The sequence below is a fragment of the Oncorhynchus gorbuscha genome, linkage group LG02, assembly GCF_021184085.1.
Source record: "Oncorhynchus gorbuscha isolate QuinsamMale2020 ecotype Even-year linkage group LG02, OgorEven_v1.0, whole genome shotgun sequence".
Lineage (NCBI taxonomy): Eukaryota > Metazoa > Chordata > Actinopteri > Salmoniformes > Salmonidae > Oncorhynchus > Oncorhynchus gorbuscha.
Window position 1 is genome coordinate 37,681,654 of NC_060174.1, and position 60,948 is coordinate 37,742,601.

Genomic DNA, 60,948 nt, shown 5'->3' on the forward strand with positions numbered 1-60,948 from the left:
CTGTCCCCACTCTCTCTTTCCCCACTCTCTCTTTCCCCACTCTCTCTTTCCCCACTCTCTCTGTCCCCACTCTCTCTGTCCCCACTCTCTCTTTCCCCACTCTCTCTGTCCCCACTCTCTCTGTCCCCACTCTCTCTGTCCCCACTCTCTCTTTCCCCACTCTCTCTGTCCCCACTCTCTCTGTCCCCACTCTCTCTGTCCCCACTCTCTCTTTCCCCACTCTCTCTTTCTCCACTCTCTCTTTCCCCACTCTCTCTGTCCCCACTCTCTCTTTCCCCACTCTCTGTTTCCCCACTCTCTCTGTCCCCACTCTCTCTTTCCCCACTCTCTCTTTCCCCAGTCTCTCTTTCCCCACTCTCTCTGTCCCCACTCTCTCTTTCCCCACTCTCTCTTTCCCCACTCTCTCTGTCCCCACTCTCTTTCCCCACTCTCTCTTTCCCCACTCTCTCTTTCTCCACTCTCTCTTTCCCCACTCTCTCTGTCCCCACTCTCTCTTTCCCCACTCTCTGTTTCCCCACTCTCTCTGTCCCCACTCTCTCTTTCCCCACTCTCTCTGTCCCCACTCTCTCTTTCCCCACTCTCTCTGTCCCCACTGTCTCTTTCTCCACTATCTCTTTCCCCACTCTCTCTTTCCCCAGTCTCTCTTTCCCCACTCTCTCTGTCCCCACTCTCTCTTTCCCCACTCTCTGTTTCCCCACTCTCTCTGTCCCCACTCTCTTTCCCCACTCTCTCTTTCCCCACTCTCTCTTTCTCCACTCTCTCTTTCCCCACTCTCTCTGTCCCCACTCTCTCTTTCCCCACTCTCTGTTTCCCCACTCTCTCTGTCCCCACTCTCTCTTTCCCCACTCTCTCTGTCCCCACTCTCTCTTTCCCCACTCTCTCTTTCTCCACTCTCTCTTTCCCCACTCTCTCTGTCCCCACTCTCTCTTTCTTTCCCACTCTCTGTTTCCCCACTCTCTCTGTCCCCACTCTCTTTCCCCACTCTCTCTTTCCCCACTCTCTCTTTCTCCACTCTCTCTTTCCCCACTCTCTCTGTCCCCACTCTCTCTTTCCCCACTCTCTGTTTCCCCACTCTCTCTGTCCCCACTCTCTCTTTCCCCACTCTCTCTTTCTCCACTCTCTCTTTCCCCACTCTCTCTGTCCCCACTCTCTCTTTCCCCACTCTCTGTTTCCCCACTCTCTCTGTCCCCACTCTCTCTTTCCCCACTCTCTCTGTCCCCAGTCTCTCTTTCTCCACTCTCTCTTTCCCCACTCTCTCTGTCCCCACTCTCTCTTTCCCCACTCTCTGTTTCCCCACTCTCTCTGTCCCCACTCTCTCTTTCCCCACTCTCTCTGTCCCCACTCTCTCTTTCCCCACTCTCTCTGTCCCCAGTCTCTCTTTCCCCACTCTCTCTTTCCCCACTCTCTCTGTCCCCAGTCTCTCTTTCCCCACTCTCTCTGTCCCCAGTCTCTCTTTCCCCACTCTCTCTGTCCCCAGTCTCTCTTTCCCCACTCTCTCTTTCCCCCTCCCCCTCCCTCCTCCAGGTAATCAACCCAGTGCTAATGGCTTATTCTTTCTGCTCCAGCAGACACATCCCACTTGTTTATTTTCCTCCACTCGTAAATCTGGGGGTACGTCACAGGCGCTAAAATATTACCCCTATAATCTCAGGTAATTATCTCTCTCTCCATTCCATTGCAGAGTTTTCTGTAACTCCGATGTGGGATTCAAGGGTTTCCAGTTTTTGTACTGTATGTGTAGGTTAATAAAGCTCCAGCAGTGTGTATGTGTAGGTTAATAAAGCTCCATCAGTGTGTATGTGTAGGTTAATAAAGCTCCAGCAGTGTGTACTGTATGTGTAGGTAAATAAAGCTCCATCAGTGTGTACTGTATGTGTAGGTTAAAAAAGCTCCATCAGTGTGTATGTGTAGGTCAATAAAGCTCCATCAGTGTGTACTGTATGTGTAGGTTAATAAATCTCCATCAGTGTGTACTGTATGTGTAGGTTAATAAAGCTCCATCAGTGTGTACTGTATGTGTAGGTTAATAAAGCTCCATCAGTGTGTACTGTATGTGTAGGTTCATAAAGCTCCATCAGTGTGTACTGTATGTGTAGGTTAATAAAGCTCCATCAGTGTGTACTGTATGTGTAGGTTCATAAAGCTCCATCAGTGTGTACTGTATGTGTAGGTTAATAAAGCTCCATCAGTGTGTACTGTATGTGTAGGTTCATAAGGCTCCATCAGTGTGTACTGTATGTGTAGGTTAATAAAGCTCCATCAGTGTGTACTGTATGTGTAGGTTCATAAAGCTCCATCAGTGTGTACTGTATGTGTAGGTTAATAAAGCTCCATCAGTGTGTACTGTATGTGTAGGTTAATAAATCTCCATCAGTGTGTATGTGCAGGTTAATAAAGCTCCATCAGTGTGTACTGTATGTGTAGGTTCATAAATCTCCATCAGTGTGTATGTGCAGGTTAATAAAGCTCCATCAGTGTGTACTGTATGTGTAGGTTAATAAATCTCCATCAGTGTGTATGTGCAGGTTAATAAAGCTCCATCAGTGTGTATGTGCAGGTTAATAAAGCTCCATCAGTGTGTACTGTATGTGTAGGTTAATAAATCTCCATCAGTGTGTATGTGCAGGTTAATAAAGCTCCATCAGTGTGTATGTGCAGGTTAATAAAGCTCCATCAGTGTGTACTGTATGTGTAGGTTAATAAAGCTCCATCAGTGTGTATGTATAGGTTCATAAAGCTCCATCAGTGTGTACTGTATGTGTAGGTTAATAAAGCTCCATCAGTGTGTATGTGCAGGTTAATAAAGCTCCATCAGTGTGTACTGTACTAAAGCTCCATCAGTGTGTATGTGCAGGTTAATAAAGCTCCATCAGTGTGTACTGTGTGTGTAGGGTTAATAAAGCTCCATCAGTGTGTATGTATAGGTTCAGGTTAATAAAGCTCCATCAGTGTGTATGTATAATAAAGCTCCATCAGTGTAAAGCTCCATCAGTGTGTACTGTATGTGTAGGTTAATAAAGCTCCATCAGTGTGTATGTGCAGGTTAATAAAGCTCCATCAGTGTGTACTGTATGTGTAGGTTAATAAAGCTCCATCAGTGTGTATGTGCAGGTTAATAAAGCTCCATCAGTGTGTACTGTATGTGTAGGTTAATAAAGCTCCATCAGTGTGTATGTGCAGGTTAATAAAGCTCCATCAGTGTGTACTGTATGTGTAGGTTAATAAAGCTCCATCAGTGTGTATGTATAGGTTCATAAAGCTCCATCAGTGTGTATGTATAGGTTCATAAAGCTCCATCAGTGTGTATGTATAGGTTCATAAAGCTCCATCAGTGTGTATGTATAGGTTCATAAAGCTCCATCAGTGTGTATGTATAGGTTCATAAAGCTCCATCAGTGTGTATGTATAGGTTCATAAAGCTCCATCAGTGTGTATGTATAGGTTCATAAAGCTCCATCAGTGTGTATGTATAGGTTCATAAAGCTCCATCAGTGTGTATGTATAGGTTCATAAAGCTCCATCAGTGTGTATGTATAGGTTCATAAAGCTCCATCAGTGTGTATGTATAGGTTCATAAAGCTCCATCAGTGTGTATGTATAGGTTCATAAAGCTCCATCAGTGTATGTATAGGTTCATAAAGCTCCATCAGTGTGTATGTATAGGTTCATAAAGCTCCATCAGTGTGTATGTATAGGTTCATAAAGCTCCATCAGTGTGTATGTATAGGTTCATAAAGCTCCATCAGTGTGTATGTATAGGTTCATAAAGCTCCATCAGTGTGTATGTATAGGTTCATAAAGCTCCATCAGTGTGTATGTATAGGTTCATAAAGCTCCATCAGTGTGTATGTATAGGTTCATAAAGCTCCATCAGTGTGTATGTATAGGTTCATAAAGCTCCATCAGTGTGTATGTATAGGTTCATAAAGCTCCATCAGTGTGTACTGTATGTGCAGGTTCATAAAGCTCCATCAGTGTGTATGTATAGGTTCATAAAGCTCCATCAGTGTGTACTGTATGTGTAGGTTAATAAAGCTCCATCAGTGTGTACTGTATGTGTAGGTTAATAAATCTCCATCAGTGTGTATGTGCAGGTTAATAAAGCTCCATCAGTGTGTATGTGCAGGTTAATAAAGCTCCATCAGTGTGTACTGTATGTGTAGGTTAATAAAGCTCCATCAGTGTGTATGTGCAGGTTAATAAAGCTCCATCAGTGTGTACTGTATGTGTAGGTTAATAAAGCTCCATCAGTGTGTATGTGCAGGTTAATAAAGCTCCATCAGTGTGTACTGTATGTGTAGGTTAATAAAGCTCCATCAGTGTGTATGTGCAGGTTAATAAAGCTCCATCAGTGTGTACTGTATGTGTAGGTTAATAAAGCTCCATCAGTGTGTATGTGCAGGTTAATAAAGCTCCATCAGTGTGTACTGTATGTGTAGGTTAATAAAGCTCCATCAGTGTGTATGTGCAGGTTAATAAAGCTCCATCAGTGTGTACTGTATGTGTAGGTTAATAAAGCTCCATCAGTGTGTACTGTATGTGTAGGTTAATAAATCTCCATCAGTGTGTATGTGCAGGTTAATAAAGCTCCATCAGTGTGTACTGTATGTGTAGGTTAATAAAGCTCCATCAGTGTGTATGTGCAGGTTAATAAAGCTCCATCAGTGTGTACTGTATGTGTAGGTTAATAAAGCTCCATCAGTGTGTATGTATAGGTTCATAAAGCTCCATCAGTGTGTATGTATAGGTTCATAAAGCTCCATCAGTGTGTATGTGCAGGTTAATAAAGCTCCATCAGTGTGTATGTATAGGTTCATAAAGCTCCATCAGTGTGTATGTATAGGTTCATAAAGCTCCATCAGTGTGTATGTATAGGTTCATAAAGCTCCATCAGTGTGTACTGTATGTGTAGGTTAATAAAGCTCCATCAGTGTGTACTGTATGTATAGGTTCATAAAGCTCCATCAGTGTGTATGTATAGGTTCATAAAGCTCCATCAGTGTGTACTGTATGTGTAGGTTAATAAAGCTCCATCAGTGTGTACTGTATGTGTAGGTTAATAAATCTCCATCAGTGTGTATGTGCAGGTTAATAAAGCTCCATCAGTGTGTATGTGCAGGTTAATAAAGCTCCATCAGTGTGTACTGTATGTGTAGGTTAATAAAGCTCCATCAGTGTGTATGTGCAGGTTAATAAAGCTCCATCAGTGTGTACTGTATGTGTAGGTTAATAAAGCTCCATCAGTGTGTATGTGTGTTAGGTTAATAAAGCTCCATCAGTGTGTACTGTATGTGTAGGTTAATAAAGCTCCATCAGTGTGTATGTGCAGGTTAATAAAGCTCCATCAGTGTGTACTGTATGTGTAGGTTAATAAAGCTCCATCAGTGTGTATGTGCAGGTTAATAAAGCTCCATCAGTGTGTACTGTATGTGTAGGTTAATAAAGCTCCATCAGTGTGTATGTGCAGGTTAATAAAGCTCCATCAGTGTGTACTGTATGTGTAGGTTAATAAAGCTCCATCAGTGTGTATGTATAGGTTCATAAAGCTCCATCAGTGTGTACTGTATGTGTAGGTTAATAAAGCTCCATCAGTGTGTACTGTATGTGTAGGTTAATAAATCTCCATCAGTGTGTATGTGTAGGTTAATAAAGCTCCATCAGTGTGTACTGTATGTGTAGGTTAATAAATCTCCATCAGTGTGTATGTGCAGGTTAATAAAGCTCCATCAGTGTGTACTGTATGTGTAGGTTAATAAAGCTCCATCAGTGTGTATGTGCAGGTTAATAAAGCTCCATCAGTGTGTACTGTATGTGTAGGTTAATAAAGCTCCATCAGTGTGTACTGTATGTGTAGGTTAATAAATCTCCATCAGTGTGTATGTGCAGGTTAATAAAGCTCCATCAGTGTGTACTGTATGTGTAGGTTAATAAAGCTCCATCAGTGTGTATGTGCAGGTTAATAAAGCTCCATCAGTGTGTACTGTATGTGTAGGTTAATAAAGCTCCATCAGTGTGTATGTATAGGTTCATAAAGCTCCATCAGTGTGTATGTATAGGTTCATAAAGCTCCATCAGTGTGTACTGTATGTGTAGGTTAATAAAGCTCCATCAGTGTGTACTGTATGTGTAGGTTAATAAATCTCCATCAGTGTGTATGTGCAGGTTAATAAAGCTCCATCAGTGTGTATGTGCAGGTTAATAAAGCTCCATCAGTGTGTACTGTATGTGTAGGTTAATAAAGCTCCATCAGTGTGTATGTGCAGGTTAATAAAGCTCCATCAGTGTGTACTGTATGTGTAGGTTAATAAAGCTCCATCAGTGTGTATGTGCAGGTTAATAAAGCTCCATCAGTGTGTACTGTATGTGTAGGTTAATAAAGCTCCATCAGTGTGTATGTGCAGGTTAATAAAGCTCCATCAGTGTGTACTGTATGTGTAGGTTAATAAAGCTCCATCAGTGTGTATGTGCAGGTTAATAAAGCTCCATCAGTGTGTACTGTATGTGTAGGTTAATAAAGCTCCATCAGTGTGTATGTGCAGGTTAATAAAGCTCCATCAGTGTGTACTGTATGTGTAGGTTAATAAAGCTCCATCAGTGTGTATGTATAGGTTCATAAAGCTCCATCAGTGTGTACTGTATGTGTAGGTTAATAAAGCTCCATCAGTGTGTACTGTATGTGTAGGTTAATAAATCTCCATCAGTGTGTATGTGTAGGTTAATAAAGCTCCATCAGTGTGTACTGTATGTGTAGGTTAATAAATCTCCATCAGTGTGTATGTGCAGGTTAATAAAGCTCCATCAGTGTGTACTGTATGTGTAGGTTAATAAAGCTCCATCAGTGTGTATGTGCAGGTTAATAAAGCTCCATCAGTGTGTACTGTATGTGTAGGTTAATAAAGCTCCATCAGTGTGTACTGTATGTGTAGGTTAATAAAGCTCCATCAGTGTGTATGTGCAGGTTAATAAAGCTCCATCAGTGTGTACTGTATGTGTAGGTTAATAAAGCTCCATCAGTGTGTATGTGCAGGTTAATAAAGCTCCATCAGTGTGTACTGTATGTGTAGGTTAATAAAGCTCCATCAGTGTGTATGTGCAGGTTAATAAAGCTCCATCAGTGTGTACTGTATGTGTAGGTTAATAAAGCTCCATCAGTGTGTATGTGTAGGTTCATAAAGCTCCATCAGTGTGTACTGTATGTGTAGGTTAATAAAGCTCCATCAGTGTGTACTGTATGTGTAGGTTAATAAAGCTCCATCAGTGTGTACTGTATGTGTAGGTTAATAAAGCTCCATCAGTGTGTATGTGTAGGTTAATAAAGCTCCATCAGTGTGTACTGTATGTGTAGGTTAATAAAGCTCCATCAGTGTGTATGTGTAGGTTAATAAAGCTCCATCAGTGTGTATGTATGTGTAGGTTAATAAAGCTCCATCAGTGTGTACTGTATGTGTAGGTTAATAAAGCTCCATCAGTGTGTACTGTATGTGTAGGTTAATAAAGCTCCATCAGTGTAGTGTATGTGCAGGTTAATAAAGCTCCATCAGTGTGTACTGTATGTGTAGGTTAATAAAGCTCCATCAGTGTGTAATGTGTAGGTTAATAAAGCTCCATCAGTGTGTACTGTATGTGTAGGTTAATAAAGCTCCATCAGTGTGTACTGTATGTGTAGGTTAATAAAGCTCCATCAGTGTGTATGTGTAGGTTAATAAAGCTCCATCAGTGTGTACTGTATGTGTAGGTTAATAAAGCTCCATCAGTGTGTATGTGTAGGTTAATAAAGCTCCATCAGTGTGTACTGTATGTGTAGGTTAATAAAGCTCCATCAGTGTGTATGTGTAGGTTAATAAAGCTCCATCAGTGTGTACTGTATGTGTAGGTTAATAAAGCTCCATCAGTGTGTATGTGTAGGTTAATAAAGCTCCATCAGTGTGTACTGTATGTGTAGGTTAATAAAGCTCCATCAGTGTGTACTGTATGTGTAGGTTAATAAAGCTCCATCAGTGTGTATATGTAGGTTAATAAAGCTCCATCAGTGTGTATGTGTAGGTTAATAAAGCTCCATCAGTGTGTACTGTATGTGTAGGTTAATAAAGCTCCATCAGTGTGTATGTGTAGGTTAATAAAGCTCCATCAGTGTGTACTGTATGTGTAGGTTAATAAAGCTCCATCAGTGTGTATGTGTAGGTTAATAAAGCTCCATCAGTGTGTACTGTATGTGTAGGTTAATAAAGCTCCATCAGTGTGTACTGTATGTGTAGGTTAATAAAGCTCCATCAGTGTGTATGTGTAGGTTAATAAAGCTCCATCAGTGTGTATGTGTAGGTTAATAATAAAGCTCCATCAGTGTGTATGTATGTGTAGGTTAATAAAGCTCCATCAGTGTGTACTGTATGTGTAGGTTAATAAAGCTCCATCAGTGTGTATGTGTAGGTTAATAAAGCTCCATCAGTGTGTATGTGTAGGTTAATAAAGCTCCATCAGTGTGTACTGTATGTGTAGGTTAATAAAGCTCCATCAGTGTGTACTGTATGTGTAGGTTAATAAAGCTCCCATCAGTGTGTATGTGTAGGTTAATAAAGCTCCATCAGTGTGTACATTAATAAAGCTCCAGTGTGTACTGTATGTGTAGGTTAATAAAGCTCCATCAGTGTGTACTGTATGTGTAGGTTAATAAAGCTCCATCAGTGTGTATGTGTAGGTTAATAAAGCTCCATCAGTGTGTACTGTATGTGTAGGTTAATAAAGCTCCATCAGTGTGTACTGTATGTGTAGGTTAATAAAGCTCCATCAGTGTGTACTGTATGTGTAGTATGTTCATTAAAGCTCCATCAGTGTGTATGTGTAGGTTAATAAAGCTCCATCAGTGTGTACTGTATGTGTAGGTTAATAAAGCTCCATCAGTGTGTACTGTATGTGTAGGTTAATAAAGCTCCATCAGTGTGTACTGTATGTGTAGGTTCATAAAGCTCCATCAGTGTGTACTGTATGTGTAGGTTAATAAAGCTCCATCAGTGTGTATGTGTAGGTTAATAAAGCTCCATCAGTGTGTACTGTATGTGTAGGTTAATAAAGCTCCATCAGTGTGTATGTGTAGGTCAATAAAGCTCCATCAGTGTGTACTGTATGTGTAGGTTAATAAAGCTCCATCAGTGTGTACTGTATGTGTAGGTTAATAAAGCTCCATCAGTGTGTATGTGTAGGTCAATAAAGCTCCATCAGTGTGTATGTGTAGGTTAATAAAGCTCCATCAGTGTGTACTGTATGTGTAGGTTAATAAAGCTCCATCAGTGTGTATGTGTAGGTCAATAAAGCTCCATCAGTGTGTACTGTATGTGTAGGTTAATAAAGCTCCATCAGTGTGTACTGTATGTGTAGGTTAATAAAGCTCCATCAGTGTGTACTGTATGTGTAGGTTAATAAAGCTCCATCAGTGTGTATGTGTAGGTTAATAAAGCTCCATCAGTGTGTACTGTATGTGTAGGTTAATAAAGCTCCATCAGTGTGTATGTGTAGGTCAATAAAGCTCCATCAGTGTGTACTGTATGTGTAGGTTAATAAAGCTCCATCAGTGTGTACTGTATGTGTAGGTTAATAAAGCTCCAGGGAGGGAGGGAGGAGGCAGTGTAAAAGAGAAAAGAGAGAGAAAGGGAGAGGAGGGAGGGAGGGAGGGAGGGAGGGAGGGGGGGAGGGAGGGAGGGAGGGAGGGAGGGAGGGAGGGAGGGGGAGGGAGGGAGGGAGGGAGGGAGGGAGGGAGGGAGGGAGGGAGGGAGGGAGGGAGGGAAAGGGAGAGGAGGCAGGGAGGGAGACAGAGTAATGCTTTAAAGATGAGTTATTTTGGGAGATAATATGGAGATACTCAGGGCAGTTGACTGTGAAGGGGTAAAAGATGGGTTAGAATCCATATCTATGTTGCATATAATTTATATCACTGAGGAGGGAGCCAAAGGGTCTACTGGGGAAAGTTAATCATGTCTCTGTGAAGTGATGACACTGATTGAATTAATGTGGTTCAGAGCTTCACCCGCTAGTCCCCGATACAGATATAGGAAACCAACCACAAGACATCTCAGAAGGTATCACTACCCACTGACTCTACTGAGAGAAACATGGAGATTCATATTGGTTGGAGTGGTAATACAGTATCAATTATACTAGCAATAATAACAATGAAGTTGATGATATACAACTGAAGTTATAGAGAAGACAACTAGAAAATCACAACCATTCAAATGACTTGAGAAGAACTTTCATATCAAACCTTGGTATGATATTCTAGCACTTCAAAGACTGTCTGATAAGAACATTTATGACATCAAAAGTTGTTCTGATAGGAACTGGATTTATCCAACTCATGTAGTCACGATAAAACTAACAAAAAAAACAAGATAGGGACGGAAGTTAAGTTGCCAGTCTAAATGGGTCATTTCAACCCAGAGGTAGAATTAATTTACAAGATGAACTTTTCCTTAAATCATATATTTATTTCTTGTTAAGAAGTGGATATTAACAGTGTTCAGTATCCCTACTCATTTACACATCTTTAATAAACAAAAACACACACACACACACACGCCTTGTGGTGAGTGACAGACCGATAGGGCAGGTTTGTGCACACTAAGTGGTTGTGGCGGAGAGGAGCTGAGAGGAGGCACGGCAGACAGCCAGTATCACAGCCAGCGTGGATTAAAACCAACCCGTAATTAGATTAGGTCTTAATCTGATTTTCATTAAGTGGAGAACTAGGAGGCCTAATTGTGAGTGGAGTGTTAAATAGTAATATCTATTAAAACTGTAAATTGGAGTGGGATTGGAGGGGCTCTCTGACAACTGAAGCATGGAATTAAATCATATGACACCTTACTAGGAGTAAGAGAGAGAAAGCGCTGCCCGTGCTAATGGTCCCCTCACAATAATAACTACATGAAAGAAGTGGAAGAGTTGCACTCTGACGTTTGGATAAAAATAGTAGATAAACACTTTTGAAAAAGTGTTTCAACAGGCATACGTACATACCAAGTGTACTCTATCTATCCCCCCCCCCCTGCAGTTAAAATACAATGTGAGAATTATTACATAAAATGTGAACATTTCTCAAACAATATCTGATTTATGTTAAACAAATAACCGGAAAGCAACAAACCCAAGGTTGGACTTAAACTTACAAATGATAAACAGCAATCAGAACAGGAGGGCAGGCAGGCATGCTACAGCTTAAACAACGATTATTCCATCCTGCCGAAATTGAACAAGAACACTGGCAGCTGGGTAAACAAGGCCACCTCACACTCACTTGTTGTGTGTACCAAGCATGAAAGTGAAATTAATCGACACCAGTGTTTTCCATAATGGAGTACAAATTACAATTTGGCAGCAACAACAACAACATGGGCGAGGGAGCTGTGTTTTCCTCATGACAAATAACAAGCACTTGACATTAATTGTGAAATAACGAGAATGACGTTGGTTTACAGAAGCTTCCCACCCTCACGCCTGTGTTTCCCTTGGTGCCGAGATTCGTTCCTGGTCAGGTGAACAACAGGGGAGGTTATTTAGCGTGGCACCCAGACTGTAGAACATGACAGGAGGTCAGGCTGAGGTGTGTTCTACTCAGGGATAAAAAGAGGCCATGTAATACTCCTCAGCAAGCGTTTAGAGGGAAACACAAAGCACATTTTTTGGGCTGGGTACCCAGGCCCAGATGAAGCCTACTCCATGATTAAAAAGCATTCTCAATGGAGAAGTTTCCTTGAAAGTGCTCATAATCCAGACTACCAGCGAATGAGGACCAGAGATTCACAGCCTCCATCATTATATCAGTATTACTACTGTATTGTATAACCAGTGTGAAATCTCTATCAATCGGTGGGTGGATGCACTGCATGGTACATTAGGATCCTGGCCATCCTGATATCCCCAATAATGAGTGTGATTTAACGCTCTGTTTGTCCGTATTCCCTCCGTACACAGGTGTATTGGCTCAGCCTAATGAGATCATTACCAGTAAACCTGTTTATTTGGCAAGTGGAGAAACAACTCTACATCTGCGTCCAAAGGAGCATTTAAGTCAAATGAGTTGTGTTGATTTGGGCAAAGAGAGCTAAAATCAAATCAGATGTCAAAAAGATTGGCGCCTCCTCCACACCTGCTCTTAAGAGCGCTCTAATTCTCCTCCATTCCAACTGCAGCCCTTCCATTAGTTCCAGGGAGGTGGTGTCACCCCAAAAGTGGGATGTATGGTTTGTAATTACAGCCCAGGGGTGAGTTGTTCCAACTGAGAGGCCTGGAGTGCTTCTATTACCCCTGGCCTGGCCCCTCTTAACCCCCACCTTGCCCCACACACTCCCCTCATGCTCCACATTGCATGGCCTTTCACACACACCTCCATGACCCCTCCCCACTCCCCCTGTGACCACCTACAACTCCCACTGCAATCTCTCATCAAGGCCTCCCATCACACTGGTCACCTCAACCTTTACTTTACCTTTACACACACAGACAGACTTCATCATGGCCTCCAATAACACCGGTCAACCCTGTCCCTACGGTAATAGGTTACACACACACACAATCACTGTCATCAAAATCCGCCCTCCCCTTCCCGTAGCTTTCATCTCATCATCCCCACACTGTAAACCCGATGGGTCTATAAACTACTTGACTACACACAATAACCCAGTAGCCTTTCATTTGATTCCACTGAGGGGCTTTAAGCACATATATGTATTCCATCCTCTCTCTAACCATTCCAGTTAAATTATATTAGAGCTGTAATCATTATCGAACCCTCCTGGCCTCCAGCGCAATTCCCTCACATGTTACACCAGTTTGGGTCTGCATTGTGAATTTGATCCAAGGTTAATAAAGTTGAATAATTTGACTAACCAACCATAACTGGTTCTCATTATGAAGCCAATAAACATCTTCCTCAGAGTGGACATGAAATGCCTGTTGTAAAGCTCAATTTCCTCAGTTAGAATAACACCAGTTATCTCCAAGGAGGAGGACTTTACACAAGAGATTGTCCCACAGTCAAGAAGTGTACATACACGCAAGCTTGTTTGCAGACATACAGTGTATACACACACACACACACACACACACACACACACACACACACACACACACACACACACACACACACACACACACACACACACACACACACACACACACACACACACACACACACACACACACACACACACACACACACACACACACATTACAAACTTGCGCTGCATGCCCCCGTCTCCAGGAGCATCTTCTTATGCATCTACTTCCTCCTAGTCAATCCCAGTATGAATAATGAATCCCCTCCTTACCAAGCAGTTGGTTTAACGCATGGCTGGGCCACTCTTTAAGGGTTCCTTATTCACAAACAGCAGTGGTGCAATAAATACCAGGGCTTTGCTGCCAATTTAATGGCAGTTATGTTTGACAAATCTGCCTCAATCTAATGCTCCATCACAAAGCCTGGCTATGGGCTTAATCTGCACACTGAGCCTCCCTCCTCTCCGCTCCGCAACTGGCTGCATCAGTTTAGTGATATGTCCTTCTAGAGAGAGGAGAAAGCAGGCCTAGCTCATAATCCACACAACACAGGGATCAACACAAACACTGAACAATGACACTCTTTCATGAATAACAAATGACATTTAAAGACCTAAAACACTAAGGGAATGATGTTCAGAGATAGGGACTGAAAGATGTAGCATATTTCTCTAATACCTTGTTATTCACTAGTTGTCCCTCCTTCTAACTCTTCTCTGCTTCTTCCTGTGACATTGATCCACCACCAACACCTTGTGAAATTCACAGCATGAATGAGACAGGGGGCTTTCCCAGGTCTCACACACACACACACACACACACACACACACACACACACACACACACACACACACACACACACACACACACACACACACACACACACACACACACACACACACACACACACACACACACACACACACACACACACACACACACGCGCACACACACACACGACTGGGGAAAGCTATTTAGATACAATTCTCAGCTTGTTCAGAAACTTTAGACAAAGTACCACAACAGTAAACCAGCAATCTAAAATGTCCTCTATAAAAATCTTGCAATTCATGTCCAATTGAAATCAAAACACAAATCATGCACACAAAAAAAACTATGTTATCCCAGTGAAATGAAATGTTCAGCAAATGTTAGAAATTAAACGTACATCTTAATAAAAAATACATGAATCAAACTGATAAAAAATAATAAGAATTCAATAATCATTTTACAGAAGTCTTCTTTGTGGAGCCTGTCCTGATGGATATGAATGGGTTGCATGTAGTCCTGCTGTAGTGAGACAGAGAGGGTCACTAGGACCATAACTAACCATTACTAAACCACATGTCATATTATCAAGGTAATAACATGACACCCCAGAGACCTACACTCCTCCCATGAGCACACACAGGCCCTACAGAGTATCTAGCGCACACCTATAACACTGTGTAAGGATGTAGATATTCCATACAAATATATGCTTCGCCTCATTCACATGTTCTATTGTCAGTAGTGAAGATATGATAGAAAGAGAACCTGTCACATTGTTCAGTATGGATGAGAATAGCCTTAACAGATGTGAACATGCAGAGGACAAAGTGTTGACAGTTGGCAGGTTTAGTATTATGAAGAACTAAAAATAAAACTTGTAATAAAAGTTTTTTTTAAAGGTGACAACAATATGGGTAAACTGATCACCAGTTGCAGTGAAGAAAGTAACGCTCCCCATACCTTCGGTGGATTTTTCCACAAAAGATGGTTAAACTGTTAGGCAAAACAAAAGATGGTTAAACTGTTAGGCAAAACAAAGGTGGTTAAACTGTTAGGCAAAACAAAAGATGGTTAAACTGTTAGGCAAAACAAAAGATGGTTAAACTGTTAGGCAAAACAAAAGATGGTTAAACTGTTAGGCAAAACAAAAGATGGTTAAACAGTTAGGCAAAACAAAAGATGGTTAAACTGTTAGGCAAAACAAAAGATGGTTAAACTGTTAGGCAAAACAAAAGATGGTTAAACTGTTAGGCAAAACAAAAGATGGTTAAACTGTTAGGCAAAACAAAAGATGGTTAAACTGTTAGGCAAAACAAAAGATGGTTAAACTGTTAGGCAAAACAAAAGATGGTTAAACTGTTAGGCAAAACAAAAGATGGTTAAACTGTTAGGCAAAACAAAAGATGGTTAAACTGTTAGGCAAAACAAAAGATGGTTAAACAGTTAGGCAAAACAAAAGATGGTTAAACTGTTAGGCAAAACAAAAGATGGTTAAACTGTTAGGCAAAACAAAAGATGGTTAAACTGTTAGGCAAAACAAAAGGTGGTTAAAATGTGTATACTGGCGTTTACCCTCCAGTTTTCCTTTGCTGCTCCCAGTACCTGTAGCTCTTTAAAGGATAGCAAGCATGAGTTTTTACTCACCAAAGTAACAACACAGTGTGGTCAAAGACTTAGTAACTTGGTTGTAGTCACGATCTGGTTACCTTCTTGTTGCAGTTTTACATATTTATTAAATTACTTCTGGAGATCTTCTAAACTACCCGCAATGCACTATTTATCAACGTCATATGGAAAATCTACTCTGCGTTAACTAGCTCGAACTGGCTAATGTTAGCCACTAGCCATGCAGACCGAGTGTTGACAGAGGTGAGCTTCAAACCACCAATCACAAGGAGGTGTGATGTAAACAACCAATCAGATTTCCCACACATGATCCTGATCGGCTGCTCTGACTTCTCCTGCACCAGCAAGCTTGCCTTTGCCTCTAAAGGAACGTGGAAAATGTTTTCCTGCCTGCTCTACATGTTAATTAACTTGGCTGCTCTTCGTTTATTTTTCATCCTCCAATTTGTTTGCTCAACTTTTTGGCCTGTTCTCTGTGAAATAGGCAACCAGAGTTTTTCAACCTTGGCTTAGTACTAGCGTACAGTAGCTGACTAACTGTGCTGTTGTGATAATTTCCATCTGCCTGGAGCCTTCCTCCAATCTCTGTCTTTTTGTTGATGCTTCCCCTCGTTTCCTGTGCCCAATGCCGCCTCTGGATTATTGCCTCTGGAATCAATCTACTTTGGATTTACCTCACTATATTGGATTAGCTGACTCTCCCTCGGCCTGTGAAATGGCCACTCCTTCTGAAGCCCCTCTCTCCTTGGCTCTTCTTTGGTAGCTAACTCAGCCGTCAATCGGTAAGTCTCCGCTCTATATAGCTTATATCTGATGGCTTTTTTGTGTGTGTCCTGTGGGTTCCTACCTGTGCTAGACTAGGTGGTGTTGTTCTCTGGTTTACTACATACAGTTGAAGTCGGAAGTTTACATACACCTTAGCCAAATACATTTAAACTCAGTTTCACAATTTCTGACATTTAATCCTAGTAAAGAGTCCCGGTTTTAGGAGAGTTAGGATCACCACTTTATGTTAAAAATGTGAAATGTCAGAATAATAGTAGAGAGAATTATTTATTTCAGCTTTTATTTCTTTCATCACATTTCCAGTGGGTCAGAAGTTTACACACACTCAATTATTATTTGGTAGAATTGCCCTTAAATTGTATAACTTAGGTAAAACGTTTCTGGTAGCCTTCCAAAAGCTTCCCACAATAAGTTGGGTGAATTTTGGCCCATTCCTAATGATAGAGCTGGTGTAACTGAGTCAGGTTTGTAGGCCTCCTTACTCGCACATGCTTTTTCAGTTCTGCCCACAAATTTTCAATAGGATTGAGGTCAGGGCTTTGTGATGGCCACTCCAATACCTTGACGTTGTTGTCCTGAAGCCATTTTGCCACAACTTTGGAAGTATGCGTGGGGTCATTGTCCATTTGGAAGACCCATTTGCGACCAAGCTTTAACTTCCTGACTGATGTCTTGAGATGTTGCCTCAATATATCCACAATTTTCCTGTCTCATGATGCCATCTATTTTGTGAAGTGCACCAGTCCCTCCTGATGCAAAGCACCCCCACAACATGATGCTGCCACCCCTGTGCTTCATGGTTGGGATGGTGTTCTTTGACTTGCAAGGCTCCACCTTTTTCCTCCAAACATAATGATGGTCATTATGGTCAAACAGTTCTATTTTTGTTTCATCAGACCAGAGGACATTTCTCCAAAAAGTTTGATCTTTGTCCCCATGTACAGTTGCAAACAGTAGTCTGGCTTTTTTATGGAGGTTTTGGAGCAGTGGCTTCTTCCTTGCTGAGCGGCCTTTCGGGTTATGTCGATATAGGACTTGTTTTACTGTGGATATAGATACTTTTGTACCGGTTTCCTCCAGCATCTTCACAAGGTCCTTTGCTGTTGTTCTGGGATTGATTTGCACTTTTTGCACCAAAGTACGTTCATCTCTAAGAGACAGAACGCGTCTCCTTCCTGAGTGGTATGACGGCTGCGTGGTCCCATGGTGTTTATACAAGCACACTATTGTTTGTACAGATGAACGTGATACCTTCAGGCCAGACTTGTGGAGGTCTACAATTTTTTTTCCTGAGGTCTTGGCTGATTTCTTTTGATTTTCCCATGATGTCAAGCAAAGAGGCACTGAGTTTGAAGGTAGGCCTTGAAATACATCCACAAGCACACCTCCAATTGACTCAAATGATGTCAATTAGCTTATCAGAAGCTTCTAAAGCTATGACATAATTTTCTGGAATTTTCCAAGCTGTTTAAAGGCACAGTCAACTTAGTGTGTGTAAACTTCTGACCCACTGCAATTGTGATACAGTGAATTATGAGTCTGTAAACAATTGTTGGAAAAATGACTTGTGACATGCACAAAGTAGATGTCCTAACATACTTGCCAAAACTATAGTTTGTTAACAAGAAATTTGTGGAGTGGTTGAAAAACGAGTTTTAATGACTGCAACCTAAGTGCATGTAAACTTCAAACTTCAGCTGTAGCTATGTCAACCGTGGTAGTTGGCCAACTATGCTAGTTAGCTGGCTAGGCTAGCTAGCAGGCTAAAATAACTAAGTTTAGCTGGCTGGCTGGCTGGCTGGCTGGCTGGCTGGCTGGCTGGCTGGCTTTGCTAAGAAAACTGCATATACTGGTAGCATTATTTTTGTTTTAACTGGGTAGATGGTGTTATATATTTCCAAAATGTTGGTTTATGTTAATGTAGTGGTAAGCAACTGGCTGACTCATGCAGTGCGAAAGTAACGTTAGCAGGCTGTTAGGCCTAATGTTACCAGGCTAGTTGGCTAGCCACCATGCAAGCTGATTTGAAACAAGAAACTCATAAAGTGTTCGCTTGTAAATTGGCTTACAATTTCATTGAAAACAGTGAAATAAGTGCAAATAAGTGAAAAAGCATTAGTACTAAGAAGTGCAAATGATTTAGTTGAATTTGATGTTATACACTTGAAGTTATTTCTGTTGGAGTTTACATTACAGGGAATAGACTGGCTTGCCAGTTCCTCCATATTATGTCACGACCAGCAAAAACATTTTCCCGGCATGTTTACGGCATTCTTCGGGTTTTATGTAATAACTAGATAAATAGAAAAGTGAGGTGTAACTTCGCATTGGGACTTTTGATGGATATACTATGTTACATATAGTATGCAAATCAATGTTACATGTGGATATGTTTATGCTACCTACCCTTTAAAGACAAGCAGTACAGTGGAGCCTTGGCCTGTAATTACAGTAGCTGTGTAGAGTTAGTTAGTTGAATGGAGGATAATGAAGGCTAGAGCAAGGGCTATTAATGGGGATGGATGGGATGCTTGAGTCAGGGTCACAGTCACTACAGGATCAATGGTACACATACAGGTGGACCGGAGGGCTAGAGAACACTACCTTTACACACACAGGGAGAGACAGAGAGAGAGAGAGAGAGAGAGAGAGAGAGAGAGAGAGAGAGAGAGAGAGAGAGAGAGAGAGAGAGAGAGAGAGAGAGAGACAGAGAGAGAGAGAGAGAGAGAGAGAGAGAGAGAGAGAGAGAGAGAGAGAGAGAGAGAGAGAGAGAGAGAGAGGAAAGAGAGAGAGACAGAGAGAGGGAAAGAGAGGGGGGAATAGAGAAAGGGAGAGAGAGAGAGGGGAAAAGAGAGAGGGGAAAAGAGAGAGAGAGAGAGAGAGAGAGAGAGAGAGAGAGAGAGAGAGAGAGAGAGAGAGAGAGAGAGAGAGAGAGAGAGAGAGAGAGAGAGAGAGAGAGAGAGAGAGAGAGAGAGAGAGAGAGAGAGAGAGAGAGAGAGAGAGAGAGAGAGAGAGAGAGGGAAAGAGAGAGAGACAGAGAGAGGGAAAGAGAGGGGGGAATAGAGAAAGGGAGAGAGAGAGAGGGGAAAAGAGAGAGGGGAAAAGAGAGAGAGAGAGAGAGAGAGAGAGAGAGAGAGAGAGAGAGAGAGAGAGAGAGAGAGAGAGAGAGAGAGAGAGAGAGAGAGAGAGAGAGAGAGAGAGAGAGAGAGGAGAGAGAGAGAGAGAGAGAGGGGGAGAGGTGGGGAAAGAGAGAGGGAGAGAGAGGGGTGGGGAAAGAGAGAGAGACAGTGACCATTCATTTCCATTACTGCAATTAAAGACACAATAGGGGTTCTTACTAGTTTTTAAATTACAAAGGAGGTAAGGGAGAAAAGAAGACTAATGCTGTGAATACAGAACAGTGATCACATTAATGAGACGCACCACAGTCCTGTATCACCTTCCAGCAATATTACCAGCGCCTATTCAGGCCTGTTCACAAAACCATACCACATTACATTTCATGCATAAATGGCCTCATATATGTACATTCCCCATGCAGTAATAGCTAAATTAACACAGTAGAATGGAAACATGTAATTTAAATAATAGCCCACTAACGTTATAGTGAAAAATAAATGTCAACGTATTACCTGTTGAAACAATTCCCTTGACCAAATGAATGGACACTATTGACGCAATTAAAATTCCCACTGTGTCTAGTCAATTGGCATAAGCACATTTCACACATAGGCCAAGGGGATGTCAAGAGAGCTCGCTACTGGTGGCAATTACTATTGGCATACTATTCATTGTAGCAGATGAATGAATATACAGTACACTGGGAGAAAAGTGGAGGATAAAGACACATGTAAATGTGTGTTCGTTAGGCATTGACACTTCAGAAGAAACATTGAACTGTAGACAATATTAGTAATAATAATAATAATAATAATATCAATGGGTTATTTTGTTTATAATTGTGTCTGATACTTTTTGATCATTTGAACTGGAAAACTAAAACCCCCGTCACTGAGGAAAATAAACTAGAGACAGGGCGCAATGCATCACAGTTAATCAGAATCAATGGACCCACAGCGAAACCTATAGTTAAAATATCAAAGTGTGTTTTTGATAAATTACATATTCTGTTTCTTAAAGTGGCAATCTGCAGTTCGAACAATAACAGCAAGGCCACCAGCCTCTGATTTGGTAAACAGCTGAGGGATGGGGGTAGAGGAATGTAACCACTCAAATTCATAGATAGAACTATGGACACAAGGACTGACCATTCATGATATCAAAATTATAGTTTTAACCATGTTTTGAGGCTATACCGTGTTTGTTTACATTTAAATAGTTTACAAACCAAAAACAAATAAAACAGACTTATATTTTGAGTTCTGATGGGGTACAACACTTAAACTAAACTCATTAAGCATTTATAAGTTATATTCATCAAGAGGTACTGGGTATATATATATCAATAATTCATAGGTATAAAAATGGATGTACCAATCACAGATTGCCCCTTTAAGAGAAACAAAAGGACCTACCAGTGTAAAGTTCAGTGTACTATTCTGATCGCCACATTCCATCTAAAAGAGCTTCTGTGCCCTCTTGTGGAGAAAACAACCAAACACCATCTCACTGACTGGAAAGTGTCTTGGCAAAGGACTATAAACTAAATCAGCTTTATCCAGTTGAAAACAGGTATTTTGTGACAGTAGGCCTATATGTTTTTGCATTTGACTAGTCCATTCTTACGTGGTAAAAGTTGTTTCCCTCGAATGACTTTAACGTGATAGCCAGAGTTTTGTATTTTGTTCCACACTATGTTTTCCTTGTTGTTTTGCTCCTTCTTAAGAACAACGGCTACAAACTTGACAGTGGTGCAGAACCCCTGGCCCAAATTAATATATATATATATATATATATATATATATATATATATATATATATATATATATATATATATATATAAAATGTCTTTAAGGGAGGGAAGCTAAGTGCTGAGAAAGTCTGCATCCTCTCCTGTTCAGTCAGTCTGAAGTCTTGACCATTATAAATCTGAAAACACTTTTTCACAACCATCTCTAGTGATATACTCACTCCATTTGCAAAGCCAGAACTTTAGGAAGAGGAATGATTTGAATATAAAGACAATTAACTACTTTATGTTTGTTTAATTTCCCTTGCACTGTCGTTATCTCCCTGCAACTGAAACGGTGACTGTGGATGAATAGCTTCTACTTGTGCTAATTTACACAGAGATGAAGAGGAAATGCATTTGTTTCCAGGGCCATTATACAGTGAGCCATGCAATTGCTCCCCACAAATGGCCGTCATTCATTACAGTTAACAATGACATCCAATTCAGCTCAGTTAATGAACTTCAATACAATCATGTTGGGTAATCATGTCGGGAATGATTTGTTCAGTGTAAGTGTATCATTTTGGAGGTTAATGTTGATGAATGCCTGGTTTTAAAGAGATACAATTAAGCTTTGGCTTGCAGGGGGAAGACAGATGCACTGTCGGGACTGGATAAAAGAAATGTGGTGCAATACCCCCGCCTACTGGTGAAATAATGAAGGTGCACTTCCTAACTATCAAGGCATAAATACAGTAAGTTAATTACACAGAGACACATGTGCACTGCATACACACAGTGCTAAACTCACCGATGCCAGAGTTGCTCCCGGTGATGAGGACCACCCTGTCTGAGAGGTTGCAACCCTGCAGGATCTCCAGGGCTGCTGTGTTATACTGTCGTAACGCTTCGGCTTCACCGGCACATCCTCCATCGTGAATTCCTGCCGTGGGTCAAAGTAGGTATCCCTCTTGTTAATGTGACTGTTAGGGAAGGGAGAAAGGGAGAGGGGAGCATGAAGGAGAGAGAGAATGAGGGGCCGGGAGGAAGTTTCATGTTGTATGAACTTGCGATAACTATTAAGCTAAGTGGTTGTAAGCATGCTCTGAGAGGTCTCTCTCTACCGAAACAAGGCCTCACGAACAGTCTCAGGCAGGCAGTGGGGCAGAGATAGGCTGCTCGCAGCAGTTTCCTCTGCTATTTACCTGGTATTAAATAGGAAATGCACAAACAATTGCTACTTTCTGGTACATTCTTATATGAAGTGGTGCTCATTGGAATGAATCCCAAAGAAACAAACAAGTAATTAGGTTGTCACTGTGTAATTATCATGTTACCTTGTCATTTATTAGCAAATGCCTGGTAAATGTATGTACTGTCAAATAAAGTGCTCGTTTTCATTTTTTACTGCCACCCCTTATCTTGGTAGTTGTTCAGGATATCAGGGAAAGAGGATCTGCCCTTTATCGTCTGTCTCCTGCTCCCATCCACATGGTAGATCTGTGGGGAAGAAACCCCTCCTGTTAGACTCCTCAAGCCATTCAGAAGCAAGATTCATACCATTAACTCAATTTCTGTTACTGAGTGCCATCCTAACAGAAGGATAACTCTACAATCGCAGAATGATATTTATCCGTGTTTTAACCTCTCACTGTGAACATTCAAGTGCACCCAGTTCCATAAGAAAAATCTGGTGAGTTTTGGGCCCATTAGGTTGGGTCTAGGGATGCAAGTGTCAGTCAATTTTCCTGCGGATTAACTGATCCTCATTAACCGGTCAACAAACGGTTACATTTTTTCCAAACGGTAAAATAACTTGACCAACAGAAAATACTATCAGAGATCTGTATATAATGACGAGATGCTTATGTTTCCGCCCAAAGAATGTGCGTAGGCCCAAAATAAACTCATAGAAATGCATTGGACTTTTTTGGCGAGTGAAAACTCTGGCTTCGCCTCTTCCTCTCTGATACTATGCATGCATACAAGGACCGGGCATTTTTCATTAATAAGAGCTTAATGTTAGAGCCGATTTGGACATATTTGTATAAAAGACCGAACATATGGAGCTCCATGTATATTTGTGTAAATATATTAAATATTAATGTAAATGATGAAATATTAGGTACGTACGTACCTTTATGATTTATATTTACCTGATTGAGATATATTCATTTGTTGTTAGTGTAACTTAGTTTTTGGCCCCCCCTCTTGCCTATTCATTGTATTGTGGTAAGTGTGTTAGGATAAAGGCAGGAAGTTGGGCCTTCGGGAGAGAGAGTCCTTGCTAGATGCGGGAGCGGTATAGTTTTTTGACCATACAGACATACAGACATACAGATCATAATATGTATTTTCCATATCAAGTATTTTGTGCTTTAAGTTGATTGGAGACTCATTTAATAAACATTTTTGTTGCACCATATCCCTGGATGTCATGGAATGTTTGGCCGTTTGGAAACCTTGACTGTGGACTGTATGCGTACCAAACAACCCCGCTTCAGGCTTGGGCAGTGGCTATGGTAAAGATGAAAGGAAGCCACTACACTTAATGAAAACATGCAACAATAGTAAGCCTATCGTTTTACTGTCAACAGGCTATAATTGAAGATGCAACTATTGTAATGAAGCCGCTAATAAAATGTCATTTTGAAACATTTGCCCAAATGCAATCGGGGAAAACACGGTTCTAAACCGCGCACCAAATGCGAGCAGTTCCATATGTGACATATGAAGATCTCTGTTAAATTTAGAAAGGGGGGGAATCTAATAGCAACTACTGTGATCGGTTGCTAATAATCTGACATGGGTTGTGCCTTTGGCTTTTGGACAACGAAAGAAAGTTCATATGAAAACCAATAGAACAGGAGAGAAATGCTGGTTAATGGCAAGAGGAAGTCTTTATAAAACAATTGCCTCCACGTATCTATGGATGGATTTTCGCAAAGTAAGGCTTTTAGGTTTCAAAAAAAATATACTGCCTCAAACTCACATTGCAAAGTGGTGGGTGACGCGCTGATAGTCAACAGTTGGCAGGCTAAAGCATATGCATCCGAATGGAAGGCGCGCTGATAGTCAAAAGCATATGGTGGAAGGCGCGCTGGCAGGCAGGCTAAAGCATATGCATGGAAGGCGCGCTGATAGTCCGAATGGAAGGCGCGCTGATAGTCAACAGTTGGCAGGCTAAAGCATATGCATCCGAATGGAAGGCGCGCTGATAGTCGACAGTTGGCAGGCTAAAGCATATGCATCCGAATGGAAGGCGCGCTGATAGTCAACAGTTGGCAGGCTAAAGCATATGCATCCGAATGGAAGGCGCGCTGATAGTCAACAGTTGGCAGGCTAAAGCATATGCATCCGAATGGAAGGCGCACTGATAGTCAACAGTTGGCAGGCTAAAGCATATGCATCCGAATGGAAGGCGCACTGATAGTCAACAGTTGGCAGGCTAAAGCATATGCATCCGAATGGAAGGCGCATAGTCAACAGATAGTCAATGGAAGGCAGTTGTTGCAGGCTAAAGCATATGCATCCGAATGGAAGGCGCACTGATAGTCAACAGTTGGCAGGCTAAAGCATATGCATCCGAATGGAAGGCGCACTGATAGTCAACAGTTGGCAGGCTAAAGCATATGCATCCGAATGGAAGGCAACAGTTGGCAGGCTAAAGCATAGTTGGCAGGCTATCATATGCATCCGAATGGAAGGCGCGCATCCGAATGGAAGGCGCGCTGATAGTCAACAGTTGGCAGGCTAAAGCATATGCATCCGAATGGAAGGCGCACTCAACAGAGGCTAGTCATCCGACAACAGTTGTTATGCATCCGAATGGAAGGCGCACTGATAGTCAACAGTTGGCAGGCTAAAGCATATGCATCCGAATGGAAGGCGCACTGATAGTCAACAGTTGGCAGGCTAAAGCATATGCATCCGAATGGAAGGCGCACTGATAGTCAACAGTTGGCAGGCTAAAGCATATGCATCCGAATGGAAGGCGCACTGATAGTCAACAGTTGGCAGGCTAAAGCATATGCATCCGAATGGAAGGCGCGCTGATAGTCAACAGTTGGCAGGCTAAAGCATATGCATCCGAATGGAAGGCGCGCTGATAGTCAACAGTTGGCAGGCTAAAGCATATGCATCCGAATGGAAGGCGCGCTGATAGTCAACAGTTGGCAGGCTAAAGCATATGCATCCGAATGGAAGGCGCGATAGTCAACAGTTGATAAAGTCATCCGAATGGAAGGCAGTTCAACAGTTGCAGGCTAAAGCATATGCATCCGAATGGAAGGCGCACTGATAGTCAACAGTTGGCAGGCTAAAGCATATGCATCCGAATGGAAGGCGCACTGATAGTCAACAGTTGGCAGGCTAAAGCATATGCATCCGAATGGAAGGCGCACTGATAGTCAACAGTTGGCAGGCTAAAATGGAAGGCGCATATGCATCCGAATGGAAAGGCGCACTGATAGTCAACGGTTGGCAGGCTAAAGCATATGCATCCGAATGGAAGGCGCACTGATAGTCAACGGTTGGCAGGCTAAAGCATATGCATCCGAATGGAAGGCGCACTGATAGTCAACGGTTGGCAGGCTAAAGCATATGCATCCGAATGGAAGGCGCACTGATAGTCAACGGTTGGCAGGCTAAAGCATATGCATCCGAATAGGATGCCCGCTTTACGAGTTGAGAAATTTAATACATACTTTTTGAGTAGTTACTCTCACGCTGTCTGACAGGTGGTAGCAAACTATGCTCTGTATGCTGTACGGGTGATACCTGAAATGCATGACGATGAACGAAAATACCCATGAGCCATTTAATTCTACACAATTGTGGAAATTAACCTATAGACCGATAAGCATTAAGGGTCAAATTTATTTCCGGCTGCCAATAGATTAACGGCTAACCCATCCTTAGTTGGGTCCAATGTGCACAAGTAATGACAATTACACACACCCTTGCAAAAAGGCCTATTGGATGGAGGAAGGTGGGATGTACAGTAAGAGGTGGGTGGGAATATGAGAAAAGTTGGGAATGGGGTCAGACTGGACAGTTACCAAAAACCTCCAGCACAGAGCCTCTTCTCCCCTGTCTTGGGATGATCCCACAGTCTTAATTTCTCATGACTGTAGAGAGGGAAACATGTAGGGGGGGGGGGGGGGGGGGGGTCCATCGAACTAGCTAATTGTTGCTGTTAGTAACTGAGAGGGAGACATGTATAGGGGAGGGGGTCCATCGAACTAGCTAATTGTTGCTGTTAGTAACTGAGAGGGAGACATGTAGAGAGGGGGGGGTCCATCAAACTAGCTAACTGTTGCTGTTAGTAACTGAGAGGGAGACACGGAGAGGGGGGTCCATCAAACTAGCTAACTGTTGCTGTTAGTAACTGAGAGGGAGACATGTAGAGAGGGGGGGTCCATCAAACTAGCTAACTGTTGCTGTTAGTAACTGAGAGGGAGACATGTATAGGGGAAGGGGGGGTCCATCAAACTAGCTAACTGTTGCTGTTAGTAACTGAGAGGGAGACATGTATAGGGGAAGGGGGGTCCACCAAACTAGCTAATTGTTGCTGTTAGTAACTGAGAGGGAGACATGTATAGGGGAAGGGGGGATCCATCAAACTAGCTAACTGTTGCTGTTAGTAACTGAGAGGGAGACATGTATAGGGGAAGGGGGGTCCATCAAACTAGCTAACTGTTGCTGTTAGTAACTGAGAGGGAGACATGTATAGGGGAAGGGGGGTCCATCAAACTAGCTAAGTGTTGCTGTTAGTAACTGAGAGGGAGACATGTAGAGGGGAAGGGGGGGGGGTCCATCAAACTAGCTAACTGTTGCTGTTAGTAACTGAGAGGGAGACATGTATAGGGGAAGGGGGGTCCATCAAACTAGCTAACTGTTGCTGTTAGTAACTGAGAGGGAGACATGTATAGGGGAAGGGGGGTCCATCAAACTAGCTAAATGTTGCTGTTTGTAACTGAGAGGGAGACATGTATAGGGGAAGGGGGGTCCATCAAACTAGCTAACTGTTGCTGTTTGTAACTGAGAGGGAGACATGTATAGGGGAAGGGGGGTCCATCAAACTAGCTAACTGTTGCTGTTTGTAACTGAGAGGGAGACATGTATAGGGAAGGGGGGTCCATCAAACTAGATAAATGTTGCTGTTTGTAACTGAGAGGGAGACATGTATAGGGGAAGGGGGGTCCATCAAACTAGCTAACTGTTGCTGTTTGTAACTGAGAGGGAGACATGTATAGGGGAAGGGGGGTCCATCAAACTAGCTAACTGTTGCTGTTTGTAACTGAGAGGGAGACATGTATAGGGGAAGGGGGTCCATCAAACTAGCTAACTGTTGCTGTTTGTAACTGAGAGGGAGACATGTATAGGGGAAGGGGGGTCCATCAAACTAGCTAACTGTTGCTGTTTGTAACTGAGAGGGAGACATGTATAGGGGAAGGGGGGTCCATCAAACTAGCTAACTGTTGCTGTTTGTAACTGAGAGGGAGACATGTATAGGGGAAGGGGGGTCCATCAAACTAGCTAACTGTTGCTGTTTGTAACTGAGAGGGAGACATGTATAGGGGAAGGGGGGGTCCATCAAACTAGCTAAATGTTGCTGTTTGTAACTGAGAGGGAGACATGTATAGGGGAAGGGGGGGTCCATCAAACTAGCTAACTGTTGCTGTTTGTAACTGAGAGGGAGACATGTATAGGGGAAGGGGGGTCCATCAAACTAGCTAAATGTTGCTGTTTGTAACTGAGAGGGAGACATGTATAGGGGAAGGGGGGGGTCCATCAAACTAGCTAACTGTTGCTGTTTGTAACTGAGAGGGAGACATGTATAGGGGAAGGGGGGTCCATCAAACTAGCTAACTGTTGCTGTTTGTAACTGAGAGGGAGACATGTATAGGGGAAGGGGGGTCCATCAAACTAGCTAAATGTTGCTGTTTGTAACTGAGAGGGAGACATGTATGGGGGAAGGGGGGGGGGTCCATCAAACTAGCTAACTGTTGCTGTTAGTAACTGAGAGGGAGACATGTATGGGGAAGGGGGGTCCATCAAACTAGCTAACTGTTGCTGTTAGTAACTGAGAGGGAGACATGTATAGGGGAAGGGGGGTCCATCAAACTAGCTAAATGTTGCTGTTTGTAACTGAGAGGGAGACATGTATAGGGGAAGGGGGGTCCATCAAACTAGCTAACTGTTGCTGTTTGTAACTGAGAGGGAGACATGTATAGGGGAAGGGGGGTCCATCAAACTAGCTAAATGTTGCTGTTTGTAACTGAGAGGGAGACATGTATAGGGGAAGGGGGGGTCCATCAAACTAGCTAACTGTTGCTGTTTGTAACTGAGAGGGAGACATGTATAGGGGAAGGGGGGTCCATCAAACTAGCTAACTGTTGCTGTTTGTAACTGAGAGGGAGACATGTATAGGGGAAGGGGGGTCCATCAAACTAGCTAAATGTTGCTGTTTGTAACTGAGAGGGAGACATGTATAGGGGAAGGGGGGTCCATCAAACTAGCTAACTGTTGCTGTTAGTAACTGAGAGGGAGACATGTATGGGGGAAGGGGGGTCCATCAAACTAGCTAACTGTTGCTGTTAGTAACTGAGAGGGAGACATGTATGGGGGAAGGGGGGTCCATCAAACTAGCTAACTGTTGCTGTTTGTAACTGAGAGGGAGACATGTATAGGGGAAGGGGGGTCCATCAAACTAGCTAACTGTTGCTGTTAGTATCTGAGAGGGAGACATGTATAGGGGAAGGGGGGTCCATCAAACTAGCTAAATGTTGATGTTTGTAACTGAGAGGGAGACATGTAGAGGGGAAGGGTGGGGGGTCCATCAAACTAGCTAAATGTTGCTGTTTGTAACTGAGAGGAGACATGTATAGGGGAAGGGGGGTTCCAACAAACTAGCTAACTGTTGCTGTTAGTAACTGAGAGGGAGACATGTATAGGGGAAGGGGGGGGGTCCATCAAACTAGCTAAATGTTGCTGTTTGTAACTGAGAGGGAGACATGTATAGGGGAAGGGGGGTCCATCAAACTAGCTAACTGTTGCTGTTTGTAACTGAGAGGGAGACATGTATAGGGGAAGGGGGGTCCATCAAACTAGCTAAATGTTGCTGTTTGTAACTGAGAGGGAGACATGTATAGGGGAAGGGGGGTCCATCAAACTAGCTAACTGTTGCTGTTAGTAACTGAGAGGGAGACATGTATGGGGGAAGGGGGGTCCATCAAACTAGCTAACTGTTGCTGTTTGTAACTGAGAGGGAGACATGTATAGGGGAAGGGGAGGTCCATCAAACTAGCTAACTGTTGCTGTTAGTATCTGAGAGGGAGACATGTATAGGGGAAGGGGGGTCCATCAAACTAGCTAAATGTTGCTGTTTGTAACTGAGAGGGAGACATGTAGAGGGGAAGGGTGGGGGGTCCATCAAACTAGCTAAATGTTGCTGTTTGTAACTGAGAGGGAGACATGTATAGGGGAAGGGGGGTCCAACAAACTAGCTAACTGTTGCTGTTAGTAACTGAGAGGGAGACATGTATAGGGGAAGGGGGGTCCATCAAAGTAGCTAACTGTTGCTGTTTGTAACTGAGAGGGAGACATGTATGGGGGAAGGGGGGTCCATCAAACTAGCTAACTGTTGCTGTTAGTAACTGAGAGGGAGACATGTATAGGGGAAGGGGGGGGTCCATCAAACTAGCTAACTGTTGCTGTTAGTAACTGAGAGGGAGACATGTATAGGGGAAGGGGGGTCCATCAAACTAGCTAAATGTTGCTGTTAGTAACTGAGAGGGAGACATGTATAGGGGAAGGGGGGTCCACCAAACTAGCTAATTGTTGCTGTTAGTAACTGAGAGGGAGACATGTATAGGGGAAGGGGGGATCCATCAAACTAGCTAACTGTTGCTGTTAGTAACTGAGAGGGAGACATGTATAGGGGAAGGGGGGTCCATCAAACTAGCTAACTGTTGCTGTTAGTAACTGAGAGGGAGACATGTATATTGGAAGGGGGGTCCATCAAACTAGCTAACTGTTGCTGTTAGTAACTGAGAGGGAGACATGTATAGGGGAAGGGGGGTCCATCAAACTAGCTAACTGTTGCTGTTAGTAACTGAGAGGGAGACATGTATAGGGGAAGGGGGGGGGGGGTTCCATCAAACTATCTAACTGTTGCTGTTAGTAACTGAGAGGGAGACATGTATAGGGGAAGGGGGGGGTTCCATCAAACTAGCTAACTGTTGCTGTTAGTAACTGAGAGGGAGACATGTATAGGGGAAGGGGGGTCCATCAAACTATCTAACTGTTGCTGTTAGTAACTGAGAGGGAGACATGTATCGGGGAAGGGGGGTCCATCAAACTAGCTAACTGTTGCTGTTAGTAACTGAGAGGGAGACATGTATAGGGGAAGGGGGGGTCCATCAAACTAGCTAACTGTTGCTGTTAGTAACTAACTGCATCAAAACAAAGCTTCTCTGCCCTATCTGTCACGTTCTGACCATGGTTCTGTTATTTTATTCTTTGTTTTAGTATGGTCAGGGCGTGAGTTGGGGTGGGCAGTCTATGTTGGTTTTTCTATGTTGGTTTTTGTGTTCGGTCTAGTATGGATCTCAATCAGAGGCAGGTGTCGTTAGTTGTCTCTGATTGAGACTCATATTTAGTTAGCCTGGGTTTCACTTTTGGTTTGTGGGTGTTTGTTTCCATGTGAGTGTTTGGGCCACACAGTACTGTTGGTTTGTGGGTGTTTGTTTCCATGTGAGTGTTTGGGCCACACGGTACTGTTTCGGTTTTCGTTTTGTTCACATCGTTTATTGTTTTGTATTTCAGTGTTCAGTTCATTTTGAATAAATCATCATGAACACTTAACACACTGCGCTTTGGTCCGATCCTTCTTCCACCCAAGACAACCGTTACACTTTTGCTGCGGGCGATATTGATTAGATAAGGCTATTATGTTCAAGGACTGGTTTTTGGCAAGGATAACACTGCCATAAAATCAAGCGGCGCTGGTTGTGGTTGTGACCATAGAAATAGAATGGTTCATTGAAACTCTACGCAATAGTTAATTTTAGTTTACTTCGCATAGTAAACCCATCCATCCTTCGAAGATCTCTCTTCCCATCCTGGAGGCAACTCATCTTCACTGTCTGTATCATCCATGCCAGCATACTTTAAAGCTGTCATCGCCCGTGTTTCTTAAGGATTAAGAGCTACAGAAAAATGCCAAATGAAATGCAGAAGTGAAGGAGCGTTGAAAACCGAAATTCATGTTATTATAAGCCTGCCTCAGCACTTCCGCATCAATACTGCAACGTGTTGTTTGGGTAATGAAGTCCTGCAAGAGTAAAGTGAGGGGATTCGATTATCTGCCCCGGGTTACCAATTTGTGAGGAGTTTCTTAAGGGAAGGGTGATTGCATTCGTTTTGTAATTGGCTGCCTCCTAGGGGTGAGTCAGGTGACCCGTTCAAAGCCCACGGGGAAGTCGGCTCAAAACAAAAGCATATTGTTTTTAAACGTGTGCATGTTTTTCTCTGACAAAACAAACACTGATTTAAAGGGGGTGTGGCAGATTTTGAAACTCTTTGCTTTTAGGATACAGATAAGTTAGGAGTGGGGCCTACTACACTGCCATGTAGCTTCAGCTCACCACTCCCACCGCTGTGCTTCAACCCGCTCCTGTCGCAGAGTCTCAACTGGTTCCCACAGTCGTGAGATCACCGTATCCAGTGACAGAGGTTCTGATGGCCCCTGTTCTAGTTAATCCTTAACTCCCTACCTATTCACAAGAAGGAAGATCTACAGCCTTCTCTAGGGATGGAGGAGATACCAGAGTTCACCCTGAGGGATAACCATACTCCTACTCCAGCTGACATCTCTGAATGTCAGTTGGTCCATTGCGGGAGCCCTGTCTCCAGTCGCTGAGGTCGCCAAGTCCAGCCCTGCAACTCAGGCCTCTCCGACCCCTATCTGGCGGGATCTGCCTAGTCCTACCTTCAACGTACTGCCTGCTGCTGTTCAAAGATGGCTCCTGCTCCTTCTTGGGAGCCCCCTCCAGTCTCTGCTGCTGCGGCTCAGTCCGTGTCTGCTGTCCAGGCCCCGTCAGTCCCTGCCTGGTGGAGCCTTGAAAGACCCTCCTGACATCCCTGTGGGGGACCCTTGTGACCGAGGTGTTCCATGTCCTTTTGTAGGAGACATCTCACCTTCTACCCTACTAGGTCCTCAGTCTATAGCCCCAGTAGGTCCAGAGTATATTAGCCCTCATTTCCCTGATCAGAGAAATGAGGGCTAATATACTTTGGACCTACTGGGGCTTCCCAGTTTCCTGCTAAACTAGGTCTCCAGTTTCCTATCCCAGTATGCCCAGAGCTATCTGTCCTGGTAGATCTAACATCCCCTAGCTCACAGTCTGCAGCCCAGTCAGGCCCCAAGTCACTATCTCTGTCAGGCTCTAAGTCAACAGCTCTGGCACTCTCCTGGATCCAGGGTCAAGCTCTCTCCCGTCTTTGGGTCTTTTTCTAACTCTATTTCAGGTGTGCTGCTGTCTCCTGTCCTGAGATCTTTGCCTTTCGCTGCTGTGGAGATCCAGCCAACCCCAACTCCTGTTTCTGGGGCCTCCTGTTGCCGATGGGGTGGCCCCACCATCTACAGTCCAGAGACCCTCGTTGAGCTCTGCTGCTACAGACCTGTAGTCACTAGTCCTGAGAGCTTCGTGGAGACCTGCAGCCAAACTTCCACCGTCTGCAGAGCTGAGACCTTCATCGAACTCTGCTGCCCAACCTCCTGATCCGGTACCCTCACCTGGTCCCGCTGCCTGGGTCTGTCCTGTGGCCACTGCCCATTGCTGCTTTGTTGCTCCAGCCGCCTAAGTATCCAGTCCTAGGGTCCTCGTCGAGCTCTGCTGCAGCCCTGCGGTCTCCAGTCCTGAGACCGTCGTCAAGCTCTGCCGCAGTGGCTCTGCAGTCTCCAGTCCTGGTGTCCTCAGATGACACCGTATCAGGGGTCAATGTGACTCCTGCTCCTCCCCTGGGGGTCTTACAAGCCCTCACTGTTGAGGTAATCCTGTTGCCTGTTCCTGGGCTGAGGGGGAAGCCGCCACCAGATCCACCATCACATCTTGTTGGCTCCCCTCTTACAGAACTTATTCACAGCCTGCACTGGCCCCACAGTATCACTCGCCCTGGTCTGGTGATCTCAAGCACATTTGTGACTGTGCGGCCAGGTGCATTGAAGACAGGCCTTCTGTTGGACCAGTCGCCCGTCTGGTCTACATTTCAGCCTCTCTGGATGACCACAAGTATTCACGTCATTCCTCTGTCACTGTCTGCCTTTGCAGCCCTTTGCTGTTGATTACAAATCTGTCAACACATTTGGGGGCGGCTGTTAAAACGGCCAGCTTCAGTCAGCTGATTCTAGCCATTCCTTCTGATTAGTTCTAGTCAGGCAGTTTAGACTCCCATTCAGAGGACCCCCACTTTTGTTAGTGTCTTATTGGTCAAGGTCACACCATCTACGTATCACCACATCTCGTTCAGCCTATCAGTGGCCTTGATTACCAGGACTTCAGTTTCAGTTAGTCTATGACACTTCCAGTTCTCCTCCTGCTGACATTTTCCTCCTGTGGACTGAATCCCTGTATGTCTGATATTTAATTCTGCGTGCATCTAAACCAGTGGTTCTTAACCTGGGTTCGGTCGAACCCCAGGGGTTCGGTGAGTCAGTCTCAGGGCTTCGGCGGAGGTTAAGACACACATCCGACTCATATGATTCGTGATGACACGCCCCGCTTGGCCATCATTGGCTTCAGGTGATCACGCTACATCGCTTGGCCTATCTGTGCTGCAGGGAATTTGGTGCGCTCAGTAGTCGAATTGTGACTGTCGTGATGGTACGTCTTGTGATTTCTTTCTTAATATTTTAATCCCTTCATACTTACTATGTCGAGCAAAAAAAGAAAGTGGTCAGACAAATATGTACAATATGGATTCACATGTATAACGGAACGTGATGGGAGTCAGCGTCCTAACTGCATGATTTGTAATGCCAAGTTGAGCAATTCTAGTCTAGCACCGGCAAAACTAAGAGAACACTTCCTTAAGCTGCATAGAGATGGAAAATACAAGAACACAAGCTCTCTGAATTCAAGGTGAAGAGAGCCAGATTGGATGAAAAGGCTACTCTGCCTGTTTTCGGCTTTGTACAACAAACCGATCCTCACAGCATGTACGAAGTAGCTTACCTGATCGTAAGGCAGGGCAAACCACACACCATTGGTGAAACACTCATGAAACCAGCTGTGTTGAAGATGGTGAATATCATGCTGGGAAAAGAGGCGGAAGTTAAGTTATCCCAAATTCCTCTTTCAAATGACACCATCAGCGACAGAATAGAGGACATGAGCAAAGACATCTTGGCTCAAGTAGTTGCAGATCTGATTTCAAGCCCGGAAAAATTCAGCCTTCAACTCGACGAAACCACAGACGTTTCCAATCTAAGCCAGCTTGCTGTATTCGTGCGCTATGTGAAAGACGACGTGATAAAGGAAGATTATTTTTATTTTGTAAGCCTCTTACAACAACAACTAAGGCATCCGATGTGAAGAAACTTGTGGATGACTTCAAAGACAACAATCTTTCGTGGGATATGGTTTCTGCAGTTTGTTCGGACGGAGCTCCAGTCATGCTGGGAAGAAAGTCTGGTTTTGGTGCGCTAGTGAAAGCCGATGCACCACACATCATTGTTACGCATTGTATCCTGCACAGGCATGCGTTGGCAACAAAAAGTTATTAAACTTTGTAATGGAATGCGTGAACTATGTGCGAACTAGTGCTCTGAGGCACCGCATCTTCAGTGAGCTCTGTAAAGAAATGGGCTCTGAATTCGAGGTACTTCTGTACCATTCTAACTTTCGGTGGTTATCCCGGGGACAGGTGCTGAATCGTGTTTTTGCCGTGCGTGTGGAATTAGGCCTATTTTTGCAAGAGCACCAACATTGTCATGCAAATTGCTTCAAAAATTCGGAGTTCATTCTCATTTTAGCGTACATGGCTGATATCTTCGCAGCTCAATCAAAAGATGCAGGGCGGTGGAGTCAACATCATCGAAGCGGAGGAAAACCTGAAGGCTTTTCAAAAAAGCTACTGTTATGGAAGTGACGAACAGAGAACGATAACTTCGCACACTTTCCCCTGCTGGGCGACTGTGTAAGTAAGATGGAAGATGTATCTGGAATCGGAGTAATTTCTGTACCTGCGGAACTGGACGGATACTTCCCTACAAGAGAGTCATATCCAGCATGGGTCAGACAGCCATTCACGTTTAGTGTTGAGACAACAGATGTCAATGATGAATACCTTGATGAAATCATTGAACGTTTTGGTGTCAACAAATGGTAACGTACCCTGTTATTGCCAAGAAAGCTCTGGAGATGTTCATACCGTTTGTTACAACATATCTTTGTGAGCAATCCTTTTTGAGGATGCTGGACATAAAAACGAAGAAAAGGAACAGACTTTGTTGCGAAAATTACATGAGAGTGGCACTTGCCACGGTGAAGCCGCGCATTTCTGAACTGGTCTCTGAAAGGCAACAGCAGAAGTCACACTGATTTGCAGTAAATATTCATTTATGTTTTTGTGTGAAAATCATGTTTGGATGATTTTGTTCTTTGAACACAGTGATGTTGATGTACGGTTCATTTTGTGCACCAGTAAAATATATATCTATGTTTTGAATTTGAAAAAATCATATTTTATTTTTCCAATTAAGAAGGGTTCGGTGAATGCGCATATGAAACTGGTAGGGTTCAGTACCTCCAAGGTTAAGAACCATTGATCTAAATGTAAGTGCCTTGAGATCTGTGTCATATTATGTGGAGCTAAGTTTTGTGGTTTATTGTGTACAATTACCATGTGATGAGCTTGTTAGCTAGCTCGTGCATCCGCTAGCGTTAGCACTATTGTAAGCATTTGGCATTGGAATGCATGAGCATGTACCATGACTGTTAGCGATTAGCCGTTTATCAACATTGCTCATATTCTATATACCAGTCAAAAGTGCTGACAAATACTCATTTTTACTATTTTCTACAATGTAAAATAATAGTGAATGCATCAAAAATATAAAATAACACATGAAATTATGTAGTAACCAAAAAAGTGTTAAACAAATCAAAATATATTTTATATTCTTCAAAGCATCCACCCTTTGCCTTGATGACAGCTTTCAACACTCTTGGCCAACTAGTGGTTCACTACGCTTTAGGTGCCTTTTGGCAAACTCCAAGCGGGCTGTCATGTGACTTTTACTGAGGAGTGGCTTCTGTCTGGCCACTAAAATAAAGGCGTGATTGTTGGAGTGCTGCAGAGATGATTGTCATACTGGAAGGTTCTCCCATCTCTACAGAGGAACTCTGGAGCTCTGGCAGAGTAACCTTTGGGTTCTTGGCCAAATCCCTGACCAAGGCCCTTCTCCCCTGATTTCTCCTTCTGGCTGGGCAGCCAGCTCTGGGAAGAGACTTGGTGGTTCCCAAACTTCTTCCATTTAAGAATGATGGAGGCCAATGCTGCAGACATTTTTTGGTACCCTTCCCCAGGTCTGTGCCTCGACACAATCCCGTCTCTGAGCTCTACGGACAGTTCCTTCGACCCCATGGCTTGGTTTTTGCTCTGACATGCACTGTCAACTGTGGGACCTTATATAGACATGTGTATGCCTTTCCAAATCATGTCCAATCAATTGAATTTACCACAGGTGAGGGTCTGAATGCTTATGTAAATAATGTATTTTTTAATTTTTAATAAATTTGCTAACTTTTCTAAAAATCTGTTAGCTTTGTCATTATGAGGTATTGTGTGTAGATTGATGATCACTTTAGAACAAGGCAGTAATGTAACAAAATGTGGTAAAAGGGAAGGGGTCTGAATACTTTTCGAATGCACTGTATTTGAAGTAAAAATCTGTTGGAGTTTACATTATAGGGAATAGGCTGGCTTGCAGAGTCCTCCATATTACATCACATCCCGGAATTAAATATATAAAAATATTCGGAATTCTGATCAGTTTCGTGTAATAACTCAAAAGATGCAAATCCATATGTTACATATGGTTAAGTATATGCTACCTACCCTTTAAACATTGGTAATAGCAGTGGCTTTTGACACACCCACTCCTTTCCACGCCCCATTACTTTACTTTTGACAAACCCACTCCTTTCCATTCGACACACCCACTCGCCCATAGATACACATGGCAAGGCATGGAATAACATGACCCCACCACGAGTAGGGTACAGCCATAGCGTACTCCCTATACTCCCATGTTAAATTTCCTACTTTACTCATAACCCGACAATGGCTGTATTCTTTTTTTTAATCATTCGATAAACATTTTGGATATGCTTGGTTGGTCGTTAACATACTTCCATGTCATTTAAATCAACAAACTATACTGAACAAAAATATAAATGGTTTTACTGAGTTACAGTTCATATAAGGAAATCAATCAATTTAAATAAATTCATTAGGCCCTAATCTACCCACTGGGGAGCCAGGCCAGCCAATCAGAATGAGTTTTTCCCCACAAAAGGGCTTTATTACAGACAGAAATACTCCTCAGTTTCATCAGCTGAGTGGCTGGTCTCAGATGATCCCGCCTGGAATACAGCCACCCGCAGGTGAAGAAGCCTGATGTGGAGGTCCTGAGCTGGTGTGGTTACGCGTGGTCTGCGGTTGTGAGGCCGGTTAGACATACTGCCAAATTCCCTAAAATTACGTTGGAGGCGGCTTATGGTAGAGAATTTAACATTACATTCTCTGGCAACAGCTCTGGTGGACATTCCTGCAGTCGGCATGCCAATTGCACTTTCCCTCAACTTGAGACATCTGTGGCGTTGTGTGACAAAACTTCACATTTTAGAGTGGCCTTTTATTGTTCACACCACAAGGTGCTCCTGTGTAATGATCATGCTTCTTGATATGCCACACCTGTCAGGTGGATGGATTATTTAGGCTTATTAAGGAGAAATGCTCACTAACAGGGATGTAAACAAATGTTTGCACAAAATTTGACAGAAATAAGCTTTTTGTGGATATGGAACATTTCTGGGATCTTCTATTTCATGACACATGGGACCAACACATTGCATTTCTTTTTTTTTTCATTCAACATCATACCTAAAATCACTTTGATTCTAAAGGTAAAAATGTTAGCATGAACAGAGACTGTCTCATGGAATGTATGTCACGATTATCAGCCAAAGAGACGATTCCAATGGGCTTTCTTCAGCTAGCTAATATTCGCTATCTATAACCCCACTTTTATAGCCAAGATACCGAAAAGATGTTGCATACCGTTTTGTTTGAACAATAGTAGGAGAAAAGACCGCTAAATTATGTTTAAACTACCCAAGGACCAGGTTAAACGAACCTCATGGTTTCAGGCTATACCCTGTGGTGGTGATGATGATGATGGAAGGCTCCGGTTTATCGTTGCTAGGTAAAGCCCCGCCTTATCTCAGCTCACTGGTCACCATATAAGCACCCACCCGCAGCACGCGCTCCAACAGATATATTTCACTGGTCACCCCCAAAGCCAATTCCTCCTTTGGCCGCCTTTCCATCCAGTTCTCTGCTTCCAATGACTGGAACGGACTGCAGAAATCACTGAAGCTGGAGACTCATATCTCCCTCATTAGCTTTAAGCACCAGCTGTCAGAGCAGCTCACAGATCACTGCACCTGTACATAGCCAATTTGTAAATAGCCCATCCAACTACCTCATCACCATATTGTTATTTATTTTGCTCCTTTGCACCCCAGTACCGCTACTTGCACACTCATCTTCTGCACATCTATCACCTCAGGGTTTCATTTGCCATACTGTAATAATTTTGCCACTATTGCCTATTTATTGCCTTACCCCCCTTATCCTACCTCATTTGCACACACTGTATATAGACTTTCTCTATTGTATTATTGACAGTATGTTTGTTTATTCCATGTGTAACTCTGTTTGTCTCACACTGCTTTGCTTTATCTTGGCCAGGTCGCAGTTGTAAATGAGAACTTGTTCTCAACTAGCCTACCTGGTTAAATAAAGGTGAAATAAAATAAATAAAATATACATTTGTATGTTCGAAGCACTGAATTCAGAGTAAATTGCAAGCTAACACTTGTTTATATCTAACTCGATATGTAGGTGTAGATATCACCATAGGCTACTTTGGACAATTTGGTAGGGATGTCTGCACCACTGGTCTCTGGCAAGTTGAAAGGACATATAGACATGCCAACAAGAATCAAGTTTTCTAAATGACTGTTCAAGGGTAGGCAAAGACTGGAAGTAATTACGTGACATATCTAATACTTGTGAATTAGATCGAGACTAACTTATCTCGCTAGCCAGCCATCTAACATAAGTTAACCGGCGAAAAAGCGAGGGGTAAACAAACAGTGACATAAGTATAGTGTTACAGCTTTACTGTCAGTGTTAGCAGGTCGGGTAACACAGAGTGGCAGAATAAGTATCATGCAAATAATGTGCTGTGACAGCCAAGTATGTTAATAACGACAAGTGATGCTGCTGAAAACGTTTATTGAAACGACAAAAGTTTTGGTAATTTACTTCGGATGATGCCAAATTTAGGTTAATTACATTATGAATTATATGGGAGTAAAGGGAGTATCCTATCTCTGTTCCCTTCTTGGGGGCGTGGCCATGTTAAGCCACGCCCCGCCTTGTGTATCTGTGCTCCGGTCGCCATATTGGGTTTCAGCTTCCCCCTTCTCAGTAGGAACTAGGAGTTTCCGATAACACGTGAACGCGGCATTAGCATAGCAACTGTGAGTGTAGGCATAAAAAACAACATAACAAACGTGTTACGCGCTAATTAACGGTTATCTGGGTCTATTACACGTGTATTGCTTAACACAATTTGCCCCCCAGACGCAATATTGCCTGTTTGTAGACCTTTTATTTTTTTATTCATCGCTCACTAACGTTGGCTGGCTTCGTTCTGATCCATAGTACTGTTAGAGGGCGTCCGCTACGCATCCCTCCATGAAGCGCTGCGATGCCCTCTGATTTTATATCCCTCCTCAGCGCTGATCTCGACCTTAATTCCCCCAAATCCCTTTACTCCAAAGGTAAGACTTCTATACATGTTATGACTGCCTTTGTATTGTATTGCCATTGTTTTGGACTAGGACTGATGAACGGATAGATCACGTTAGTTGGCAAGATAGCTAACGTTAGCTAGCAGCTAGTTTTGCTTATAGCTAGCTAGTTAACTAATGAGTGCATGATGGACCAACTAACAGCTAACGTTAGGGAGCAGTAGGAGGCGTGTTGTGTTATTGTTTTCCCCCGGTACTCTCGTGGTTCGGTCCCCCATGACTATGCCATGGTTACAGTATTTAAACGTTGGGTACAGGTTGCATTGTCACAAACCCCTCGATTGCTTGCTGAATTTGTTCGCGAACCTTAGCTAGCTATTTAGCTAGCAGTCTTTAGTTAAGCTGTTAGCTATCTAGTCAGCAGATCCGGCCCGCTTGAATACAGCTGCACTAGCGTCGGACAGGCTTTCTGTGTAAATTACGGGTGTTTTCAGATATAGTCCTTTTTTTTAAATAACTGATCTCAGTCCTCTTTAAAGTGAACTCAAGTGTGAAAACAAAGCTAAATAAGTATTTATATTCACACTGCTCTTGCCTTTGAGTTAGAACTTTCTTGACAGTTCAACATTTTTGTGGACAGTCCTCTTTGCATTCATGTTGCTATGATTCGAAAGGAACCGTGATCTTTTTCCAACATTCGCTCAATGCACTCTGGGTAAATGCACAGTGCTGGACAAGCCATACCATCACAACCTGTTATTGGACAGCCAGGGATGTACCTTCATACATTTTGGAAGATAATAGTTTACATTTATTTGCAAAATAAGACATACTAATTAGAATCAAATAATAATATTTACATGTATAAATGACTGGTAACTGGATAAATGGCAGAAGAATAATAGCAGAAATAATAATGCTGTAATTGAACTTTTTAGTTTGTGGGACTAATGTCAGGGCCTATGGCAGGGAAATGGTTCTGCAGTAGCCTATAGTGTTTGGTGTGGAAATAATGACAAGTGAACCTGGACAGTTTTGTATTCAAATTGCACTAAAAAGGGAACCAATGTAGCTGAAAAGGACCACGTGTGAGAACACCAAGACACCACAGAGCCAGTGTGAGATATGTCTTGCAAAAAGTTGAGAAATGCGGTGTAATCTGAATTGTCCCACTATCCCAACTGTTACACCAAGACTGAACGTCTGCTAGTTTAATTAAACTGCCGTTTTCGTCCTCGTGCTAGATGGCAGAAGCCATAGCAGCCATTTTGAATGGCACATGGCGTTGAACAACAAAGGAGCTGATTTGGCTGACTCTGCCATTCCAAAATCTCTGCTGTGGCTGCTGCTACACGGACATGCCTGGTGCCCAGATTGATGGCGTATGTTGCACAGCGAGAGTGGAGACGAACAGATTCGGTCCAGTCAGTTCACTCAGTCGTCCTCATGAGTCCTTCCCAGCTAGCTAGTTTAGGCTTGTGTCTAGAAACTTCAAGAATTTGAAACTTGTCTGCCAAAATTGGGACTTGGGAGTGTTCAGAATCATTTTTATCAGCAATGTTAGACATTAATGCCATAGTTATACATTTTCGGTGACAATCACTATAATGCATATGCTTTACCTGTCACCCTAGCCTGATATTGGCTACAATATCTAGCTACATCCCTCTCCTTACAGCAACAAGCGGGAGCGAAGGACACTGTGCCTCGTGTTGTCGGCTAGCAGCGCAAACTCTCCCCATTGAGCAGTGTAGACTGTATCACGGTGACCTCTAGATGACTACTGCCAATATTACAGGTTATTTCTCGTGTAGTCTACTATCCTATTTGAAATATAAATCAAGTGGTGACCAAATCCACATGGTGACTTTAGTTATTTCTTCCTCGCCCATCAAAATAAACATCACTTTTTTTTACAAGTTTTAACTAGCGCCATGCTGCTGCTGTTGTCAGCTAGTCAACATACATTAGCTTGGGAAGAGCTTATCAGGACGGTTGACTGATCTGAATCTATTCGTCTCCAAACTCGACTCTCAGCTGCGCAACATACACCATTAATTTTGGGAACAGGGCGTGTCCATATAGCCTCTCCTGCCTAGTATGAGGACGAGAAGGACAGTATGTAACAGCTGGTATAATGCTGCAGCACAATGCATTTTTCATCCCTGGATTGAGGTACATTTTCAGAGACATCTCACATCAGCTCTATGGTGTCTTAATCTACCCAGGAAGTCTGTCCGACCCTAGTGCAGCTGTAAGCAAGCGGGTTGGATCTGCTGGCTAGCTGCTATCCTTAGCCACCCCCATTGCCTTAGGCAAACCAAATACTGAGAATCAAACTAGAACTTTGGCAAGCATTTGGGTACATAGCAGGTTACAAGCAGGTTCTGATTGTTTCAGATGAGTGAAAGTGGCCTTATCGGATTCAGAAAACACATTTATGAAAATAATAATCTTTGTGTGCTTGCACATGTCTGTGGATGGGTGTGTTTTTGCCAAGTTCACCTTAATTCATTTGCAGGCCTTGTCAACAGTGAAGTAGAGGGAAGTGGATGGAATGTTTAAATCATGATCTACCCAGAATTAGTTATATGATACAGTAGCTATATTATCTAGCTACTTGGCCAGTTGATGTGGTGTCTGGTTGGTGCTGACTGAGTCATGGCTGCTCTTGTGATAACACTGCTATGAACAGGCTCCATTTGTCCTCTCTGCTCAGTCCACTACTCTTTCAGTCCAGCTGTGTCTGGAAGTGATCAAAGCCTGGGGGGTTTTAGTTTAAAGACCTTCTACAGGTGGCAGATATGGCTGCCATGCAAAACTTTTCAGTAAAAATGTACACTGCGCTGTCTTGGTGCATGGGGTTTGCTAGTGGTTTTGGACCTCTCTCTTAATCGTTGTTGGCTAGTCATCTAGGCCTATCTGGGCTTGCAGCGACGCACTACTGCTGTTTTCTCTCCACATGTAGGCTGACGGGCTTAATTCAAAATGTTTCTTTTTGTTTTCTCTGAACTTGGTCTCTCACCAGAGTTCACAGATGCTCTGTGCATGGACTACCTGTCTCCTGACACTGGTTCAGACATCTGCCTGGACCCTGTGTGTGTTACACTAATGAGCCAGTGTATTAGTGGCCATGCCATGCTAACAGGGGCTGGCCATATGGTGCTGCTGTCTGACGTGATGAGGTGTGTGTAGCCTATTTATATGACAGTAATTGGCTGAGGCCGATAGCAGTGTTGCTGCTTCATAAACACTTCTAATGAACACATCTCAAGTGGTTTACTGTTTGTAGACTGGCTACATCTTATATCATCATCACGAATTGATCAAGGCTATGCCATCCATGACATAGGCAGCCTTTTGTATTTCAATGTCTGGCTTTGATTTTGCCATGTAAGTAGATACTGCGGAGTGGATAGGATCTTTGTCTTTACTCTGCGTTAATCTCATAGAGCCAGACGTGTGTCTAAATATTGCATAGTCTGTAGCTGTGAAGTCTAGCATGCAAGATTACCTATGAGTTTAAGATGCATGTTAGATGCCGGGGCATTGCAAGAGACTGTGGTGGATTCTTGGCGTCTGCTTGTGGGCCAACATATTTCTGTGTCATCAAAGCAAAGGGCCAGCTGCGAACAATAAAGTCTGACCGTTGGCTTGGCACAGCTTCAAAGCTAACGTAATGTGAGCAGTGTGTAGCCAGCTACATAACATACAGTAAGTATGTGGTGAGGTAATCGGATTGTAACAGGGGATGTATGCAGGACTTGGCTGACTTGTTGGCCTAGGCTAATCAGAGAACTGTTATAACGTACTGCTTCACATAGAGGAGGCTCCCCGAAATACATTGTCCAAAAGTATTTGGACAGTTTGTTGCTGTTTTTGGCTCTGTACTCCAGCAGTTTCATTTGAAATGATACAATGACTGAGGTTAAGTGCAGACTGTCAGCTTTAATTTGAGGGAATGTTCATTATGGGGTGAAGCGTTTAGAAATGACAGCACTTTATGTATCTAGTCTCCAAGGCGTCATAAGTATTTGGAGAAATTCACATATAGTGTATTAAGTTTGGTCAAAAGTTTAGTATTTGGTCCCATATTCCAAGGACTATGTCAAGCGTGTGCCTCTGCAAACTTGTTGGATTCATATGCAGTTTGTTTTGGTTGTGTGTCGGATTATGTTGTGCCCAAAACACATACACGAAGCGAGGCGCCGACTGAGATGGCCGCCTCGCTTCGCGTTCCTAGGAAACTATGCAGTTTTTTGTTTTTTTACGTGTTATTTCTTACATTAGTACCCCAGGTCATCTTAGGTTTCATTACATACAGTCGAGAAGAACTACTGAATATAAGATCAGCGTCAACTCACCATCAGTACGACCAAGAATATGTTTTCCGCGACGCGGATCCTGTGTTCTGCCTTACAAACAGGACAACGGAATGGATCGCATGCAGCGACCCAAGGAAACGACTCCGAAAAAGAGGGAAACGCGGCAGTGTTCTGGTCAGACTCCGAAAAAGGGCACATCGCGCACCACTTCCCAGTATTCTTCTTGCCAATGTCCAGTCTCTCGACAACAAGGTTGATGAAATCCGAGCAAGGGTAGCATTCCAGAGGGACATCAGAGACTGCAACGTTCTCTGCTTTACGGAAACATGGCTTACTGGAAAGACGCTATCCAGGGCGGTGCAGCCAACGGGTTTCTCCACGCATACGCGGACAGAAACAAACATCTCTCTGGTAAGAAGAGTGGCGGGGGCGTATGCCTCATGACTAACGGGACATGGTGTGATGAAGGAAACATACAGGAACTCAAATCCTTCTGTTCACCTGATTTAGAATTCCTCACAATCAAATGTAGACCGCATTATCTTCCAAGAGAATTCTCTTCGATTATAATCACAGCCGTTATATCCCCCCCAAGCAGACACATCGATGGCTCTGAACGAACTTTATTTAACTTTGCAAACTGGAAAACATTTATCCGGAGGCTGCATTCATTGTAGCTGGGGATTTTAACAAAGCCAGTCTGAAAACAAGACTCCCTAAATTTTATCAGCATATCGATTGCGCAACCTGGGGTGGTAAAACCTTGGATCATTGTTACTCTAACTTCCGCGACGCATATAAGGCCCTGCCCCGCCCCCCTTTCGGAAAAGCTGACCACGACTCCATTTTGCTGATTCCTGCCTACAGGCAGAAATTAAAACAAGAGGCTCCCACGCTGAGGTCTGTCCAACGCTGGTCAGACCAAGCTGACTCTACACTCCAAGACTGCTTCCATCACGTGGACTGGGACATGTTTCGTATTGCGTCAGATGGGAATATTGACGAATACGCTGATTCGGTGTGAGAGTTCATTAGAACGCACGTCAAGATGTCATTCCCATAGCAACGATAAAAACATTCCCCCAGAAACCGTGATTGATGGCAGCATTCGCGTGAAACTGAAAGCGCGAACCACTGCTTTTAATCAGGGCAAGGTGACTGGTAACATGTCCGAATATAAACAATGCAGCTATTCCCTCCGCAAGGCTATCAAACAAGCTAAGCGTCAGTACAGAGACAAAGTGGAATCTCAATTCAATGGCTCAGACACAAGAGGCATGTGGCAGGGTCTACAGTCAATCACGGACTACAAGATGAAATCCAGCCCAGTCACGGACCAGGATGTCTTGCTCCCAGGCAGACTAAATAACTTTTTTGCCCGCTTTGAGGACAATTCAGTGCCACTGACACGGCCTGCAACGGAAACATGCGGTCTCTCCTTCACTGCAGCCGAGGTGAGTAAGACATTTAAACTTGTTAACCCTCGCAAGGCTGCAGGCCCAGACGGCATCCCCAGCCGCGCCCTCAGAGCATGCGCAGACCAGCTGGCCGGGGTGTTTACGGACATATTCAATCAATCCCTATACCAGTCTGCTGTTCCCACATGCTTCAAGAGGGCCACCATTGTTCCTGTTCCCAAGAAAGCTAAGGTAACTGAGCTAAACGACTTAGCACTCACTTCCGTCATCATGAAGTGCTTTGAGAGACTAGTCAAGGACCATATCACCTCCACCCTACCTGACACCCTAGACCCACTCCAATTTGCTTACCGCCCAAATAGGTCCACAGACGATGCAATCTCAACCACACTGCACACTGCCCTAACCCACCTGGACAAGAGGAATACCTATGTGAGAATGCTGTTCATCGACTACAGCTCGGCATTCAACACCATAGTACCCTCCAAGCTCGTCATCAAGCTCGAGACAGAACGCGTCTCCTTCCTGACCCTGGGTCTCGACCCCGCCCTGTGCAACTGGGTACTGGACTTCCTGCGGGCCTCCCAGGTGGTGAGGGTAGGCAACAACATCTCCTCCCCGCTGATCCTCAACACGGGGGCCCCACAAGGGTTTCTGAGCCCTTCCTGTACTCCCTGTTCACCCACGACTTGGCCACGCACGCCTCCAACTCAATCATCAAGTTTGATTTTCACAACAGTGGTAGGCTTGATTACCAACAACGACGAGACGGCCTACAGGGAGGAGGTGAGGGCCCTCGGAGTGTGGTGTCAGGAAAATAACCTCACACTCAACGTCAACAAAACTAAGGAGATGATTGTGGACTTCAGGAAACAGCAGAGGGAACACCCCCTATCCACATCGATGGAACAGTAGTGGAGAGGGTAGCTAGTTTTAAGTTCCTCGGCATACACATCACAGACAAACTGAATTGGTCCACTCACACTGACAGCGTCGTGAAGAGGCGCAGCAGCGCCTATTCAACCTCAGGAGGCTGAAGAAATTTGGCTTGTCACCAAAAGCACTCACAAACTTCTACAGATGCACAATCGAGAGCACCCTGGCGGGCTGTATCACCGCCTGGTAAACTGCTCCGCCCTCAACCGTAAGGCTCTTCAGAGGGTAGTGAGGACTGCACAACGCATCACCGGGGGCAAACTACCTGCCCTCCAGGACACCTACACCACCCGTTGTTACAGGAAGGCCATAAAGATCAACAAGGACATCAACCACCCGAACCACTGCCTGTTCACCCCGCTATCATCCAGAAGGCGAGGTCAGTACAGGTGCATCAAAGCTGGGACCGAGAGACTGAAAAACAGCTTCTATCTCAAGGCCATCAGACTGTTAAACAGCCACCACTAACATTGAGTGGCTGCTGCCAACACACTGTCATTGACACTGACCCAACTCCAGCCATTTTAATAATGGGAATTGATGGGAAATTATGTAAATATATCACTAGCCACTTTAAACAATGCTACCTTATATAATGTTACTTACCCTACATTATTCATATCATATGCATATGTATATACTGTACTCTACATCATCGACTGCATCCTTATGTAACACATGTATCACTAGCCACTTTAACTATGCCACTTTGTTTACTTTGTCTACACACTCATCTCATATGTATATACTGTACTCGATACCATCTACTGTATGCTGCTCTGTACCATCACTCATTCATATATCCTTATGTACATGTTCCTTATCCCCTTACACTGTGTATAAGACAGTAGTTTTGGAATTGTTAGTTAGATTACTTGTTGGTTATCACTCCATTGTCGGAACTAGAAGCACAAGCATTGCTACACTCGCATTAACATCTGCTAACCATGTGTATGTGACAAATAAAATTTGATTTGATTTGAATGTATTGTCATTTTGGAGTCACTTTTATTGTAATAGAATATGTTTCTGAACGTTAATCTAGATGCTGCCATGATTACGGATAATCATGAATGATGAATGATGAGTGAGAAAGTTAAAAGCACAAATACATTTACACTCAGTTTTTCACAATTCCTGACATTTAATCCTAGTAAAAATTCCCTGTCTTAGGTCAGATAGGATCACCACTTTATTTTAAGAATGTGAAATGTCAGAATGATAGTAGAGAGAATTATTTATTTCAGCTTTTATTTCTTTCATCACATTCCCAGTGGGTCAGAAGTTTACATACACTCAATTAGTATTTGGTAGCATTGCCTTTAAATTGTTTAACTTGGGTCAAACGTTTCAGGTAGCCTTCCACAAGTTTCCCACAATAAGTTGGGTGAATTCTGTCCCATTCCTCCTGACAGAGCTGTAACTGAGTCATGTCTGTAGGCCTCCTTGCTCACAAACTTTTTCAGTTCTGCCAACACATTTGCAATGGGATTGAGGTCAGGGCTTTATGATGGCCACTCCAATACCTTGACTTTGTTGTCCTTAAACCCTTTTGCCACAACTTTGGAAGTATGCTTGGGGTCATTGTCCATTTGGAAGACCCATTTGTGACCAAGCTGTAACTTCCTGACTGATGTTCCTTATCCACATAATTTTCCTGCCTCAGGATGCCATCTATTTTGTGAAGTGCACCAGTCCCTCCTACAGCAAAGCACCCCAACAACATGATGCTGTCACCCCCGTCCTTCACGGTTGGGAAGGTGTTCTTCGGCCTGCAAGCCTCTTCCTTTTCCTGCAAACATAACGATGGTCATTATGGCCAAACAATTCTATTTTTGTTTCATCAGACCAGAGGACATTTCTCCAAATAGTACCATATTTGTCGCCGTGTGCAGTTGCAAACTGTAGTCTTGTCTTTTTTTACGGTGGTTTTGGAGCAGTGGCTTCATACTTGCTGAGCGGCCTTCAGGTTATGTCGATATAGGACTTGTTTTACTGTGGATATAGATACTTTTGTGCCCATTCTCTCCAGCATCTTCACAAGATCCTTTTCTGTTGTTCTGGGATTGATTTGCACTTTTCGCATCAAAATACGTTCATCTCTAGGAGACAGAACGCGTCTCCTTCCTGAACGGTATGACGGCTGCGTGGTCCCATGGTGTTTATACATCTGTACTATTGTTTGTACAGATGAACGTGGTACCTTCAGGCATTTGGAAATTGCTCCCAAGGATGGACCAGACTTGTGGAGGTCTACAATTATTTTCTGAGGTCTTGGCTGATTTCTTTTGATTTTCCCATGATGTCAAGCAAAGAGGCACTGAGTTTGAAGGTAGACCTTGAAATACATCCACAGGTACACCTCCAATTAACTCAAATTATGTCAATTAGCCAATCAGAAGCTTCTAAAGCAATGACATAATTTTCTGGAATTTTCCAAGCAGTTTTAAAGGCACAGTCAACTTAGTGTATTTAAACTTCTGACCCACTGGAATTGTGATACAGTGAATTATAAGTGAAATAATCCATCTGTAAACAATTGTTGGAAAAATGACTTGTGTCATGCACAAAGTAGATGTCCTAACAGACTTACCAAAACTATACTTTGACTCCAACCTAAGTGTATGTAAACTTCTGACTTCAACTGTAAATACCATACCCCCAAGACCTGCTAACCTCCCCTGTTATTGATAATGGTGCAAGGTTTGCATGTCTTCTCACTCATTATTCACGATTCAATTATCATTATCTGTAGTCATGGTAGTATGCACATTAATGTAGAAGTGTTCAAAAACCTATTCATATTTACAATAAAGGTGACCCCAAAATGTCACAATACATTATTTACCATTCATTTCTATTGGGCACAAGATAATTTGAAACACAACCAAAACAAACTGCAGATGCATCCAATAGGTTTGTAGTCACAAGCTTGATGTAGTCATTGCGAATATGGGACCAAATGCTATTCTTTTGATATTTTAATACACTAACTAAATCTGTCCAAATACTTAAGACACTTGCAAATGGGTGGACTAGATGCATAAAGTGATGTCATTTCTAAATGGTAAAACAAAATATGTATGACATTCTGTTTTTCATATGAAAAATTTGACCTCGAATCCAAAATGCTGGAGTAGAGCCAAATTAAACATTTTAGCTTCACTGTCCAAATAAATAGGTAGTGTATTAATAGACTTAGCCGATCTCTCTTTCAAAATCTTCACCAATCACATTTTTTTCCTGTTGGTGTCTTATGCAAGCAGTGGGGCTTTTGCAAATGTCTAATTTCCATAGAAAATTAGCAGACCCCACCTACTATGGAAAAGGAGAGCGGTGAGTGTGGAAGTGTAGGCGAGAGACTGAGTGCCAGTGGAGCATCTCCTGCACTGGGCCCTGACCTGACTGTTGTTAGTGTGACTCGCACAAGGCTGAGGTCATGCTAGTGCCAGTGGAGCAGCTCCTGCACTGGGCCCTGACCTGACTGTTGTTAGTGTGACTCGCACAAGGCTGAGGTCATGCTAGTGCCAGTGGAGCAGCTCCTGCACTGGGCCCTGACCTGACCGTCGTTAGTGTGACTCGCACAAGGCTGAGGTCATGCTAGTGCCAGTGGAGCAGCTCCTGCACTGGGCCCTGACCTGACCGTCGTTAGTGTGACTCGCACAAGGCTGAGGTCATGCTAGTGCCAGTGGAGCAGCTCCTGCACTGGGCCCTGACCTGACCGTTGTTAGTGTGACTCGCACAAGGCTGAGGTCATGCTAGATCGTCATCCCTCCATCAGCATTCACAAGGCCCCACTCTCTCTATCTAACTCAGTGGAACAGAACACAATAGACACATACCAACAGAGACCATGACCACAGAGGGTGGTGGTGTTACAAAAAAGTCCCACTTAACCGGCAGCAGGCAGGCTAGTCCTAATGTAGGCCATTGTATGCCTCATGGGCGGAGTCGAGACATTTTAAAAATGAATTGGATGAAGCAGAACATGAGTGCTGTACTGTACCATATGCTGGCTGGAAGTCCTTGTCCCCTCCCCCGCAGTGGTTGTAGTGCAGCTCTTTGTGTGTGTGTGTGTGTGTGTGTCTCTAGCAGCAGGGCTGACATCCCAGAGCCAGAGATTTTGTCCGTCTCACTATGCTGCTGGCGTTGACTGTATCACAGGCAGATTAGATGACCACTTGATAGGCTGCATATGGTGGATGGATAAACTGCACATTCACGACAGATATATCTATATCAGGGTGTCTATGGGTTGAGTTTCTTAGCAACCAGGTGACCTCCCACTATTAAAACAGTAACTAGTTGGTTGTTGGTGGTTTCTGGTGCACTAACAAACCCCGTGATTTCTCTCCTCCTCACCAGAGTCTGTGTATGACCTCCTCCCTAAGGAGCTCCAGCTGCAGTCGTCCTCCTCGCAGACAGACGCACCCACCATGAGCCAGAAGAGTGGGGGAGAGGCCGGACCGCCCCCTTCTGCAGCCATGGCCTCAGGTTAGCTTTTCACTCTGTCTGTATCCTCACCTAGATCATTAGGGGGCAGAACATAAGACTGACCTTAGTTCAGTGTCTAGTGGACAACTTCATGCTAGTCTACTTCCACCGTTCCTGCTGAGTGCCTGTGGGGCAGTTGGTGCTAGTGGTGGTGTATTCTGGGAAATTGAGTTTTCAATTGTGGGCCATGGTTACTGTAGACAGGATGGGTGCGAGAGATTGGGAATAAATATTGTTTTGTTTGAATGAACGAACATGGCCCTGGTTTATATATATATATTTGCATTAGCCTATAGCCAAAGTCATATTAGGCTAGTATTGCTTGCAATATGTCTCGTGTGTCTAATCAAAATTGAATTAAAAATGGTTTTGTTTTCTTCCCATTGTCCTACGTTTTCAACTCTCTTAGATGGAGCGATGTAAATTAGCTCCGCCACTAGAGACAACCTTTACTGTCAGTTTCTATTGTTTTAATTGTATTCTTAGATGATGAGAAGAGGTGAAAAGAGCTAGGCTATAATTAAAAGCAATTGTGTCCTTTTAGCACTTCTGAATTAGCATGCCTGTCTGAATCAACTGTCTGCGATAGACTTTCTGTGAAGATGAGATTACACACACACTCCATGTAGACCAGCATAAAGAAAATATCTCTAGAGATGTCATTTATATTAGATCAGAAAAACAATATGTTGTGTTCCATCATGCGATTTGAAGGAAGTTGCTAACTAGCGTTAGCGCAATGACTGGGAGTCCATGGGTATTAGCAAGCATGCTAAGCAGATACCATAGACTTCCAGTCATTGTTCTAACATTAGTTAGACAGCATTGGCTTGCAAAATATCTCTAACTTCCTTCAAACTGGACGCAGAGACATACAAATGGTATCCATGAGTTCATCTGACTCTGAGGAAGTAGATAAAGTATTCATACCATTTCATCAGAGGAAGCTGACTGACTGAACACAGTAGTCATGTGGCTGCTGTCATTGTGCACAGTAACTCAGGATTAGATTGAAGTTGACCCTATAACCACTGGTAGAGGCTCAGATACTTCTCCAACCCCTTTAATGGTTACTGTTAGGATTAGGGTGTAGGGTAGACTGGTCCCAGATCTATATGTGTTTTAGCCAGCTCCTCTGACTCTTGTCATGCCATACATGTACCAGGCTAGGGTAATCTGATTCTAGATCTGTGGTTAGGGGCCGCTTCTACCACAAGCTCATTTTCAGAGTTGGAGAGCTGGCTTCATGCTAGCCCAAGCAAGCACTACATGCATCATCGTTTTATCCAAAGACACTTAAAATAAAAAGGATCAGCTATCCTCACACAGTATTTAATTGACCCAATTTGCTGATTGCCAGGAAATTGAGTCATGACTGATCAGCTCTCTTGTTGCTCATTGGCTGTCTCATTTGTATTGCAGGAAGTTCCCTCCCTCTGAGGCAGGGGGCATCTGCATATAAAATGGCCTGCAGGTCACTGCTCCATAGGTCAGAGCCTTGTTTATTCTGTTGCCATGGCTACGCTCAGTCCCAACCCAATCCTCCAATTGGCATGCTCAGACTGCTGTATAGGCCCACTGCTGTATGCACCAGCTGCTGTATAGCTCTACTAGTGTATGCACAAACTGCTCTGGCCCCCCTCTACATTTAATTTGGCACCGTATCATTAACCTGCAAATTTGTTAAGAGGAAAGTCTGACTGACCCAATGTTTTTATTTTTGGGGGCAATGTATGTAACAATTTTAAAAGCTTGCGTTTGTTTTTTGTAAACAAAGCATGTCAGTTTTGTCACTGATTTTATCATTTTTTTATTGAGTTTTGATGACAGAACATTCGATTGGGGCCTATTTGTACCATTCTCAACTTTAACTTCAGAAAATTTGCCTGACACCAGAGAACTCTGGCATGCACAGTGAGGGCATTTAGCCACACAAACAACGTCAAATGAATTTAGAGTTGGGAAGAGGGAAAACTCTGGACAAATCATGCACAAATTCAGCTGCGTGAATAGCCTGCTCTGTATTGACATCCATACTAACAATGTGATCGGTCCACACGCCATCCAGCCACCACACCCAGCCCTTCTCCATCCTCTTTGGCCACGGGAGGCCCCAGCTCGGCCCCCACTACCTCAGCCATGGACCAGTCCCAGCCTCCTCTCCTCCTTCACCATCCCAGTGGGGCCCCCAGAGAGGGGTCCGGAGCCCCGGAAGGATCCGAGAGGGAAGGGGTGGAGGGAGCTCTGTCTGCCTCTGAAGGTGGAGGTGGCAATGGGACCAGTTCTGGAACAGGAGGAGGAGACCCAGGAGCACCAGGGGCAGGGGGGGTGGATTCCCGGCAGCAGCCCCAGAACACCCCCTCTAAGCGGAGGCCAGTGTTGAGCATCTCCCCCCCTCCGGAAGACCTGTTTGATGACAGCAGTATATCCTGCCAGGAGGATCCAGCCCCGGCCGGGCTAGCAGGACCAGACTCAGAACACAGCAGCAGCATCTGGGCTGACGACTCGGCCTCCAACTTCAGCCTGATCAGCTCCAGCTCCTACAACGACAACACAGAGGTGCCCCGCAAGTCCCGTAAACGCACCCCCCGCCAGCGGCCCGGGGCCAAGCCTGCACCCCCAGAGGACAGCATGGACGTGTTTGATGCAGACAGCGCCACGGCCCCACACTTTGTTCTGTCTCAGCTGGGCCCAGACAAAGCCAGCCCCAAGCCCAGGTTGGTTGAATATAATGCTAGTCTCCTTTTTAGGTGCCTTTGCTAAGAGCATGAGGATTTAAGTTGCCATACCATTGACTCTGTTGCACACACAGCAAAGCAGCGGCATCACCTGGAGGCCTAATAAAGAGGTCCTCTGAGTGAAGTATGTTGTGTGCTCTTCAGTTCTCTGGAGGCTGGGTGGCTGCTGAAGGGAGGCCTGCTGTCAAGTCAGTGTCCCCAGAAGAGTGAGGGCAAGGAGCTGAAGATCCTGGTGCAGCCAGAGACCCAGCACCGGGCACGCTACCTGACCGAGGGCAGCCGCGGCTCTGTCAAAGACCGCACCCAACAGGGCTTCCCCACAGTCAAGGTGAGAGACACTTAATAAAATATATATAGGAATGCATACGGCTAACCAATGATATATATATATATATGCCGTAGACAATTGTGCTATGTTGGGTTGAGCTGTGTTGCCCTCTACTCACCATCTTCTCCCCTTTCTCTCTCCAGTTAGAGGGCGTCAGTGAGCTGGTGGTGCTGCAGGTGTTTGTGGCCAGTGACACAGGCAGAGTGAAGCCTCATGGGTTCTACCAGGCCTGCAGGGTGACAGGACGCAACACCACGGCCTGCAAGGAGGTGGACATCGAGGGAACCACCGTCATAGAGGTCCCTCTGGATCCCAGCAGCGCCATGTCACTTGCGTAAGGGACTCATCCATTGAGTTAATGAACATTGAAATATCAGTGGGGTGTTGTTTGTTTCATCATCTGAATGTTCTGTAATGTTGAATCTTGACAGGGTCGACTGTGTGGGGATCCTGAAGCTGCGTAACGCGGACGTGGAGGCTCGTATAGGAGTGGCCGGGTCCAAGAAGAAGAGCACCCGGGCCAGGCTGGCATTCAGGGTCAACATCCCCCAGCCTGATGGGTCTGTCTTAACCCTACAGACCACCTCGTCACCTATCCTCTGCAGTAAGTCAACCAACTATCGCCCTATTCATACAAACACAAATAACTGGTTACCCAGTCAAAAGTACATTTGAATGTGGATGTGTTTGTTTGATGTTCATTAAATTCCGTATATTCTTGTCGGGCTGGAACGAAAGCTGGCCAACCACGTAGTGTCTGTGGTAGGGTTTTGTGAACAGCAATTCTTCACACTCTGCGGTGTGCGTGTGCTTCCCCAGCCCAGCCAGCAGGGGTGCCAGAGATCCTGAAGAAGAGTCTCCACAGCTGTTCAGTGAGAGGAGGAGAGGAGCTGTTCATCATAGGGAAGAACTTCCTCAAAGGAACCAAGGTCATCTTCCAGGAGAACTCAGGTTAGTGCTGGTACCTGCTGTCTTCCTCCTTTCTTCCCAGTCCTCTTTTCCTTTGGTTCGCATCCTTTTCTGCCTCTCGGTGGTGTCTGTGATGTCTCCTCACAGTGACCATGTTAAGACATTGATTCCTTTTCTTTCCAGATGATGAGTCGTGGCGGTCCGAGGCAGAGATTGACATGGAGCTGTTCCATCAGGTAACAGATTGATATTGATGCATGAGGAATGCATACGGGCCCGGCGCTGACTGTTCTAATTCTGACAATGTTCTGTTTCCTCCAGAACCATGTGGTGGTGAAGGTTCCGCCATACCACAGCCTGTCTGTCTCCTCTCCTGTCTCTGTGGGCGTCTACATCACAACCAATGCCGGGAGGTCACATGACATCCAGCCCTTCATGTATATCCCAGACTCAGGTATGTGTGCTGATACTTTCCTTCAGTATTTGGATAGAAAGTAGTAAACGATGGGATGAAGAAGGGAGGGATGGGTTTGAGTAATGGCGTGGTGTGTATATATATATATATATAGTACACTGTGTGTGTGTTTCTGTTTTATCCCACAGTAGATAAGTCCCTGAACATGTCTGTGAAGACAGAGGGTTCTTCTCTGGCCAAGGCCTGCATCTTCCATGACCAGATCAATTATCTGGCCTCTGACCCTGCCCAGTCTGCTGGCGAACTGGTTAAACGACAGGAGGTCACCCCTATGGAGGTCTCCAGCAATACCCCATCCACAGCACTCTTCAAGGTAGGAGCAATATAGAGGTCATATTTAACCAAGGGTCCTTGTATGTACATTTAGATCAGATGGTTTGGCTGGGACATCACCCATTAGTTGTACAATCAAAGAAGACATCTTGAGTCATGGCCAACTTGCAGGGACGTGTGTAGATTCTAGAAAATACCTCTATTCAAAATGATTTTATTACTCTCTTTTTGTCTCCTCCCTCAGCCACCCTCTGACACCCTTATCTTAGTCCAGCAGACCCTTGAGCTGAGCTCCAGTACCCCGCCTAGGAATGAGTCCTTCCCCGGCCCCATGCCCCTCCAGCCTGGGGACATGGACCTCCCCCATGCCCCTGTCTTTCCCTCCCTGGAGCCCTTCAGCACCATCCAGAAGCAGGACATCACCCCCATCACCTCCTTCCCCGTCTCCAGTGACACTACCACCCTCCCCCCTGTCCCCCCAGAGGTACCCCAGCAGTTCCTCCGGGACCCCCAGGAGAGCCTGCCTCAAGAGGCCTCCAACTCCTGCAGCGGGATGATGGTAGTAGGAATGTCCCAGATGGCGCCCCCCTCCCAGGCCCCCCAAGTTCCCCTGTTTCCCCAGGATGGGGTGGCCCAGCTGGAGAGGGCAGTAAGGGAGCTCCAGGCAGGGGGCAGCAGCCTGGTACAGCAGGTCCTAGAGGCAGCAGTGGCTCAGCAGCAACTCAACTCAGTGTTGTACAGCCCCACGTCCTCCACTGACTCCCTGCAGCAAAACGTACAGGACACCATGAACAGCCTGAGACTGGGGTGCCCTGAGGGCTCTCTGGCCACACAACAGCAGTTGCAACAACAGCAGATCCTTGGCAACATGCAACAGATACAGCAGCAACAACAGATACAGCAGATACAGCAGCATCAAGTCCTTGGCAACATACAGCTACAACCACAATTATTAATACAGCCACAGGATCAACAACTGCAACAGCAACAACAGATACTGGGGAACCTACAACAGCAACAATTACAACATCAACAGTTTCAACAACAGCAGCAGCAGGTCCTAGGAAACATACAGCTACCGGATCAACAACTTCAGCAACAAGTACTGGGCAACCTACAACAACAAAACCAAGCAGTAGGCAGCATTCAACACTTACAGCAACAACAACAACACAACAACAACAACAACAGCAGCAGCAGGTGTTGGAGAACTTTCAGCAGCAGCTCCAGGCTGAGCTCCTCCAGCCCCAGATCCACTCCTCGTCTCATCCCCAGCAGCAGCCTGTGTCTCTCCTCCAGCAGGCTGGGGAGCTGCTGACCATCCAGACCTCCAGCTTCCACCACCAGCCGCCCTCCCACACCTCCCCCCCCCAGCAGCTCCTCCAGTCCCCCAGGCCTCTGTCGGAATCCCCCAGCCCGCAGCACCAGGTCCAGGCCGCCCTGCTCCAGAACACTCTCACTGTGCTGACCAGTGGTAGCCGAGATCATGAGCAGCAGGGCACGGGGTCCACGCTGTTCCTCTCTCCCAACACTCCCTCTAGCCACGGTAGTCAGCAGCAGCTAGCATTCCTGTCCTCCATGGAGACTTCAGCCAGTGATCCCCAGACTGTGTCAGTGTTCCAGTCTCAGACCAGGCAGCAGCAGAGTACCCCCATGGACCAACAGCAGTCCCCTCAGCAGACACAACCACAGCAAACCCAGCAGCAGCTTCCCATGGCACAACAAGGCTCCTTGTTCCAAACTAACACTCTGTCCTCCAGCCAACTCCCCCAGCCCACAGATCTGCTCCTCTGCACCGCCTCCCTCAACCCCCAGGCTCTGCCTCCAACCCTCCTCTTCAGTACCCAGGGCCTCTCTATGGGCAGCAGCACCCCTCACCCCCAGGACACCCCTGCTCCCCTCCTGTTCTCCCAGCCCACCATGGTCGGGATCAGGGTAGGGGTGGCCCAGTCTGACCCAGCAGAGCCCATGTCCTTCCAGGACCAGAGCTCCACAGTAGGGGGGACCACAGCCTCCATCAATCCCCCTCAGCAGGGCCTGTTCCAGGCCCAGCAGCCTATGCAGGTGAGCTCCAGCTCAGGCAGTGGCCCTGACAGCCAGCAGGTGGAGCTGTTCCTGCCACAGGGTTCTCTGTCTGGTCTGCAAAGCAACATGGCTACGCAGGAACTAGAAAACCAGGCTGCAGCAGCTGCAACCATCTTTGTGATGCAGAGCGGACTGGGGGTGGTGGAGCTGCAGAGTACCGCCCCCCCGGTCAGAGACCCCCAGAGCAGCTCTTCCAGACGGGAGTGAGTAGGAATGTCAGCCAGCCAGGAGGACAACCCAACCTTTTTGTGTTCGGCCTCCAGAACGGTGAGACTGCTTTACCTGACAGGATCAGTACTCATTGTGGACTGTAATGGAGGAATATTTATGTATATATACTGTATAAATTGTTTTAAATGTTAAAATAATCTTTGTGACATCCTCCTCTTTCTCCTCAGATTCCTGCCAGCTGATGACGTCCACTGGTTCAACACTGTCAGCCCAGAGCCAACCCCAGAACGCCAACCCTGTGCATGCAAGCCACATCCAGTCTCTACTGGACTCAGACATGGCCCAGACAGCCACACCCATGCAGACCAACCTACAGACCCCAATGCAGACAAACACACATACTGCAATGCAGACCAATATACAGACTGCCATAGAACCTAGCCTGCCGACCCTTATGCAGACCAGCTTACAGAACACCATACAGACCACCTCCCAGAAGATGGAGGACCTGCTGGACAGTCTTCAGAATCAGTGATCATTACTGGGACCACAGACACATTGCTGGGGGTTCTTGTGACGTCTGCCCACTCTTAGACTGGGACAGGTTGTGTCTTCTGCTTACAGCACAACCCCCCCCCCACAGATGCAGAGAATGGGATAGAGTCTCACTATGCTACGAGCCCCATAGGCTAAGAACATGTCATTATGTTTTTAAAGATTTTTATCAAATGTACTCTTGTGCCCTTGGCTCATATTTTGATGTGATTGTACATGCATTCATACAGACGGACAGGCGTTGTGATGATGAGTTGGTTGAGTGACTGCACTTTTTGCTCAATCAGAGGAAAGTAACTCCGGTATCCATCAGTCTAACTTATACAGTGGTTCTTCTTTTTCATGCTGTACTGTGTTATTGATGGCCTAAGAGTGGAGGGAGGGAGGGAGGGAGGAGAGAGGGATACAGAAAGTTGGACCTAGAGAGAAAGACAGAAGAGATTTTGAGGGAAAGGGGTGAAAGAAGGGCGGCCAGAGAAGGGTGTCTCGTCCTGTTCTTGTTTGTGATTGCAAGGCTTCAGTCCGGTCACACAGCAGTCTGTGTGTATCTGGTCACACAGCAGTCTGTGTGTATCTGGTCACGCAGCAGTCTGTGTGTATCTGGTCACGCAGCAGTCTGTGTGTATCTGGTCACGCAGCAGTCTGTGTGTATCTGGTCACGCAGCAGTCTGTGTGTATCTGGTCACGCAGCAGTCTGTGTGTATCTGGTCACGCAGCAGTCTGTGTGTATCTGGTCACGCAGCAGGCTGTGTGTATCTGGTCACGCAGCAGGCTGTGTGTATCTGGTCACGCAGCAGGCTGTGTGTATCTGGTCACGCAGCAGGCTGTGTATCTGGTCACGCAGCAGGCTGTGTGTATCTGGTCACGCAGCAGGCTGTGTGTATCTGGTCACGCAGCAGGCTGTGTGTATCTGGTCACGCAGCAGGCTGTGTGTATCTGGTCACGCAGCAGGCTGTGTGTATCTGGTCACGCAGCAGGCTGTGTGTATCTGGTCACGCAGCAGGCTGTGTGTATCTGGTCACGCAGCAGGCTGTGTGTATCTGGTCACGCAGCAGGCTGTGTAACTTGTGTTGCTTTAACATTTCAGTCTCCGTGTGGTCTCTTATTGTTACAAGTGGTTACAGATGCTTTCCATGTTTTTGAAGCATTTGCATATGTCGTGCGACTTTCGTTTGGGGGGGATTTTAGAGTTGGACTTGGAAGTCTTTCCAGTTCATTGTGAATAGAATGGTGGTTTTAAACATTAAGCACTTTATAAACTGTTTTGTGTGACCAGCAAATCCTTATATCCATCCATAGGCTTTCTATGGTTAGTCACATTGTACTGGTTGTTGTCCATTTAAAAAAAAAAAAAATTAAGTTGTCAAGGTATACATTTAAACACATTGACCATGCATTCATACATTTTTCATTCACTATATTTTTGGAGTTGTATATGAGATTGTTTGTGTCAAGTGTTCATCTGAAGCCTATTTATACTGAGCGGTCCATTCAGTGTCTCTGTCAATACCGTCATTCCCATAGCGAGTATACATTGTTTGTTTTAGTGTAACTAGCTACTATTCATAGGCTTTCATATCTCTGGCACACACCATTTTATTTTGGTCTGATACATTGTATGTGTACATTTATGCGTGTGTTATTTTTATGGAGAATGTACAGCACATTGCTATCTGTAGCCTACTATTTACCTATTTTACAATCTGTAAGTTAACCACTGGTGTTTTACCTTGTCGTGTGTGTGTGTGTGTGTGTGTGTGTGTGTGTGTGTGTGTGTGTGTGTGTGTGTGTGTGTGTGTGTGTGTTTTTTGGTTGGTTTCTGGTTCATGTACAGACAGATGTTGAACCACTACTGTCAGCGTTCAGGGCAGAGCTGTGTGAAATAGACACAGTACCTGTCCCGTGCATTGTCACCAGGGACTCACTGCTACACAAACTCTGCTACAATAGCCACACTACCATACCACTTACTATAAAGCTATGTTTTGGGCATGTACTCTGTGGTATGCTAGTATGGACATTGGAATGTGGCCTAAAATCTGTT

The 60,948-nt window shown here is 44.4% G+C and overlaps 1 protein-coding gene and 1 pseudogene across 1 annotated transcript; one reads left to right on the forward strand and one right to left on the reverse strand.

Moving 5' to 3' along the window:
* Positions 1–20,238: 20,238 nt before the first annotated feature.
* Positions 20,239–31,270, reverse strand: LOC123990171 (annotated as a pseudogene).
* An 8,611-nt stretch (positions 31,271–39,881) lies between these two features.
* LOC124001825 (nuclear factor of activated T-cells 5-like) lies at positions 39,882–59,275 on the forward strand. The gene is given in 14 exon segments (XM_046308929.1): positions 39,882–40,227; positions 51,242–51,370; positions 53,439–54,087; positions 54,253–54,436; positions 54,580–54,770; positions 54,868–55,040; positions 55,256–55,387; positions 55,529–55,581; positions 55,667–55,799; positions 55,949–56,133; positions 56,338–57,274; positions 57,277–58,338; positions 58,341–58,445; positions 58,577–59,275. Coding segments are annotated over 14 exon segments (4,314 nt in total). The 5' UTR covers positions 39,882–40,154; the 3' UTR covers positions 58,885–59,275.
* The last annotated feature ends 1,673 nt before the right edge of the window (positions 59,276–60,948 follow it).